At 36.9% G+C, this 72089-nt stretch overlaps 3 protein-coding genes across 42 annotated transcripts in view; 2 read left to right on the plus strand and 1 right to left on the minus strand.

Annotated features, from left to right (window-relative positions):
* Positions 1 to 15494: 15494 nt before the first annotated feature.
* On the minus strand, positions 15495 to 45975 carry LOC101251448 (uncharacterized). Of its 40 annotated transcripts, none has more exons than XM_069292712.1 (18): positions 44632 to 45975; positions 44429 to 44551; positions 33334 to 33466; positions 33102 to 33253; positions 32899 to 32957; positions 32629 to 32723; positions 29702 to 29804; positions 29466 to 29560; positions 29294 to 29356; positions 21433 to 21508; positions 21211 to 21319; positions 20370 to 20482; positions 20175 to 20233; positions 18174 to 18355; positions 17873 to 18051; positions 17622 to 17705; positions 16601 to 16709; positions 15495 to 16227 (listed from the first exon to the last, which is right to left on the minus strand). In XM_069292712.1, the coding sequence occupies exons 1-17, from the start codon at positions 45017 to 45019 to the stop codon at positions 16701 to 16703; spliced, it is 2022 nt and encodes a 673-aa protein (XP_069148813.1). In that variant the 5' UTR covers positions 45020 to 45975; the 3' UTR covers positions 15495 to 16227; positions 16601 to 16700. The 40 variants fall into 40 exon arrangements, with proteins under 40 accessions (XP_069148813.1, XP_069148810.1, XP_069148807.1 ...); XM_069292709.1 differs by having other exon boundaries at positions 33054 to 33253; XM_069292706.1 differs by having other exon boundaries at positions 33042 to 33253.
* LOC109119178 (uncharacterized) lies at positions 40574 to 41748 on the plus strand. Its single transcript, XM_069292407.1, has 3 exons — positions 40574 to 40868; positions 40998 to 41116; positions 41197 to 41748. The coding sequence occupies exons 1-3, from the start codon at positions 40574 to 40576 to the stop codon at positions 41647 to 41649; spliced, it is 867 nt and encodes a 288-aa protein (XP_069148508.1). The 3' UTR covers positions 41650 to 41748.
* A 23584-nt stretch (positions 45976 to 69559) lies between the features above and the next one.
* The window catches only part of LOC138340236 (uncharacterized), a 3799-nt gene continuing 1269 nt past the window's right edge, over positions 69560 to 72089 (plus strand). Inside the window, exons 1-6 of the mRNA XM_069291946.1 lie at positions 69560 to 69981; positions 70066 to 70143; positions 70261 to 70681; positions 70765 to 71210; positions 71726 to 71969; positions 72026 to 72089. The exon at positions 72026 to 72089 is cut by the window's right edge and continues 302 nt beyond it. Coding sequence (XP_069148047.1) covers positions 69560 to 69981; positions 70066 to 70143; positions 70261 to 70681; positions 70765 to 71210; positions 71726 to 71969; positions 72026 to 72089 — 1675 coding nt within the window. The remainder of the gene's footprint in view (positions 69982 to 70065; positions 70144 to 70260; positions 70682 to 70764; positions 71211 to 71725; positions 71970 to 72025) is intronic.

Genomic DNA, 72089 nt, shown 5'->3' on the forward strand with positions numbered 1-72089 from the left:
AGTCATAGTTTAACATGACCTGCTAATATATTACAAACTTTCACATGACTAGCATATAGGTAGATATCATCATACTTAACAGAATCACCTATACAAATATGCCACATTGCATCAAGTAGTTTGCCAACAAGGCCATGATCATCATAATACATAAAGTAACGCCTACAAGACCACATCAATTGCAAGTAAAGCACATAACAGTGCACAATAAATGGACCATACCAATCACAATATAATTGAAGTCTAATTAACATCAAAATAAAGGAAATAGGGCAGCTTATCACCAGAACATCCTCAACACCTTAATTCGATGCTAAATCATCCAATTCAATACTATAAGGCCCTTACCGATGGCCATGAACAATAATTCAATATAGAAACTATGATAATGAAACTACGTCAATTCAATAAAGATTCATTTATCTAATAAAACCTAGTTATCAAATTAACCCAATTCTTACATCATTAGATAACCCATAGAAATCTACACTAGAATTCATAATCATTAAGTCAATATCAAGTAACCCATAACATAGTCAAAATCTAGGGTTCATCCAATTCATGGGTTCATAGGTCATTTAGGTTAAAATCATCAATACAATATCAATTTAATAATTATCCAATGTTTAGAAATCATTAATGCAAGAACTCATGGTATAATCATGAAATTTGGACAATTCAACTTGAAAACCTTAGAAAACTTCTTGAGAGTTGGACTCCTTGATGAAGAGAGTTTCAATGATAAAAATCTATACCTTGATGAAGCTAATTCTTCACTTTTTACTTCAATGGAATCTTAAAGAATTACTAAGGGATTTTGGGGGTTTTATTTGGAAAAATGAAATATTCTAAGTGTTAAACAATTATATACACACTTAAAATACCCAAAAGACCCTTAAGAAACCGCCAAAATTCTTATTTTGAAGTGGGGTGAAATTACACTTTCACCCCTCACTTAACAGTGGCCTGCGCAGAAACACAGACTCCATCGACGGTTGGGTAGTCGGTGGATCTTTTAGCCACAAACGGACCAGCATGTCATTCCGTTGTTGAGTTCATAGACTCACCATGGGTCTCTTCCCTCCCAATACCAAGAATAAACCAAAGGCACCCATCGACAGGGCGTCAATTGTCCCACAAGCCGTCGATTGCCTCTGTTGTTCGGGGCTGCCTTGGATAGTCTTGGTACCAATTTTTGGGTCCTTCCTCAGGGACCCATAGATGTTCCTTGGGGATGTTTGCCCGGACATTTCCAACCCAAAAATGATTTTATATGTTTAAGCACCTGTAACATGAATTTAACCCCAAATTAACACGTAAAACTCAACGAAACATGCTTATACGCACAAGGTCATTTAAAGGCACATCTTTCGAACGTCATGGACGTTTTTGGATGTTTGACCTCCAAACTCCACAAAACTTGACACATTGACTATATATGCTATAATAAATCATTTAAAGACCTTAAAACCTCATGGATCACATATAAACACATAAAATCACATATGAGGCACATAGGTGACTTTGTCGTCGAACGTCTTAGTCTTCTCTTGACATTTGACTTCCGATGCACCTAAAATCCTAGACAGGCCTCAATATCATATCTTAGTCCTATTTAGGACCTTAAAACATCAAGAACAACATATTATGTGCTATTTCACCTAAGTCATTTTCGGGATCTTACAAATTAATTATATAACCTACCCTAAGTCTAAGCACAACTTAACACCTCTCAATCCCAAGACACAATTTTCTCTTCCTTCTCTATTCTTTCTCTCTCCCAAAAAGAAGAACATCATTGAAGGGATAGGTCAAGGTCTTAGTGCTGCAAGAAGGGTGCTTTTCTCCACAAACTTCACCAATTAACAAGACATGGATCCTTTCACCTTTCGTATTCCTTTCCACAAAGGGTCCTTCAAAAATTGATTTCAAAAATATGAGTTTCAAGTGGATTTTCTTATATTACGAATTTGCTCTTCTAAATTTATTATTTATGGTTTATTTTGAGTATTATGCTTATATTATGATGTATTATGATTCAATAATGCTAGCTCTTGATAAGTTAACCTAGTTTGTTTGATATATCATGAAATTGACCCAAGTCCCTAACCCTAGGTTATGGACTAGTTATGAATTGATGTGTAGTATTTCAATTGACTTTATTATTGTGTTAATATCTATTGTGTGATGATATTACACCCAGTATTGTATTGAATCATATGGTTTATGGTAAAACCTTGGATGATGGCTTGTGAAGGATATTGGGGTAAGTCTTGTGATCTCAAACCTTTACTTCAATTATGATTACTTGTTTAAGTCATGAAGTTATATTGAAGTATATCTTATGATAACATTGATAAGGGTTGATATGATATTGAATTGAAATGTCTATATTTATGGCTTCTGATTTGTTAGCTAACATGTAATTATATAAAGTTGGTGATGAATTGCCTATGTGCCTTATTATGATATGATGGTGTAAATGTGCTAACCTTACATATGTGAATTCTATTCAAAGGACATACTCACGCAATTCCTATTGATATATGACTATGACTATATAATATGTATAACCCTATGACCTAAACTAAGTTATGATTATTAATCAAAGACATTTCAAAAGGGAATCTAGCTTAGCACCGAGTGAACTAGAAGTAAGGAGTATCCCATCCCACATAGGGAAGGTAGGTTCACTAATGTACTCATGAGATTGGAGACTATAATGTATGTAGCATAAAGAGGTCCCAAATACATCTCCTATTTCCTTGAATTATGTTTTGGTACTACCTTGGCAAGTAGTCCACCTTCTTCGGTGTAGGGTTCCATGACACCGGATTCCACATTAGATAATGTGGTCTATGTCGGTTAAGGCAAGATGTCACCAAAGGTAAAATCAAGTAATAAAGTGAACTCTAACTAGGATGACCTAACGGGTTTGGCTTAGTCTAGGTAGGGGTATGGGAATCTGCCTATATATTGAACTAGTTAGCCTTGATTAAAGTTTTAGAAAGATGCTCTTATGTTCTTATATTCTTAGAAATGTAAATGATATATATATATATATACATATATATATATATATATGTTGATTTTACGAGTTAATGAAACTATTTGATATTGGTTTCACTTATGAACATGTGGTTGGTCTCTATTGCTAAAGTATGATGTTGTCTACTCTTAATGATATAGTATATAAAGTTGGACATTTCTTATAGTTCTTGTTGGGTTTACTTGGTTGAGTGAGTTTATGGGGCCTTACTTGGTCATTGCACTAGTGGACTTAATGAGGGGGTATGAGTGATGGTCTTGCTTAAGTTATGATGTTGTGAACTCCTATGCATTCTTGTTGATATTATAACTTGACAATAGAGTTGTCTTGATTATGTACTCAATTATGTTGATATGCATGTTGACTTGCCTAGACTTGGTATTGTTGGTATTGCGATGTACATGGTCTTGACTTAAGTAATATGTGCTAATTGACTTGCATTGGTTCTTTAATGTGCATAAGATACTTCCAAACTGACATGATTTTGAATGAATGTCCCTTTTTGGAATGATTTCTATATTGTATGTGCATATGATCCTACACTTAGTACAAGTGATGTGCTAACCCTATTTCTCTCTTTTTCCCCAACATTTTAGGTTCTGGTCATTGAAGGGTTCGTGACAACTTCAAAGGAAGATTTGGATAATTTATCCAAGTGTGGGTACTTCCTCATGTTCCAAGGATGATGCCTTGTTATTACTCTAACTATGGTTCTTTTTTATAGTCTAAAGACAATCACTTCGTTCATGTTGTTTGAAGATATTGTTGTAAGCCCTAAGTGGCATTTCTACATTTGTATAAGGGCTTTGCCCATATTGGTCTATTCTGTTTAAAAGGTTTAGTATGATACGTAGCTTTTAAGACTATATTATGTATATTGTTTATATGTGGCATAAAAGTAGAAGACTATCTAATCTTCTTATACGAAGAGTCTATGTATACTCTCTATAAATATATTATGTGTAAGTGAGAGGTCTAAGTAAATCTCATGAAGTAGATATAGATGAAAAGTTTTAAATTTTCCGCACTTTTAAACATATGGTTTAATGGTGAATGCTAAGAAGCTAGTCTTAGTCCTCTCCGAGGACGACGACGTCTGTTACGTCTAGGGAGTACTTCCCAGATGTGACACTTTTTTATGGTTTTGCATGACTTTCTTGATAGTTAATATTGGTGTACTTGTTGCATTTGAGTGAACTTCTTGACTTTGAGATTGACTTACTTGATTCCTTTGATTTTTCATTGTGATTGTTGAACTGTGGATATTGTGCCTTAACAATTTTGTATAGTAGAACTGTTAGGTTGGATTGGTTTATGTGCAGGTTGTAGTTTGAGAAGGTCTTATTAGAGTGTAAGGTTAATTCAATTTCTATCTAGTTCTTTTGTTTAGTGGTTCGGTTGTTGGATACCGTGGTATTGGTACTCATCCCTTGCTCCTAAACTTGTGTAGGTATTGAGCCCGATATAGCGTGACCACTCTTTTTCTGAGGCTCGTGAAAGATTTCAAGAGGTAACTTCCTGTCACTTCAGCAGACCCTCTATCTTCTTTTTCCTTATAATTTGTTCTATTTGATAAAGAAAGACTGAGACATACTAATTCAAATTTTGCACATTATATATTTAATCGGTTGTACACGTGACAACCAAGTTTCAAGATATTATTTAGAATAAATAAGTTTTATGTCTTTGTCTTTTTCTTCCTTTATATTAATATATTTTTTTCATTTTCATTTGTTTGAGGTTGAATAGTCTTCGTGAGAAAATACAAGTGTCATCATGTTTGTTTCAGGGTCGCGACTAAAGTTATCTGACCCCAAGTTTATAGGTAACACATGTGTACAAGCCATGTATAAGTAGAATCTATAGGACCGATAAAGAGACGTCTGTTCTTATCTTCAAGAGGCTACAAAAATTTTTAGGAAATACCTTTAATTCATCCTTTCTTATGATGTATGGTTACCTTTGCTAGTGTCGAATTTCCACGTGTTGTTTTTGAAGATGTCGAGGACTTGAGATCCATTTTCATTGGTAGAAGGGAGACGATCCCCGAGGCTCTTGTTGGGACTCCATCTAGGGGTAGGAGAGGGTCTGAGCTAGAGCTCGTGCTAATGGAGTAGCACAAGTTAAAGGTCATCCCTGTGGATCAGTACCAGCCAGAGTTCGAGCTTGAGAGGCTACTCCAAAAACACGGGTTGATGTTGTTGAGGATCAAGTTCCTCCAGAGTTTGGAGTTCTTTTCTTTCAGGATACTTTGTTGAGGATGCTTGGTGTGTTAAAGACCATTTCTCATATTGGTACTATAGGTACACCACATGGTTCTTAAACATTCTTACGAGCGTAGACTCTAGGTAACTAGACTCTGCGTATTAAGGATTAGGTAGGTCATCCACCCGTTGTTCTAGCAACGGTTGCTTAGGCTAAATAGATCCTAACATGTTTGTCTTGATGGTATAACGTCCTAAATAGGTCTAGTATATGCTATAGAGGCAGTAGTTAAAGTAATAGGTGTATTGGAAGTCAAACGTCAAGGGACGACCAAGATGTTCGACGATTAAGTCACCTAGGTGCCTCATATGTGGTTCTATGTATGTATATGTTATTCATGAGGTTTTAAGGTAATTAAATGAGTTATCATATCATGTATATGAAGTGTGTTGATTTTCATGGAGTTTGGAGGTCAAACGTCCATGACGTTCGAGAAATGTGCCTTGAAATGACCTTGTGTGTTTAGGCATGTTTCATCAAGTTTAACATGTTCGTTTTGGATGAAATTCATGTGAGAGGTTATAAACTCATACAAAATCATTTTTGGGTTGGAAACGTCTGGTCAAACATCTCCAAGGACCAACCAAGGGTCCTTGAGGAAGAACCCATGTTGGTGGACAAAACTGCCCAAAGGCAGTCCAACTATGGAGGGCAATCGACAGCCAATGGGATGGTCAACGCCCCATAGGTGGTGGGAGTCGTAGGAGACTTAGACTAGGAACCCAATTTTCCATCTTCAAGGATCTTACCCAATCGACGGTGGACAGCACGGTTCGTAAGTGGACTGTCGCCCCGTCGATAGGTCAGTCGTCTGTGAGCCTGTGTTACGCACAACTCACTGTTAAGTTAGGGGTGATATTGTAATTTCATCCCACCTCTAAATAGATGTATTGACGGTTCTGTAGGGGTATTTTGGGTATTATAAATGTGTTTATAAGCCTAAAACACATTGAAGACTTCATTCTTCAAAATCAAAGTCCCAAATACCTTAGAATTCTCGCAAAGACTCCATTGAAGTCCAAAATCAAGCAAGAGCTTGGGGTGGAGTTTTGAGTGGAGATTCTTCATCAAAGTAAATAATTAGCTTCATCAAGGTACGAATATCGATCCTTGAAGTTCGTTCCATTAAGGAGCCCCAATTCTCAAAATATTTTCTAAAGTTTTCTAAGTTGAATGGTCTAATTTCATGACTCTACCATAGGTTCTTGCATTACTAATTTCTAAACAATGAATAATGATTAATTGATGTTGTATTTATGATTTTAACCTAAATTACCTATGAACCCATGAATTGGATGAACCCTAGATTTTGAGTAAGTTATGGGTAACTTGATATTAACCTAATGTTGTTGAATTTTAGAGTAGATTTCTATGGGCATTCTAATGATGTAAGAATTGTGTTCAATTGATATATAGTTTATCTTATATTGTTAAATCTCTAATGAATTGACCTAGTTTCATTGATTATCATAGTTTCTACATTGAATTATTGTTCATGGCCATTGGTAAGGTCCTTATGGTGTTGAATTGGATGATTTAGCATCGAATTGAGATGATGAGGATGTGGTGGTGGTAAGCTGACCTATTTCCCTTATTTTGATTTTATTTATACTTCAATTATGTTGTTATTTGTATGGTCCACTTATGGTGGCGGTGTTATGTGCATTACTTGCAATTGACGTGACCTTGTCGGCATTACTTTATGCAATAGATGATCATAACCTTGTCGGCACTACTTTAAGTAATGTGGATATTTGTGTAGTTTATTATGTGAAGTATGATGACATTTATCTACTTGTTAAGCAATGTGAAAGTATATGTAATCGATTGGTGTTATGTAGGTGATCATGTTAGACTATGAACATGTGCTTATATGTGTAGTATTAGATATTGATACATGATTGTTCCTACTTGAATATATGAGTTATGATGGTTATATTGATAATCATATAGTAATGTATAGGATGACATTAAGAAGATAGGGCTCATTCCTAAGTGCTTAAAATAATGATATGATATACGTTATAAGGGGAAAAAATGTTGTATCTTGTTTGGTAGACTTGTGTCCCTTACTTGATATATGTATAAATGATATGTGAGACCTTATAGGGTGTTAAGAAGTTCATGAACGTGGCAAAGTTTATGTTATGAATGTTGAAGTCGAGAGTCATAATGGTATTCTTCATGTAAAGGAATGGTGGACTTAAGGTTAAATGGCTGGAACAATATCATATGAATCCTTAAGAAAGTCATAATGAGCTATCTTAGTCGCCATTTAAAGGTAACCCTAGTGGACCTCTTAGATAGGGTGAATGTGATTAGGTTATGAACTAGATAAGGAACCTCTTCATGTGATCCCTTAATGGCAATTACTCTATGAGAACCAAGGCTAGCACCGAGCGATTATGTAATGGGAAGTAGCTCTACTTGAGAATGAGACTAGAGTACAATGTACATCTACTTGAGAATGAGACTAGAGTACATAAAAGCCCTTAATACTCTTTAATCATGTGCCTACATGGGATGTGTGATACGCTCAAACTTACTTCTCAAATAAAAAGTAAAGCGGTCGTATCAAGTAAAACCCAACTAATGAGGTTGGTATCGTTCCCACGAGAAAAATAGTTTAGACTTAACTTTAATTTATTATTACTATTATTTAGTCAATTATTTCCTTAGAAAATAAAAGATGATAAAAAGGGTTTTTTTTATTTCTGAATTAATGAAAATGAGTAACTAATTTAAAGTAAACAACTAACAGATTCAAATCTTGGAGATTAATCAATTAACAAAAGTAACTAGGGTTTTCGTGTTCCCAACAGGTTCATAACTTGATAATTCTAACTATAACAATTCTTTCCTAGTATCTTGCACGCAAAGTGATAAATTATGTATTTCTAAATCCTTGGTCCGGCATCTAGAAAATTTCACTCCGCACCTTGGTCCGGCTACGTGTGTTGCTATACTAACCCTTGCCTTTACCTCATATTAAGCATTGTATTCGATATTTGACTAAGTTATTACCTCGTACCAAGCAACAATAGCCTATTAGATAGTATACACTAAATCTATGTTAATAATTCTTTTCCTATTATCTACCTCCTTGGTCTGCCAAGTAGCATTAAGGCGAGTTCTAACGTTGGTCATCCGTTAAAAAGACTTCTAAACGAAAGAATTATCAATACATGCAAGAGACTATTCTTGAATTATTATTTTAGTTAGATTTTATCTCATTGTTCACCCATGGTTCCCACAACCCTAGTTATGAAATTTAGTTACCCATAGTCAAAATCCCAATATTCATATATTTAATATAAGAATTCATGCACTTACTTTGATGAGAAAGAATAAAATCCAGAAATTCACTTGATTAATCAATAAAATCGCCAACAATCAATTCCAGAAAAAGTGTAACAATTAAAAGACTAATATCAAAGAGTCTACTAACAAAGAGTCTAATACCAAAAAGTCTAACCCCAAATATAAAAAACAAAAACCTAATAAAAGAAGGACTCTACTTACTAAAAAAACTGTCAAAACGCGGCTAGGTCGACAAGCCTCGTGACGGACCGTCGTGGTCACGACAGGCCATCATGGCCTCCGTCGTCCCATACTTCACAAATTCTTCTGCTGCTCTCTTCATTACCCTCAACGGAAGGTATGACGGACCGTTCCAAGCACGACAGTCCGTCGAGGGTCTCCATTCCATAACACTTAAACTTCTTGAAAATTGGGTACTGGGACTACTCTCTGATCATTGCGACGAACCAGCCAGGACGGACCGTCGTGGCTATGACGGTCCGTCATGAACTTCCTTAATCCCACAATTGGTCAGACTTCCCCATCTTTTTTCAGCAGCTTCACTACGTTGCCACCTACGGACCGTCGCAAGCTCGACGGACCGTCATAAGCTTCGTAGGTAGTAACTTTTCTGCATCTCTTGCTCAAAAACTTCCGTGTTCATCTTTGGACAGATTTTCTGCATATAAAGAGAAACTTACATAAAAATGAATACAAAAAGGCTTTTCAACACACACTAAACTTAAGGAAAAAACATTAAAAATACCGTGAAACCACGGTATATCAATGTGTCCTAGTTCTACCCTTGGGAAGTAGAGCATCCTTATTGAAGTAGGTTAGAACTCCGGATTCCATGTATATCTATCATGGTCTATGTCGGTTATTGCATATTCTCATCATGTGAGATACTTGTAGTACTAGAGAAGCTCTATGAAGTTTAGGTTGTGGTATGGGACGCTTCTAGACATTGCACAATAGGCTTTAAAGGTGTTAGTTAGAGACCCTAGGTCTTTTCTAAGACCATTACTTGAATGTTCGTTATGTGATGTATGAGTCTTAATGAACAAATGACTTATGTTATAAAGTATGTAAATGGAATAAGTACCTATCTAGAGTAGTTAAGGGTTATCTAGTTAAGGTGTGAAGGGGGCATAGCAATTGTCACTTCGTATCTTACATAAATGAGTCTTAAGAATTACTCTAGTTAGGAAAAGTGTTGATTATGTGGACTTATTCCGAACTTCGGAAGTCTTAAAGATTAGTTAGGTAGTCTTGATAAGGTCAATCATGGACGTTATCTTCTTGATATATTTAAGTAAGTCTTTTGATATCCTTTGATGAATAAGTGTCATAATGTCTATATGTTGCATGTTTAATTTCTTGAAGTGTGTATGTGACTCATTATAAGTAATCTTAAGGGTCGTTTAGGCAAATCTATAGAGGGTGTATGGGCGGTTTCTCTTTGAGTGACTTTAGAATCTTAGGATAGCTTTAAGTGAGAAGATTACATGCTAACGGGAGTCTAAAGTGAAGGATAAGTAACTTCACTGTACAATGAAGTAATTCATTGTAACAGTGAATTGGACTTACTGTAAAGTGGGTTCAAATATATGATTTTTTGCTTGAATGTTATCTTATGTGTTTCTAAGTTTTTAATTTTTGTTCTTATGATTATAATATGATTTCTAAAAGAAAAGATGCATATTTCCAATAAAAGTCCGTTTTCACGATTTTAGTGCATAATGCCATACTTAGTACATGTGGTTATACTAACTCCATGCTTTTATCTATTTGTATAGTTCTTGGTATGTGATGATCTTTTGGGAAGCGAAGACTTGGACCATAGCATCGGTCAAGAGAAGTTGAAGTATGTCCTCATTTGACTCGAGGGCCTATATATCTTTTATACTTTCCATTCGAAGTATTGTAATAGACCATGTATTTCTATATTCGTATTTTGAAGTATGGGTCGTGTCCTAAGTATTCTTATGTCTTAAGATGATGAGATTGTGACTTATTATTTCCTATTTCTTTATATGACACAGTTTTTAAAGACTATGTTATGTTTTGTGAGAAGTTTTAATTCCGCACTACTTTTCACTATGTTTATGTGATGAATGATATGAATGGGATTGTATAAGACCTCCGAGAGGGGGAGTACGCCAGTTATAATCCAATAATGTACCCTAACTTCTAGGGTGTGGTCTTGGGATTTGGATTGATCTTGAAATTATTCTGAGGATGATTGAGCAATATTAAAATGAGAGGTTTTAGAAGATGAAACCACCCCAATTACAGAGTGGTAAGAGTGGGAATGTGGAGTTCTTCATTTTATGCCATAAGATGATTGAGGTTATAGGTATGGTGAATGCCTGTGGAATTCTCTTTATTGGACTTTAGTTATATGGGTGTGCCAGAAAGTCATGGAACAATTTTGAGAGGTCTAGACAATTTGGATCTCCTCTTGTAGAGTGGGATGTATTCTCTGGTTCTTTCCGGGACCGCTTAATTCAATGGAGAGGAGATTTATCTAAGGTTTGAGAGCTTGACTCAGGGTAGTTTCTCTGTGACCGAGTATGAGGCCCATTTTTGTTAGTTATCTAGGTATTTTATGACTATTGTTTCATATGAGATAGAGATTTTGAACGTTTTTTAGAGGATTGACTTTCCTTCCAGTCATAATGAGCACCACCAAGGAGGTGGAGTTGATGGTTTTAGAGAAGTTTGGGGAACCCAATAAGGCATGTTCTTTTGGTTAGTTTTCTAGTGCTTCATCTAGAGGCAGAGGTTTACATAGAGCTAGTATCTAAGAGCAATATTAAAATGAGAGGTTTCCTACTTGACTTTTATTCGGAATACTAGTGTTGAGACATCTCTCATGTATTTATGCACGTGGTTCGAGAGTTTATAGATGTGTTTCCTACTAATCTTCCAAGTGTGATCAATTTTAGCTATTGACTTGAAGCCCGGCACCAAGCCCATCTCTATTCCTCCTTGTTGTATGGATTGAACTGACTTAAAGGACTTGAAGGACCTGTTATAGAATTTTTTCAGTAAGGGGTTTATTCGCACTAGTGTTTCTCCACGGGATACTCATGCATTGTTTGTAAGGAAGAAGGATGCATCTTAGAGAAAATTATTGATTATCGCCAATTAAACAAACTGACAATGAAGAACAAGTATCCTCTTCCTCGCATTGATGATTTGTTTTATCTTCTTAAGGGTTCATCTCTGTTCTGTACAATTTATTTGAGGTCCCATTATCATCAGCTGAACATCAGGCCTTCAATATCCCTATGACAACGTTCAGGACCCGACATGGCACTATGAGTTTCATGTTATGTCTTTCGATTGACTAACACCCCTGCAATGTTTATGGATTTGATAAACAGGGTATTCAAACCTTATATGGATTCGTTTGTGATAGTTTTCATTGATGACATCTTGGTATACTCCAAGACTGAAGAGGATCATGATCAATAGTTGCATATTCTAGTTCAAAGATTAAGGGAAGAGAAGCTATATGCCAATTTCTCAAAATGTGAGTTATGGGTCGATTATGTGGCATTTTTGGGAAATGTGGTGTCTAAGGAGGGAATTAGGGTAGATTCGGTCAAGATTAAAGCAGTGATGGACTACAAAAAGCCTACGTTGGTTACTGAGGTCTGAAGTTTTTTGGGACTTTTCGATTATTATTGATGATTTGTTCAGAGCTTCTCTAATTGCATCCTTTGACTATATTTACTCGGCAAAGTGTGAGTTTCCGGTTGTTTGATGAGTGTGAGAAGATCGTTCAAAAGCTCAAGACCTTGTTGGCTTCGACTCTTGTTTTGACTCTTTCCCAAGAGAATGTTGACTTCATCATTTATTGTGACACTTCTAGAGTCAGGTTAGGTGGTGTTCTGATGCAGAAGGGTATAGGTATCGCATATGACTCTAGACAGTTGAAGACTTATGAGAAGAATTACCCTATCTATAACTTGGAGTAGGCAATTGTAGTGTTTGTGCTTTAACCTATCGAAACATTATATCTGTAGGGTTTCCACCGATCATCAGAGTCTTCAGTATCTTCGGTCAGCGGGATCTAAATTTGAGGCAACATAGATGACTTGAACTGGTAAAGGATTATGGTATCACCAATCTTGTATCATCTAGGAAAGGCCAGTGTTGTGGTTGATTCCTTGAGTAGGAAGACTTCGAGTATAGAACTCTTGCCGTTATTAGTGTGGAGGGGAGACCATTGGCTAGGGATGTTCAGAGAACAGTCTCGTCTAATTACAGATTTATGAGGAGATGGGTGGTTTGATTGCTTTTATTAAGGCTCGCTTTTCCTTAGTTGAGCTTTTACATCACAATTCAAAAAAAAAGAGTCAACGTTCTCAATTTAAAGAACTTGGATATAAACATGAAATTTTCTTACATTAGATATACAAAATATTGAGCACTTTTTCTTTTCTTATGACAACAACTGCACTTATTTTCTTCATTTCTTTATATCTCTTTCCTAATCCATATTTTGATGCTATCAATTCAAGAGAAACATTTCTTGTTGCTTGATTGATATATGAAAGAGTTGAGAAAAGAAAAGAAACGACCGGATGTTTGGGAGAGAGAAACAAGAGGTGTATTTTAAGTCTGAATGGTGTAAAGACTCTTTTACAAATACGTTGTGCTCAAATATATTCAAACCTATTAAGGCTCATTCTTCCTTATTTGAGCTTTTACATCACAATTCACAAAAAAAAAAAGAGTCAACGTTCTCAATTTTAAGAACTTGGCTATAAACATGAAATTTTCTTGGATAAGATTCACAAAATATTGAGCACCTTTTCTCTACTTAAGACAATAGCTGCACTTATTTTCTTCATTTCGTTATATCTCTTTCCTTATCCAGATTTTGATGCTATCAATTCAAGCGAAACATTTATTGATGCTTGATTGATATATAAAAGAGACAAGAAAAGAAAAAAAAACGAGCGTATGTTTGGGAGAGAGAAATAAGAGATGTATTTTAAGTCTGAATGGTGTTAAGACTCTTTTACAAATATGTTGTGCTCAAATATATTCAAACCTATTAAGATATATTTTTAAAAAAAAATAAAACTAATGCACTTAATGGCTTAAATATGAACCATTCAAATTCAGACTTCTATTAAGTGTAAATAAATAAGGCCTTAGTCATGTACCTCCTCTCCATTCATCCAAAATCAATCATGTTGCGACTCTAAAAAGTCCTTTACACAAAATATCAAGTTCATGATTACAACATTATCAACATTCCACAAAATACATACTCTATCAAGTTCACCATTTTCGTCTACCCTTATTACAATAACTGTGGGTTTCATAGACAAATTAACATGCAACCTATCACTTTTTTCACATCAAACTAGTCTGAATCTTAAACATATCCCAAATAGTATCTAAATGTCACTACGCGCACACACTCTACACTTTTGACATTATTGAAATATTCATTCATCTGATCACAATGACCACAGACCTAATCATGTTGTCTCTTTCAATTCAATAATACATAGACGTCAATAATCAAGCTATACTTAAGTAAAAGTCTCCTCTACAATTTTCTTATGCTTTTTCTTTGTAGAATTTATCATGGGGCCGGTTCTAGGAGGAAGTTATCCTTAGATTAGGAGTTAAACTCCTAAAACTAACTTAACTTATTTTTTTCTTGCATCCTTCATTGTACTGGTTACCCTTTTGCTGCAATGCATACACTACAACGACCTCTTGATTGCTACATCATGGCTCTAACTATTTCAAAACGGGACTCATATTTGCAAAAAGAAATAATTCTTATGCTTGTATCGCGGAAAGTTCAATAACGATAAAATTGGCCAGTGCATAACTAAAGCTTTGTATATATGAACCCACAACATAGGCATACATTAAAACAATAAAACACAACCACCTCCATGTGTATATTATATAAATAACTTTGTTTGGGCATGAATCCTGAGAAAACCACATTCTCAGGTCCAAAATCTCAACGTACCTAATATTCATGTAAGCTAATTATCCAAAACTACTTTGTTTCTTCACTCATTATCTCTCAAACATTCCAAATCTATTCAATCGATCATTCTCAAGGTTAGCTATACATTGGACCCATCTCTAAAGTTTAGGCTTTTGTCGAAGTCAATTACCAGTTAGTGATGTGAAACTCAAAATGATTTACATGAATGGATTGCTCACAGACGAAGGAGTCCAAATATATTGAAAAAATCCAATCTTGACTTTGTCCACTAGGTTCAATACATTAAATGATGATTTAGGAACTTAGGGCTAAAATCCGCTTTAGGACGAACATTTGACATGTCCTGTTTTGATCTTAAAATTACATGGGGATCATGTAAATAACTCAAAAAATGTTAGGACCGTCATGTCAAAGTTTCATGGTGATTACACCTCTAAAACAATGCAAACCCGTAATATAGAACAATGTTGAAACATGGTCTTTGCAATCCCATAACTAGACCATGACAGTTGTTAGGGACTCGTGACTATCGCAGTCAGGTAGTCACAATGCATCATCTCACCATGACAGTTGTTAGGGACTCGTGACTATCGCAGTCAAGTAGTCACAATGCATAATCTCACCACAGTGTCTCTGCCGTGAATTGTGGCAATGTCAGCAGGAAAAAAAGATTTCTTGAAGTCGATAAAAGATCATATATTAAAGTGGTGCCTTTCACTCTCCTCTGTCAGTACTGTTGATGGAAGGTGGTGACTGCAACCATGATGCACCAGTCGAGAGAAAAATCTACAATCCATTTAGGTTTCAAGTGATCTGAAACTGACCCGAATCTCTTGGGTCTGAAACCAAATCAGTCAATAAGTCCTAAACGAAGAAAATAACTTGTACAATCTGAAAATACATAGTGATATAAAACTTCAAAAAAAGGATTGGAATGTTACAAGAAATTGGCCACATGTAATTGTAAAAGAACCTCTAGTGTTGGAGAATCCAAATTATTGATCATTAAAATTTTAACAATCAACACCTTGAGGTAATAGACAACACCCTGATTTCATGGGGACCAATCAAAATACTAGGTATGATGATATTTGAGCACCAAGCACATGAAGCTAAATAATCTAGAGAATTTTCAATTTTTCGAAGCTATTGTTCTACTATTATACAATCTACACCGAATTCAATTATGACGCCTGAAGAGATTTTGTGGTTCCCAAAGAGTCCATGAAGCAACACCTCTCTTCTTTGCCATTTTTCGAGTTAATATTTCAGTAAGCCTCAATTACAACGAGCTACCACCTTCATACTCTACTATCTGCTTCTGATGATCCCTTTGACTAACGGTTGTAATTAAACTTAAAAATGGACAGATAGCTTTAAGGTTAACCAAGACACTAGATGAACGAATAAATATTGCATTTTCAACTCATCTCCTTTAAGTCAACTATCCAAATAAACACACCAGACAAATCAGAAGTTGTCACGCCATAGATGTAACCCGAACAGAGTGATCTGCAGATCCAGTCAAGAAGATGGGTGATGTCGGATGCCAGTCTACTGTTGTTATAGATGCACTATGCGGAAGAGTTCTCATCCCATATGCATGACCTCGCACCTGATACAATCAACAATCATTTATTGTTAATAAATTTAACTTCAGTAAACCAACAAGGCAAGAAATAACAGTAACTGGAAACAAACAGGGGCCATAGCAAGGACCAATGAAACTACATCTTATCAAACTCCCCTACGACTTGTGAAATCATATGAGCACTGCTAGTCCCAACAGAAGTTATCAATACACGCATAACAACTAATAAAAGAGAGATCCAATTGGTTTACTGATGGGACAACTTTATGTGACTCCCACAAATGATTGTTCCATTTTCAGTTAAGAGGCTAACTAGAGCTTATGAACGTATAGTTAGGTACTGATACCATCGAGGCAAGGGAACCTAAACACATCATTCTGCATGAAACTAGTTTACCTGATATATAGGTGCCCTCAGGGAGTTGGATGTCACCAGAAGTCTTCTTCCATAAGCATCGAGAGCCATTTCATGTTTATAGTGTGACGAACTCCTAAGGTTACAGAATCTACAATACAGGAACGATAGATGTAAAGCATATTATTCTACAACAAGACAGGAAAAGAGAACGACTATCCACTTGGAGAACAAATTTAATGGGAAAAGGAAAAAAAATATGCTGCTTGATAGAAAGTTTTACTTGGTGCAGCCACGATGATTCGGCAGCAGGACCAATCAGACAGTGTGGGAAGAGTTTGGTCATCGTAAGTTAATTGCTAGCGCACATTGGAAAATACAAAGCCGGTGCTATCATGCAAGCTAACCAAAATAGCCCTTTAAGACTGTTCAATTAATTATCATGATCGGTGAGGATTGTGATAGCTCCAAAGGACAGTTCAAGTATACATATGAACATTGATTAGATTGTGCCATTATGAAAAACTTGTGGGGGCTCAACCAACAGAGCGATTTTGACAAGGCACTAAGATAATGATTAATTAACAACTAAGATGATTGTACTTGTTTTTGTGGATTTTAACATAGATTTGAATCCCCAAAGTTATATTTGGCGCAGCCACAATCATTCTGCACCCAGTACTTTGGACGGCGAAAGGCGACAAAAGGCAACAAGGGTCTGCCTCGCACGCGGCGAGGCGCTTGCCTTTTTGAATCGAGGCGCCAATTAATACCAAAAATAAAATACATTGAATTCAATCAATTCACTGTTTATGGGCAAATGAATAAATAATTATGAAAGAATAAATTTTTAAAAAAAATTATAGGCAGAGCAGTAGGCAGTGAACAGAGGAAAAAACTAGAGCAGTGAAGTATTAAAAGAGACGAAAAAACAGAGCAGTCAGTAGTGAAGGAAAAAAATCAGAGCAACTTGTGTATCTCAAAAAGAACTGAAAAGATGAAGAAGAGAACTCAAGAAGAAGAACTCAAAAGATCAAAAGAAGAAAAAAAAAAAGAGGTATACCTCAGTGCAGCAACTCAAAGATGATGGAGTAGTCGACTGTCGAGGACCAGAGACGCGAAGAGAAGAGGAGCACTGGAGCAGCACCTAGACGCGAGGGGAAGAGGAGTCGGGGAGAAGAGATTGTGACTGGAGCAGCAATTAGATGAATGTTTGAAAATAGAAAAAAAAACTAATTTTGACTAATATTGTTAAGTCAAATCTTTTTAAAATTTTAAAATCAAAAAGGCGCCGCCATTTTCGCCATAGCTCACCTTTTCCGGATCGCCTCGGCTCAGTATGGAATAGCGAGAAGGGCGATGAGGCACTCGCCATTCACAACACTGTCTGCACCAGGCCCAATCACACAATGTGAGAAGAGCTTGATTAGCAACAGCACAAGTTGACCGCAACCACACATTGGAAAATTCAAATGTTTGTGCTATCGTGCAAGCTGATCGGAATCATATTTAAGGGTAGTGTGGTTAATTATCATGATCACTGTGGAGGAGTGTGATAGCACTAAGGACAATTTCTTGTTTTATGAGTATGGTGTAAGAGGAAGCTTTTGCACACCTTGACTGATTCCACGGGATACATGCCACGTCCCTCCACCAACAGGTAAGTAACTCAGTCCACCAAGGCTAGGATAAATGGGAAGAATCACCTCGTATTTTTTGTCTCCACTGAGTTTTGAACTCGAGACCTCAGAATTCTCAACCACTTCATTAACCACTAAGGCATACCCTTGGGTGCCGCTGAAGGACAGTTCAAGTATAAATACAAACACTTAGTTTTGCCATTTTGGAGAAGGAAGAACACATGGGGGGGGGGGGGGGGGGGGGGGGCTCAACCATTGGAGTGACTTCGACCTAAGGCATTAAGATAATCATACTTCTTCATTTTTGTGGATTTTGACACGAGATTTAAATGACTTAAGGATTTAAACGTAGTTCTACAAATGAAAAAAAATAAAAAAAGATGAGGGGGGGATGCAACCTAGCAATACAAGTCAAGATTGAAAGTTGATTACATAAATAAAATGTGAGCTTATGGGTATGCTGATTTTATAATTTGTTTTGCATTTTGAATAGTTTGATCGGAGGTTGAGTTTTGGGTTGACCTTCCATTGTCCGATTTATCCAAATTATGGAAATACTGCACCTAATTTGAACGCATTATTCAAACTTTTGCAAAAATTGGGGCCTTCAGAGGTCGTCTTAGTGAATATAAGCATTTCAAGTGAAGAAAAGGCAGTCAAAGGCAAGTGAGACTTTTAACCTCTCGAATGTATTGCTTTCCTGAAGTCATAATTTAGAATATACATAATTGATTTAAATTGCCTAGTATGTTGAGGTTGAGCGCATACAAAGATATTTATACGGTTTCTTAGGTTGTGAGGCACTTCTCTTTCAAAGTTGAGTTTAAAGAATATTCTATATCATGCATGAAAAATTAAGCATAGCATACTAGTTACACAAATTAGGAAGCATGCCAAGATATGTGTCATTTCTATACGTGTTGAGATTTATAGAATGACTTCATTTACATCATATGATATTATGATATTGCACACTTTATCTTATATGCATTAGTTTAATGAGTTGAGATGGTGCTAGCATCATATTGGTCGTGGAAGGTATACATATACGCACAGTTCGGTCGCCACCACAGTGGTCTGCTACTAAAACACACTAATGGTTGGGCATGGTATGCAACTATGCGGTATTGTTGACTATGGACAGTATATTAAGATGTGTAGTTCAACACAGATAAGGGTGTGCAATATGGACATGCTCTTGCTATGCATAGCAACACCATGAAAGACAGACCATGAGATGTTACATCTGTATTGGTTGGTATTTCATTTGTTCTTGCATTAATATGATATGTGTCATACTTGTTCATAACATGCATATATTTTTCAGATACTTTCTCCATGAGGTACGACAGGGAGCACTGGTCAGTGATCTTTATGAGCTTTGGCTCACCTATCTTGTTATTTACTACTCTATGCAGATCCTTCACGGTTTCACCTAGTGTAGTTGTTGTCCGGGTTTTGATCTTGTTTAAGGCAGTTATGAAGCTTCAGATGAGGTGAAAGAACCACATACGTTGCGGTGGTACTCCAAGCTATTTATATTATGTTTCTTTACTTTCGGGCTACGACCCAAACAGCATACTTCAAAGTATGTAGCTTCTCCTCGACTTATTGTTGGGACGGATAGGAAATCCTTGACATTATAAGGTTTACTTCTCTTCCACTATTATCTGTGATACTTGGAGATTTATCGATATAGCTTATACTATCATTTTGAATATGAGTTTGTTGCTATCAAATGTTTGCGGTTTGCCTATCAAGCAGTCGCTCTTTAGGTGCCTATCATGACTCATGAATTTGTATCATAACAAATACCATATTTGTACTTTTTTAATAATGATAAATGATTTCTTCTGGCTAAATGTCATGTGAGATGCACAAACATGAGACTAGGGCTAAAAGAATATTTCTAGTTAACTGGAATTTTCACACGAGAATGAAATATCAAAACTAAAGGATTAAAACAATCCACATACCTGCTGCAATCACTTGACCAAAGTACTTTGCCTTGATTCTGCAAACTCCACTCAAATATCTGTCTCACATGCTACAGAGTTAGATTCTTCACAATGTAGCTAACAAAGTAAAGCTTTCAGCAAGGTGAAACCCTTGAATATATGGAGAAGCAGAAAGAAAAATAAAGTGAATTGAATGACTGCAATATAACTTGCCTTTCCATCTATACCCAAAGTGAAAATGCTCGTCTCATCAGAACCAAACATAACAGAACTAATAGCAGAATCATGTGCTGGCCATCCAGTAATTTGCAAGCCAGCAGACATATCTATCACCTGTTAAGATTCTGTTGACTATGCAAGCCAGCAAAGTTATGAGAGCATAACTGCACATATTCACTCTCAAATACCATTAAAAACATGAACTCCCAACTTAAATGTTAAGTTACGAGAATATTCTAACATGAAACACTTGTTTTAGCATATATTCTGTATTTTATATTATATATATTTATTTTTTGTTCTATTCTATAATATATTAAAAGTAGACACTTTTTCACATTGATGGGAGTGGCAGTTCCAAAGGGTTGTGACTTAATCTTTTATGTAAGATAATACATTATTTAGTTTTAGTGACCGAAAGGTTTTAAGTTTATTTTATATATTCTGTGATATTAAATTCCAGCCCAAAGCGCGAGTAATTTTACTAGTTATATTAAAGATAAAAACTCCAACAATACTATAATAACAAAGTAATGCACTATGGGGAACTTTCAATACTCATAAGAAAGTTAACATCCAAAATTCTTAGGAACTTCTACTTTATCATTTATTTTATAATTGTTTACTCAATTTTTTTATTTAATAACATTCACATTATTTTTAAAAATTGAGTAGTACATGGTTTGATGTTGCACGTGGGCCAAAACTAGTATATATATATAGAGAGAGAGAGAGAGAAATAGATACAGAATATGGAAATAAATATAAAAGTTTCTAATGCAAGGAATAAGAGAACACGGCTACAGACTATGTTCACAAGTTCAGACAAGGATACCAAACATGTGTATCATTCCATCAGTAGCTGCAGCTGCTAAAAGTTTTCCATTGTGATTGAAGCATACTGAAGTAATTGGAGGTGGATCTTCACCAAGAGGCAGGACTGTCTTCAATAAAGTTTGAACAGGGTTAGGTTTGAGAATCCTTATGAAGTAAGGAAAAGAAAGAGTGTTGTAAATTCAGCACTTGGATACAATCGGGACCCAATATAATCACATACCATAGCTTTCCATGTCCTCATATTCCAGACAGTTAAAGAAGCATAGCCCAATTTACCAATGTCACTCAAACCAGGCCTACAAAACTGCAATTTAGGATCGCTTTTGAGGCAAACAAGAACTATATACTTCGTAATTAAGCATGTCAAAACTCTCATTTAACAACATTCCTAATACAGTCCCACAAGTGGGGTCTAGGGATGGTGGGGTGTGCACACACCTTTCCCTACCTTAGTGGAGTGGAGAGGTTGTTTTCGACAGACCCTCGGCTCAAGAAAAGCATTTTACAAGAGAGATTTGAATGAGTTCCAAGAGTAGAAGCTATGATGTAAAAAGAGATTAAAGAAAGTATATTCTCACAGGTGGGTTCTAGAAGGGTGGGATGCATACACACCCTTACCACTACCTTTGTGGCATAGAGAGGTTGTTTTTTATTAGACCCTCGGCTCAAGAAAATCATTTTACACAAAAGGTCTAAATGAGTTGCAACTTACCATGATAAAATTAAATTAAAGAAAGTACAGTCCCACAAGTGAGGTCTAGGGAGGGTGGGGTGTACACACACCTTACCCCTTACCCCTACTTTTCTGAGGTAGACAAGTTGTTTTCGATAGACCCACAGATCAAGAATATCGTTTCACATAACAGGTCATAATGAGTTGAAAGACTATGAAACTTTGAAGGAAAACCACAATACTAGTGAACTTGAAGAATCAAATAGCATAATCACCATATCATATCACACACACATATATATATATATTTATATATATACCAACATATATATATATATATATAGATAGATAACCAAAGTAAGCAAAACCACAATACTAATGAACTTGAAGAATCATATATATATATATATATATATATATATATATATATCATATATTACTAAAAGCATGAACAAAAAAGTTGAAAGTTGAATTACGATTTTACCCTTTCTATAAATTCAATTATTATAAAATATTTAAATATTTGATTGTATAAATTTAATTAAATGTTAATGACTTTTAGACTTCCTAAGATTAATTCCTGATTAAATATCTAATTTATTAATATTTATCATCTATAATCTATATATATATAATAGTTATAAATTTTTTTAAAATCTTTTCCTAAATTTCTTTTCTTTCCCTCTTCTTATAACTTTTTCCTTAACCCCCCCCCCCCCTCTCATGAATAATAAAATTGATGTGAATAAAGTATTATCCTTTATGATAAATAACGAAATTTAATAATTTAAAGGGTGCAAATCTACAAAATGGAGACGCACATTGATAATGTCCTCTTGATTATTATTAAAGAATGACTCTAGCTTCACAAATTTAAATTCATTAATGCTTAATTACATAATAAGAACTTTAGTTGTTCTTTTTACATGGTTTGCTAACTTTAATTTTTTTCCCATATTCTTCATTTATTTATCATTATTTTCTAATTACTTATTTAACTTTTATACTCTTAATATTCATAACTCTCATCTATTCATATTCATAACCTCCAAACATTTAAACTAAAACTTTAAGATATCTTTTGGTATTCCTTCTATTCTATTTATATCAATTCAACTTCTTTATCTCATGAAACCCCTATCAAGATTATTAGGCTATTATTTTTATTCTATAGTAAAAATTGATGATGAAGACTCTTGAATTTTGATAGGATATGAAAAGAGTCGATAAAAACTAAGAGAGTTATGTACTAATTTTGTACTTATATTTTCATCTATATATACATCAATCTTATAAGGGCCCATTTGGATGGGGTTAATAAAAGCAGCTTTAAAAAAGTACTTTTGAATGTGCTGAAACTTATTTTTAAAATAAGCAGTTATGCGTTTGGATAAAAGTGCTGAAGTTGCTATGCCAAACGTGAAAAGGGAAAAATGGAAGAAAGAGATGTTAGGGTTATGTGCGTTATTTGGAGATTGTATAAAAATATTAAGGGCAAAAAGATAAAAATGTGGCAACTTAAAACAGCTTATAAGCTAAAAAAAAAAAAGCACCCCTACCACAACTTTTAACTTTTGGCTTAAAATAAGTTTTTTTAAACTTAAAACAAGTTATTTTGAGTATGGCCAAACAGCTAAATAAGTCAAAAACCAACTTTTAAGTCAGTTTGACCAGCTTTTAAGCTGAGCCAAACAGACACTAAGAATAATGTCTATATTGTATTTTTTCTTAAATATTCAATTTCTTTTTGTCGTTTTTTTCACTCTTTTAGACTTCTTAATTTAGTTTTCTATGAATGTTTTATTGCCGTAAGTCTTTGAATTTTGTAAATGATACATTTTATGATTCATTATAATTTACATATATATTTTCATGAGATTTTAGTCATTCTAACGTATCTATAAAAATTCATATGAAACACACGTGCGAAGCACGTCCTCAGAAACTAGTATATATAAAAGTGGGAAGCTCCTAAGCTCAAAATTGGATTACCATTTTACCCTTCACTAAATACTATTTCTACTCTTTTTTTATGTACAAATGTAAAAATATATATCCCAATAACTAATTAGATAATCAATTTTGAAGTATTCAAACGTGCTTTAAAGACGTAATGGAAGATAAAAATAAATTTAAGTTGAATGAAATAACTTGCAGTGAGTTACTAGGTGGAAGTCCAAGCATTTCTAAACCGCTTCTCTTTTTTAGCTTCAAGCTAAAGAATTTGAAGAGTTCCCATTGATAAAACTATAAATACTCCAACTTCATCTACAGGAGATACAACCAGTTTCTAAGTAGTCGTCTTAATGTTTTATGTTGCTCTTTGATATAATTTTTGCATAGGGTGGAAAATGACTTTCGAGTTCCGCTTGACTCTCCAATGTTCCCTTTATGGATTTGATACATTAGTCTTACAAAAAAAGCCTGTTGTGGGTAGGAAGGTTGGATTTTCAAGAGTTCTTTTTTGAGAACGGTAAAGTTGTGTTCATCAGCAATGAGGGTCTGCTGGCAACCAAACAAAAAATTCCAAGGCAAAGTAGTCATGATTGCAAAGAGCCTAGGAAATCTACTAACTGATCTACTTCATATATACCCTCTTCTTACACCAAAAATATAGAGTATTAATGCAGCTTTCTTTTACTTTCTGCATTGGGTTAGTAAGATTCTTAAAACATGTATTGTTACTTTCCTTCCAAATAGACCACCATATTCAAGATGGAACTAGATTCCACCATCCTTCCTGTGTTTTACTTCGCCCTCTTCTCATCCAACAGCTTAGTAGGTCTGCAAGTATACTAAGGAACCACCCAAGGATCTTGGATAAGGCTTTGAAACATATACCATATCTGGGCCGTCACTTTTCAGTGAAGGAACTAATGGTTGTTTGTTTCTTTCTTTTCATGGCAGAAGAAGTACCAAACAATCTGAAATCCTATTTTTTCAATCTCTCCCGAGTCAGGCATGCTTTTCTGCACACCGACCATGTGAAACACTATATTAGTTGGAGTGCTGGACTTCCAGATTTGTTTCCAAGGTCCAAAAATGCCACCGGATGCGTTGCCAGGTCTCTTTAGTACATTCTTCCAACAGAAAATTCCTCATCGCTATCACGTTTCCATATGATTGCATCACGATTAGTGTTGAGTCCCGGAATATCTTCCAACCTTTGCAGTAACTCGACCACTCTACCACTTCCCAGTCATTTAAGAGCCTCCTAAAGGTTATATTCCGCCCTTGTTGAGACTACATCTCAAGGTTGTTACAAAACGAGTACAAATCTGCAAAGTCCTCCATGAGGGATTTCTGTCCTATCCAACTTGTTTTTCCAAAAAAAGGATCCTAGTCGCCTCACCCCCCTTGTGGCATATGTTACCAGCTAGTTTTGGCCATAAGTTTCTGATAGACATCAAAACTGAGACCCAATAGGTGATGGTCACAATGTTTTTTTTAGCAAGGTAAAGTTATATTCCTCAGCAATGTGGGTATGTTGTCAACCATCAAAAAAATTACAATGCAAGTAATCGTAATTACAGATAGCCTAAGAAGTCTACTAGTTGTTCTACCTCATCTATACCCTCTTCTTTACACCAAAGATATAAAGTATTAAATGCATTTTTCTTTTACTTTCTGCATTGGATTAGTAATATTCTCAAAACATCTATTGTTTCTTTCCTTCCAGACTGACCACCATATGCAAGAAGGAACTAGGCTCCACCAATTTTTCTGTTTTTTATTCCCATCTCTTCTCATCCAGCAGGTTAGAAGATCTGTCGTATGCTCAGGCATCACCCATGGTTTTTGGATGAGATTAAGAAACATATACCACACCTGAGAAGTCACTCTACAATGGTGGAACAAATGGCTATTTATTTCCTCCTTTTCCTTGCAAAAGAAGCATCATCAGACAATCTCAAAACCTCTCTTTTTCAGTTCCTCCTGAGTGAGATATGCTCTTCTACATACCTTCCATGTGAAACCCTTAATCTTGGTAGGGATATTAGATTTCCATATTTTTTTCCAAGGTCCAGGGATGTTCCCAGGTTGTGAGATCAGATTTCTTTTGTACAATCTTCCAACTGAAAATTCTCCATCCCTATCGTGTCTCCGTCTGATTGTATCAAGCAGTGTTTTGGGAAGCGAGAAGCTGAAAAAAGCGACGAGGGCTTGCTTCACAGAAGCGAGAAGCGTGAAGCGAAGCGCACGCTTTTTTTAAAAAAAAGCGACATTTAGTATAAAAATAAAAAAATATTAAATAACTAAATAGAGGTAATATAGTCTTAGATTGAAAGAAATTACATAGGCCAAAATACTCATAAGTCATAACATATAAAGCAAAAAATCAAAAACATAATTAAATCACAAAGATTCAAACTCCTATTCTTCAACAAGGCTGCTAGACAGATCACAAAATTTAAAAAAAAAGCAAAAGAATTGAAAAAAAAAAAGAGGCAGCAGCAGTCAGTATTTAGAAACAGAGCAGGCAGCAGAGATGAAGAAAAGAAGAGAAAAAGAAGAAAAAACTATAGTAGTCGAAACTCAAAAGATGAAGACATGAAGAACAGGCGAAGATTGTATATTTCAGGAGAAAAGAAACTCATAGAGATGAACTAATAAACATTAGCTAAAAAAGAGATGAACAAAAAGTTACTTGCAGTCGCGGTCAAGGTTGAAGAGAGAGGCAGCCTCAGTCGAGATCGTCAGGAGAGAAAGAAGGGAAAGAAGTATTGTGAAAGAAGAGTCGCGAGGAGAGAAAGAAGGGAAAGAGTCGTGAAAGAATAGTCGTGAGGAGAGAGAAGGTTATATTTCAGATTATTTTTAAAAAAAAACTAATTTTTTTAAAAACCCTAATTGTCGCTTTTTTTATGAAAAGCGCGCTTTATTGCGCTTTTGCCTTAGAGTCGCTTCTCGCTTCTTCATCTGAAGCGAGAGCTTTTTTCAGATCCCTCGCCTCAAGATAAAAAAGCGCATAAGGGTCGCCTCGCTTTGAAGCGCGCTTTTCACAACACTGCTATCAGGGCTGGAATTTAAACTAGAGAAATCATACAACCTTTGCAGTAGGCTGGCCACACTCTCAATCTCCCAGTCATTTAGAAGCCTCCTAAAGATGATATTCCATCCTTGGTTAGTTCAGGTCTCCGCAACTTCAGGATTGTCACAGAAAGAAAATAAATATGGAAAATCCTCCATGAGGGAGTTCTGGCCGATCCATTTGTCTTTCCAGAATAGATAACCTATGCTCCCGGACAATTTAGGCCACAAATTTCTGATGGTTCTCCAAACTGAGTCACCATAAGTGTTAGTCACAGTGTTGGTTGTCCATTGCTCAGTCTGTGCGTATTTGCTGATGATAACATCCTTCCAAAGAGGATGATCCTCTTTACCAAACCTCCACAACCATTTTGATAAAAGACATGTTTTGCAGGCCCAAGTTCTTAACACCCAGCCCACCAGCTTTCTTACTAAGTTGTACAATTTGCCATTTGACCAGGTGAATACCTTTTCCTTCCTTGTTACCCAACCACAGGAACTTCCTCCTCAATTTATCCAATCTCTCCTCCACTTTCGCAAGTAGGGGGAAAAGGGACATAACATAAGTTGATAGGGCATCCAGGACTGCATTGATCAATGTAATTCTTCCTCCGAAGGAAGGATATTGTGTCTTCCAGGTGGCTAATTTTTTTTTGTCTTCTCCACTACTCCATCCCATATCTCTAACTCTTTGTGGGTGTTACCCAATGGCATCCCCAGGTATGTAGTCGGCAATTTCTCTATTTTGCAGCTCAAAATATTTGCCAGGCACTGAATATTAGATACATCTTTAACTTGGAACATACTACTCTTCCTCCAATTCACAGAAAGCCCCGACACTGCCTCAAGAACTATTAGGATTATCCTGATGAAACAAACCTGCTCTTCCTTGGCCTCTCAAAAGATCATAGTATCATCTGCATAGAGAAGATGGCAAATCTGTACATCTACTCCAGCTTGGTTGCCCACCTTCAAACCTTTTAGCCAGTTCTTTTGAGTGGCTACCCTCACCGTACTATTTAGACCTTCCATAGCTAAAATGAAAAGGAAAGGGGAAAAAGGATCACCTTGTCTTAGTCCTCAGAAATGAAAAGGAAAGGGGAAAAAGGATCACCTTGTCTTAGTCCTCTTTCTGAGGGAAAAAAACCAATAGGTTCTCCATTCACCAAAATAGAGAACCTAGCAATTTTAATACAAAATTCTATCCACTTCAACCATTTTTCTCCAAACACCATTTGTTTCAAAATGTTGAGAAGAAACTTCCAATTCACATGATCATAAACCTTCACATTATTAAGCTTACACATGATCCCTGGGCTTCACCTTTGATCCCTGATCACGATGTTGGAGGTCAATGAATCAGTTTGTCCATACTTGCTAACGATAACATCCTTCCACAGACCCTACCCCTCTTTACCAAACCTCCATAGCCATTTTGACAGTAAACTCCCTATTTTGCAGACCTACATTCTTAATGCCAAGACCTCCAATTTCTTGCTTAGTTGAGCAATTTTTCATTTGACCAAGTGAGTGCTCTTCCCTTCCTTGTTTCCCAACCAAAAAAAATCTCTCCTTAGTTTATCTAATTTATCTTCCGCTTTAGCAGGTAAGGGAAAAAGAGACATACATAAGTAGGGAGAGCATCTAAGACAGAATTGATCATTGTTATTCTTCCTCCAAAGATGGGTATTGTGTCTTCCAGGTGGCTAACTTTTTCTCAGTCTTCTCCACAATTACATCCCATATTTTTAGTTCTTTGTGGTTGTTACCCAGTGGCATCCCTAGATATGTAGTTGAGAACCTAGGCCAGCAATGCCATCAGATGCTAGCCACACTAAGAATCTAGGCTCAGGACGTGAGACAAACCTTCGAATCTGGTCAATTTATATGATTCTTGTGCATTGAGATTCACTTTCTCCTCTGCTTCTACAACAACAATTCATGATTGGCTCCTATAAAATGGACATTGAAGCCATGATTGCATGCCCAGGAAATACTTTTAATCTTGTTAGGGATATGTATACCCATGTAGGGATAAGTGTGAGATTTGAAGAACCCCAACACTTCTTAAAGATGAACTATTTATTAGTATTAAAATTAGATGGACCTAAACAAAGAAAACTAGATACCGAGAACTGTAGCCTGCACATACTAGTTATTAATATAAGAATTTTCGGTTCACAACTATTTCTCTAAAATTGCTTAAAGCAAAGGAATTGTAACAAAAAATGCTAAGCTACAACTTCACCATAGTAGGACATCAAAGTTATACATTCTTAAGTTATAACTTATACATATCAGGACATCAAGATAATAGATAGAGCTTTAGATCAAAAAGTACATGGAGAAAATACAAGAGAAAGCTAGAAGTACAAGTTACCATCTCGAAGCAGCAGCAGATACGAAAATTGGCTCCACAGGGCTGCATTTTAAATCCAACACGCTGTATCCGGGAAAACATGAAACGAGAAGGATAAAATAACAAGTAAGACGGTGTCCAAGTATTTCATTTTTTCAGAAAGAAGAAAGTAGATCCCATGAGTGTGAAGAACCTTGGGAATGCTTCTGTGCAACTAAGATCACAAACAACACGTTTAGCATCGACATTCCATGCTTTGATTCCTCCATCAGCTGTGCCTATGAGAAGCTTTTCTCAAGATGAACATTAGTTCCAGAAGCTTTAGACTAATCCAGTAATGAAGCTAGCAAATATACCAATTAACATGAAAAAGAAACAAGAACCATGGAACCTAATAATGTATGTCTACTATATCGATAGTGTCTATACCAGTCGGTCAGATTTGCACTCCCACTCAAGTGACATGATCTCTGCCCCACAATAGATGGTTGCATTTCTTGATGTTGGTGCTGATGAGTCATATGTCCATATCCTTCATCAGAATACATTAATATCAATACAAGATCAGGATCGCATAATTTTTTGGCAAGTCAAAAAGTTCCAATGACATTACACCAAGATGGTGTCACTTTACAGAGTGTGGATATACATCAAACCCCGCAGAATCTAATCATATATTTCTATACTATTTCCTTATTGATCCCAGAGAAAAAATCAAATGAAAAACAATGGAGCTCTTAAATTTCCTCATAGAATTTTGTTCAACCTTGAAAATTCTATTAATCTCTCTCTAAATTAGCCAAAAAGTACAATGACAAGTATACTTGCATAGTTCTTTATTGTAGCCTCCAGCTTTTTCATCCCACGGCTAATCATAAGTGTTATCAAAGGTGTGCTTAAGCCCTGAAGCGAGGTTCAAAACGTGTGGAACGCTTCGCCTTGCTTTATGTGCGTTTCAGTGTCATCATCAAGGTTCTAAGGAAGATGTTTCCTTGCCAATGAGCCTCGTATGAAGAAGTGACACTAAATAATTGATAATTCACTTTATCATAAATTTTTTCCCAATTTCTTTGGTCATTTATTTGTCATTCATGTTAATAATTATTAGTCTTGGACCATATATGTGTGTGTGTGTGTGCGTATTTTCTTTTCCCCTTTGCGCCTTTTTTCATTAAAGCCCACGCTTTGTTTGCGTTAAAAGCCCTCACGGACCTTAGAGCTTTTTTGCGCTTTTCGCCTTTGATACACTGATCATAACCTTGAATTATTCTAGGAAGATCCCTGTCAATTAACATGGAGAAGGAATTGGCACTTTATTCAGCAAGTATTCAGCAAAGAGTTTAAAAATGCTCTCAGGCACATTTTTCAACGTTGTTATTTTTAGCCGTTTCTGAAATTCACTCTCTAGGGGAGAAATTCTCTTGCTGATCTGACCGTACTTTTCAATAGATATGGGAAAATGGAATTTCTTATATTGCAGGGTTTAAATCCAAGTGCAACACCTTGAGTAATCATTAATGAAAGTAATAAATTACTTAAAACTCAATGTTGAACTAATTGTACTAGGACCCCAAGTATCAAAATGAACTAAATGAAAAAGAGACTCTGCATGATTATTAGGACTCGGGTGTGCTTCCCCAATTGACATGACTCGCAATCTAACTAAGATAATTTGGATAAGCTAGGTACTATAATGTGAAGTTTGGATAAACTAGGGTGTCCCAATCGTCTGTAGATTAATCCTGGAGAGTCAAAGATTGAACAAACTGTAGTGGACTTGTGAAAACTAAGATAATAATGTCCATCTGACTCATGCCCTTTCCTAATTATCCTTCCTGTACTAAGGTCTTGTATAACAAAGAAGTCATGAAACGAAAGAAGATGAAACAAGTTAAAGTCTTAGCCTCCCCATAGTTTCCCTTAGCAATCTATCAACCTCCCCATACTGTTTACATCAGTAGATCTTTGATAGGAAACAGTTCAATTAATCCCCTCAATATGTAGTGGGACTTTTGACCAATTTCTGAAAGAGAAGTTCAGAGAAGTCACACAATACTTCATCTCCTTCCTTGACATCTTATTCAGCTTTATAGTGTTATAGAATTTTAGGAGTTGTACCACCACACAAAATATCCAACCAAAATAAGACATCTACTATTAACGAGTGCAAAAGTAATGAAGTTAAATAACTTCTCTTTAATCCTTCACAATTCCTTACCACACACTAGTTTCATATGAGGTGGTGATACCCTCACAGGATCACTTTATCAACTACCCCTATATTTTCCTGAATCATCATTTTTCACATGACTTAGTCTTCATGTGAAAACATCCATAGTTGTTTGGTAACACATTCTTTTTTCTTCTTCTTTTTAGAATGAAGGTTTGGTAATATTTACCTTACCTACTAAAGGTAATCCTCCTTCTCCCTCTGTTCCATCAATTTAAATATCCTATATTACTCATCAACTTTTTAATTCCATACTTAAATATGACAAGGAGCAGAGCAGTACAATGGATTCTAGTCGGAACAGAATTTATGAAGAAATTATTGGACTTGATCCTATAACTGAATGTGCAATTGTGAAATGGACAAAGGCCCCCTGATACTTGGTTTAAAATCAAGACAGATGATAACAGAAACATGGAAGGATTATCTGGTGCAGGAGGATATCTAGGGACAACGATTCATGAACATAGCATTTTATTGTGTTTGGGAAGAGGCAGTAGCAACATAACTGATGTAAAACCAGTTCTTTTTGGCTTGGACTGGTATATAGAGAATGGTTTTACTGGCATCATACTAGAATGTGATTCTATTATAGTCATACATATGCTGCAGGAAAGAGTAATACAGCATGGCAGATGCAGGATACCATTAGAAAAGCTCAGCCGAGCAATGTAATTACGGAATTTCACCATTTTCCAGATCAATAACTTCTCCTTGGGATTTACCAGAACAAGGCAAAGAGCCATAGAGTTTGGACTTCATCCAGATGGCTGCAATAAGGAGTAAACAAGGAAGAACTATTTTTTTGAGAATGGAAGTCTCCTCTTCTGTTGCTTCATGGTGTATTATTGTATACATGGAGGATGAAATTGTATAGTAAATTTTTGTATAGACTTTGCATGAATTGTGAGGTAAGGACGTATTATTTATTATTTTCCAGAAATGCATTATTACAAAATTAAATCAAAATGACACAATACTTCAAACTCCAACTTTCTTTAACTCTGTGGATATGTTACTACACAAAATTTTGTCATGTTTCAGTAACCTTTTTTTTAAGATTAAAAAAAAAAGCAATTTTTCAGAAACATTTGTACGAGAATGCATGTCAGCCAGGAGAATATACCTGACTGTTCCATCCACAGAAGCACTAGCAACATTGTCCCCAGTAGCAGAAAAACGGCAACGACTTATTGGACTTGTGTGGCCTAAGAATGTCTCCTGCAAAATATTATTGCAGAACAATCAATAAACCCCACCTCAGTTCCTAACGGAAGAACAATTATAGATTTTATGTCTATGACTTTATGGTGAGCATGAACAGAAAATTAAGACAGGAGATGCTGAAGTAATTAGGGAAAGAAAAACTGAAAACTCAGGCTAATTAAGAGTCTACCTGGAAGTCCACTCTCACTTCAGGGAATTCTTCTTCTCGTTGTGCATCATTTTCAGTGTCTGTTGAAACATCACAGAATAGCTCATCTCAAAATCAGAATCATAAGAAGAAGAAGAAGAAGGCATCACTTCTCTCACTCTGACCACTGTGATTACTAATTTTAGAAGTTGAAACTTGAGTATCATCAGGCTTGATATCCTCACTGTGTTTAGGTTCTCTTTCACCAGCTTGTGCACTTGCAGAGACACAATTAACATGAGATGACGCTGGTACGAAAACTGTGGGTTCCCCAGAACCAGCAAGAAGATTTGATGAGCTGTCAGTCCCAACAATGACTTCCGTTGCTAATAAAGAACTACTGAGATCAAATAATGCAATTAGTAGACTTCAAAATTTTCAGGAAGAACAAATTGTAACAGCTGTCACCTCCTTAACTGATGCAGCTGAGTCTCTTTCTCCTCCAAAGACACTTGAAGTTGCGCAAGTTTGAAATTAAGCTGCTTGATGTCTCCTTTGAGGCGACTCACCATATTCCTTTCAGAACTAATCTTCATTAATGCAGGGATACGTGATATAGTTAAGGAGAAACTCAATGGAGGCACACTGGTAAAGAAAACTAATGGGTGACAACTAAAAAGAAATCATCTGCAAGCACATAATACCATCTATAATCAAGGACATGCATCAGGTCGAGTGAAACTAATTCCTTAAACAACCAAGTCCAAATAGACCAAACAAGGAGTTACACAATCCCTGACTTAACAATAAATACCTCTCAAACAAATTTTTTAGTATTAAGAATTAGGACATTGTTAAATATGGGAACACAATCATTCCTCTTTCGGAAAGAACAAGCAATGGAGCTCCATCTCCATTTGAATTTGTCCATTCAGATATATGTGGTAAAAATCATGTCAGCTCTACTTTAGGCTTACATTTTTTCGTCATCTTTGTTGATAATGGTTCTCGGTGCACTTAGTTATTTCTTCTTAAAAAATAGAACTTAGTTATTTTCTATCTTAGAAGGGGGGTACCTTGTAAAAGGTAGAGTTCTTGTTATGTGGCAAAGAGTCATGGGTTTGAGATGCGGAAACAGTCTCTTGTAGAAATGCAGGGTAATACAGTGTACAATAGACCCTGTGGTCCATCCCTTCCCCGAACTATGCGCATAGCAGGAGTTTAGTGCACCGGGGTGCCCGTAGTTATTTTTTATCATTCAAGTCTTTTTGAAATTCATACTCTCTTTGATGTTTCTATCAAGAAAGTTAGTATACAGTGACAAAATGCATGATAAAAACATTCTTCACCTATATCATTCTGTCTTCACAAGGTATCTTACACTTCATTTTGTGCATATACAGTTTTTTTAGAACGGAAACAGCAGTGTACAAGTGTAGCACAAAGACTGCTAAAGCCATAGACAAAAAAACAACAATAGCATGATATTTTCTACCACCTACTACAAGGATGCTATGATATCTACCAGTGAATCAATATCCTGGTCAAAATCTTCCTTGCACCAAAATCGAAACAAAAAAGACAGTTCATACTAATCTTTTGTAAGGAGTTGATGTTCCTACAGAACAACTGATGTTTCTTTCCTTTCATATGGTCCACTTGGAATAATCTTCTACCATTTATTTTGTCCAATTAGTCCACCAGAAAATTCCAACAAGAAGGCAGTTCCCCTCTAGTCCTAGGCATGATCCATGACAGGCCTTTCATACTCAAAAAAGGGTTCCAGAGGACTCTAGAAACCACACAATGTATAAATAAGTGACAAATGACAATAGCTTTCTGCCTCCTTTCAACATGGATAGCACCTTCAACACAATTGCATCCCCCTTCCCTTTATATTTCTTATGTTAGGCAAGCATTTCTGACAACTAACTACACATAATAGGTCACTTTAGATTGATGTTTCACTTTCCATACTGATTTCCAACTCTGCAAATGAGCTTGCTGATCAGGATGATTAAGTCTAGTATATGTTGAATACACTGTAAACTGGCCTAGACTGTGCCTCCTGTATTTCTTCCTCATCTGCTGTCCCCTTGAAATGATCAAGAGCTTTCAAAATTTCAGTTAGTCTAGCTAGCTCCCAATCATTAAGTTGTCTCGAGAAATTGAAACTTTACCCTGGTACAACGAGCTCGACCCAGAAGGCAAACCCCTTGCTTTGGCTGGCAAGGGATTTCAAACTTGTGACCTCCAACATGGAAGTCTTAGTCCAAACCACTACGCCACCCCAAACGGTTACACATAAGTATCTTTCGAGACATTCCGCACTTTTCACAAACAATAACAATATACCAAATGTAATTCCACAAGTGTTGTCGGAGGGTGGTGTGTACACTAACCTTAACCCTACCTTGTGAAGGTAGAGAGGTTGGTTCGGATAGGCCCTCAAGACAAATAAACCATTTCAAAGATGTAATAAGAAAAGAATACTGTTAGAATTGGAATAAATATAAACAATCCTATTTAGAATTAGGCATGACCATAGGAATAGGAATAGAAAATAGTATCCTACTTGATAAAGAATTCTATTGTAGTGTTTACAAATAGGGTCTCTATATTCATAATAATGTAGATACAACTCAATAATATTTTTTTCTACATTTCTCACATGGTATCAAAGCCTCTACGATCTTGGTAGAGAACCAAAGAGTTTCTATTGTCGGAAAGCGGCCATCATCCACATATGCCACCCGTATGGCTAATGATTATATTTTGCTCCTATATTTCACACATGGTATCAGAGCCTCTACAATCTTGGCAGAGAGTCAACGAGTTCCTATTGCCGACGGCGATCATTACCCATATATGTCACTCGTATGGCTAATGATTATATTAGCAATAGTTGGGTCATCGTGTATCTTTTCGTGACTACTTTCATATATCTAAAATATGTGTAGGACTGTATTATCTTTTTGGTGACTACTTTTTTCATATGTAATTTGTGAAGCATCATGCAATCTTTCCATTAACTATTATTTTCATATATAATTGTGTAGCACCATGCTATCTTTCTAGTGACTACTTTTTTCATAATTAATTTGTATAGCACTATGCATCATTCAAGTGACTGCTTTCTCATATATTATTTGTGTAGAACTGTGCCATCATTCCGATGACTAGTTTCTCATATCTTATGTGTAGCACCGTCCATCCTTCCGATGACTACATTTTCATAATTAATTTTTGTAGCATAGTGTCATATTTCCTGTGACTACTTTTATTTTGATATGATTTGCATAGCACCGTGCATGTCTGGAGACTACTTTTCTCATTTAATTTTTGTAGTACCGTGGACTTTTTTTAACTGCTTTCTCACATTTGAGTTGCATGGTACTGTGTGTCTTTTTGATGACTCCTCATATTTATTTGGGTAGTTCAATTCACCTTTCCGATGACTCATCAATCTGACTTGCATAGGTTTGTGTCATCATTCTGACCCTACACATATAATTTCTCCTTCTCAAAAGAGTCTTGCCATTAATCTGACCCTTCTTATAAAATTCTTTTTCTCTGATGGGTTGTGTCATTATTCTGACCCTACCCATATAACTTTATTTCATAGACTGTGACATTCTAATCAATTGGACGCTAAGAACATTTTTCTCCATAATGATCTCAATGAAGAAGTCTATATGGAGCAAGCACCTGATTTTGTTGCTTAGGGAGAGTCTACTGCACTTATACGTCGGTTGGGTAAGTCACTCTATAATCAGGAACAGTTTTCTCAACGAACTTATCACAATGTATTTTATCGACATTATACATCAAATCTAATTTTTTTTTTTGGAGGAACTACATCTGATCTATTATTTATTTCATAAGAAGGCCAAGCACATTGAGATTCACTAACATTATACATTAAATCTAGTATTTCGAAAAAGAACATTGAAATTGACGGTCAATTTTGTGAAGTCGAGTGATCAACCTGCACATATACCAACAAGCTCCTCATCAGTCTTTGTATTAATTATATTTGTAACAAGTTAGGTACATGTGACTTGTATGCACCAGCTTAAGGGGGAGTGTCAATAATTGGAATAGATATATACAATCCTATATAGAATAGGAATAAGCATACGAATGTAATAGGAATAGGAATAAGAATGGTAAATAATATCCTACTTAATAAAGGATTGTAATGTAGTGTTTATAAGTAGGGTCTATGTAATTATGTAGATACAAAATTCAATAATATTGTTTTCCTATATATCTCACAAATACTATAGTGAAAAAATCATGATGAAAGTAGCAATAACAACAATATACCTAGTATAATCCCACACAGTGAGGTTTGGGAAAGGTAGAGGGTAGGCAGACCTTACCTCTATTTGGGTAGAGAGATTGTTCCCACTAGACCCTCGGCTCAAAAAAGAAGTCCAAAGCAGTCCAAAAAACAAAGCAGAAAAAGTTCACAAAATAGCCGATAGTAACAGGCTATGTTGCTCAGACTCTTAAAAATGTCAACAGGTATGTGTCGGATTCGCCAAAAGTAGTGTATTTTTGAAGAATCTGAGACGAATGCGGCATCAAAAGTGAAGGGTACATGCAACTTAGGTAACAGGACTAACTACACAACATAATATGATAGTCAAAGGACAAGACAACAAAAATTAATAGAAATCAAAGGACCACAAATTACAAGAGCAATACTACAACTACTAGTATGGGCAGATAACAAGACAACGCACTACTATGTACTAGCCCTCGACCCCAATTCGTGTCCTCCACAACCTCTTACCTAAGGCCATGTCCTTAGTAAGCGGAAGCGGCATCATATCTTGTCTATTACCTATCCCAAGTTGTCTTTGGTCTATCTCTACCTCTCACAAAACCATCCATAAGCATTGTCTCACAACTCCACAATACATCTGGACATCTTTTTTTAACATGCCTAGACCATTCCAGTCTTGTATCTACATTTTGTCCTCGACTGAAGCCACTCTACCTTGACCTAGATGTCCTCATTTGAAATCTTATCAGAGAGAGTAGTAACAACAAATAAGATGATAAAAAGGCAAAGGAAAAAATAAATAAAGAAAAACTAAAGAATAAGATAACAGGAGAGTAATAATTGTTAAGATATGACCGACACCTGGGCATAACTCAACCCCAAAAGTTAGCTCATGAGGGAGGTTTGTCCAAGTCCATATAAGGAGATGAATTACATGCCACCGATATGGGACTTCTTAACACTCCCCGCATGCCCAGACTCAACTGGAGCATGAACACTTCTAAATGGGGCCCAATAACGGTGAACAACAAATTAGGATAGGCCTGGCTCTAATACCATGTTAAGATATGACATCTGGGCCTAACTCAACTTCAAAAGTTAGCTCATGAGGGGAGGTTTGTCCAAGTACGTACAAGGAGACCAAATTCTCATCCCTTTATCAATGTCGGGCTTCTTAATAATAATAATAATAATAGTAATAATAATAATAATAATAATACTTATAAGAAAAACTAGACAATGTTCAACTCTTTTACTAACCTTCTACCCTGATCCTCGACCTCTATATCCATTTATCTAGGGCAGTGTTGTGAAAGACGCTCGCTTCGTCGCCAAAGGCGAGAGGCGAGGCGAGGCGAGGGTGCCTCGCCATTCACTGGCGAGGCGAGGCGAGGAGAAAAAGGCGAGGCTCTGGCGATAATGGCGCTGAAATGGCGAGAGAAAGGCGCCACCTTTTTGATTAAAAAAATTTTGACTTAATAATATTAGTCAAAATTAGGGTTTTTTTTTTACTTTCAAAAATTTCTGAAACTCGCGACTCTCTCTCGATCGATCGATCGATTGACTCTTCTCTTCTCCCTCGCCGGCCCTCGCTGTCCCTCGCCGGCCCTCGCTGCTCCCTCGCTGTCGCGTCTCTGCTTCCTCGCTCTCCCTCGCTGTCGCCGTGTCGCGTCTCTTCTCCCTCGCCGGCGACCTCGCGACTCTCTGTTTTCAGGTAATGTCGCGTCTCTGTTCTTCTTCTTCTTCTGTTCGTATTTTTTCTGTTCTTTCTTCTTCATTTTTTTTTATTTTGGTAAGCTGCGTAAGCAGCAGTGAGGACTCAGGCAGTGAGGACTCAGTAAGTGTTAATTTTTTTAAAAAATTATTTTCCTTAGACCTAATTATTTATTCCAATATTCCTAAACAGCGAATTAATTGAATTTGATAATCAATGGCGGATGCTAGCAAAAAGAGGGACATTGGATGGAATTATGGCACTCAAGGAGCGACGAAAGATTCGGTCACTTGTATCTTTTGTGGGAATACTTTCAATGGTGGAATAACGCGACACAAACAACATTTAGTGGGTGGTTTCAAAAATGTTAAACAATGTGCCGCTTGTCCGTCGGAAATTAGAGAAGAAATAAGGGCTTATATGCAAAACAAAATAGCTAATAATCCCAAATTTCAAATGAGGCAACCGGAAGAATTTGTTGATATTGATGATCTTGATGAAATGGATGATTATGCGGAAATGAGGCCTCCCTCCAAAACTCAAAGGATATCTTCTAGTGGAGGTTCATCCACCGGACGGAGTGTGACGAAAGGACCTTTGAACCTCTATTTTTCACAAAAATCAACACAAAAAGGAGGCTTAGATAAAGGAGGAGGAATCGAAGAAACAAAGAAAATTCTAAGAGAGCGTGCGGTAAGTGCTTTTGCAATTTGGATGTATGATGCCGGGCTCCCTTTTAATTGAGTCAATCACAAATCATTCGATAAATTTATTGAGGCGGTTGGACAACATGGCCCCGGAATGAAGCCTCCTACATTCCATGAAGTTAGAGTCACTCACCTTAAAAAAGAGGTGGATAAAGTAGAAAAAATTGTTGAGGAGCATAAAGTGCAATGGACAAAGTTTGGTTGTTCCATTATGATGGACAAATGGACGGCACGAAATGGCAAAATGATCATCAATATTTTGGTGAATTCTCCAATCGGTAGTGTATTTCTTGGTTCGGTTGATGCTACCAATGAATCTACCGATTCCCCCAAAATGTACAAGTTATTTGAAAGCACTATCGAAAGAATTGGACCGGAAAATGTGGTACAAATTGTCACCGATAATGCTAGTGAGAATGTCAAAGCGGGAAGTATGATAATGGGTGCGTATCCACACATTTATTGGACTCCATGTGCCGCTCATTGCATCAACTTGATATTTGGTGACATATTCAAGGTTAAGCCATATGCTTCCGGTAATCAACCTATCCTTTAACTTTATTAAGTTTCTTTATAGTCAATACTCAATAATTCATTAGCTACTAATTAATTTAATTTAATCTTTCTATAACAGTTTTTAAGAAGGCCATCAGAATCCATTCTTACATTAGTCAAAGGCCATTGTTGTTAAACTTGATGAGAAAATTCACCAAAGAAAGAAATTTGGTGAAACCGGCCAAGACAAGATTTGCAACGGCATTCTTAACTTTGAGAGCTATGTACATTCAAAGAAAAAACTTGAAAACTTTAGTCCTCTCAACCGAATGAAATTCAAGCAAATTTGCAAAGGAAACTTCGGGGAAAGAAGTTGCCAATCTTCTTATTTCTATCCACTTTTGGAATGATGCTGTTCGGGCACTTACAGTTTGTAGCCCTTTGACAAAAGTGCTTCGTTTGGTGGATGGGGAGAAAAAACCACCAATGGGTTATATTTATGAGGCAATGGATAGAGCCAAAGAAGCTATTGTACATGGTTTTCGTGGAGTTCAGAAGCATTATGAGAAAGTGTTTCAAATTATTGATGCAAGGTGGTCAGAACAACTCCATCGGCCTTTGCATGCTGCAGGCCATGTTTTGAACCCAGGATTATATTATAAAGCTGAAGAAGAGGGAACTTTATTACAGAGTTTGTGGACCGAGTATTATGCATGTGTTGAGAAGTTGGTCCGTGATACAACAATACAAGATGCACTAATCGCTGAGCTTCCTAAGTACAAAATGGCGGATGGACTATTTGGTTGTGGTCCGGCTAAAAGAGCTAGAGACACAAGGTCACCGGTTAAGTGGGTTGATTTAGATCTTACATTCTTACTTATATTATTTGACTTACTTATAGTCACTAACCTTTAAATTTATTTTATTATAGTTGAATGGTGGTCACTATTTGGTAGTGAAACACCAAACTTGCAAAAGTTTGCCATGAAAGTGTTAAGCCTAACTTGTAGTTCATCTGGATGTGAGCGAAATTGGAGTGTGTTTGAACACGTAAGTAAAAATTTATATCTTATTTTTCATATTATATTATTATCAATATCAACTAGTTAATATCAATAACTTATGCACAGATTCATTCCAAAAAGAGGAATAGGCTTACACTATCGCGTCTCAATGATCTAGTGTACATTAAGTACAATAGAACATTGAAACGTCGTTGTTATGATGCTCGTGATCTTATTGATCCAATTCGCTTGGATAACATAGATGATTCCAACGAATGGTTAGTTGGATGCCCCGAAGATCAAGATGATGAACTAGTATATGAGGATGATGATCTTACTTGGGGTAGTGTTGCTACGGCAATTGGAGCGGACGAGAGTATCTATCATCTTAGGGGACTTTCTTCAAGATCAACAGTACTTGACAAGGGCAAAGGAGTAGAAAGTACATCTTTAAGTTCATCTTCAAGTAGGACTCGGACACTAATTGATGAAGAATACGAGGAGGAAGAAGATGAAGAGCAATATAATGATGTAGAAGATTTTGATCTTCAAGAGTTGGATAATTTTGAAGAAGAATAGACTTTTAAAGTTTTGGTTTATTGTATTTTGAAATTTGAATTGTTTGGTCTTTAAAGTTTTAGACATTCTATTGGTTTTTGAATTGAATATTTGCTAATATGTGTTATTGATTGCTATTAAGACTTTGGATAAAATATGCAATTAAATATTTTTAATTTTTGGTATTAATTGGCGCCTTTATTCAAAAAGGCAAGCGCCTCGCCGCTCGCCTCGCCGCGTGGCGAGGCAGGCCCTTGTCGCCTTTTGTCGCCTCTCGCCGTCCACAACACTGATCTAGGGTCATGTCCTCGGTAAGTTGTTGTATGTCATTTCTTGTTTAATCACCTCTCTCAAGGCTTCTTCAATCTACCTCTACCTCTTCACAAACCCCAACCTCTCACATCTCTTTACTAGGGCATTTATGCATCTCTTTACATACCTGAACCATCTTACCCTTGCTTCTTTCATGTTGTCAACCATAGCAGCCACTCTCACCTTGTCTCGAGTATCTCTCCTATTATGCCCACACATCTATCTCAACATTTTCATTTCTTCAACTATCATCTTTGGGAAGTTTGAGTTCTTGACCAACCAACACTATACCACATAGTAGTATAACCACTTTATAAAACATACCTTGACGTCTTGGTGGTACATTCTTATCTCAATAGACACCGGATGTAAGCCACCATTTCATCCACCTCACTCCAATACAATGTGTAACATCATCGTCAATCAATTTTTTTTAATAATGGTAACGTTGTCATCGTCAATCAAATTAGCTAAATCAAAATGTCATCTCCATGATTCTTCATGCACCAACTCTTCCCATTACAGCTCATCCCCTATTCCTCTTCAAGTCTACTCTAGACGACCTCGAACACCAACTAGATTGAGCAATCGATTCATCGTAAACCTAATAGTAATTTCCAATAATGTAAATCAATAGTTCAAATTGCATTCACAACAAAGTAATCTTTTTTTGTCAAGGGCCCTTCTGTGAGAAAGTTGAGTGCCAAAGTCACTGAGTGGGTAAATCATCAATCCTTAACTATGTAATGACTTTATAAGTTGGGTTATGGGCAAGCATTTTACACAAGGTTTATAAAAAAGTTCGTAGAAGGATTCCACTTAACTTTAAGGATTAGTCATTTGTGGTTGTTTAGCACTAATGATCAAGAGTTTGGCATGCTTCAAACAGAAGTTGACCACTCTATATTCTATAAACATCCTCATAATGGAAAAATCAGAGTAGCATACTCTTGATTGTTTACACTCATGACATTTTCATAAAGGCAATGATGAAGGCATCACTCAACCTAAATAGTATCTAATTAGTCACTTCGAAATCCTTAAATTAAAAATCTTAATAGATGAATAAGCATTGGCATTATTCAACACTAGGATTTTCATTTTAAGAGGTATGATTAGAACATTATGGAAAACACTAGCCCATTAAATTGCAAACCTATTGATGCTGTAATGGAATCAAATGTTAAGTTCCATCCTAGCCAGCGGAAGCCTTATAGAATCCTAATCATAATCAAAGATTAGTTGAGAAGCTCAATTATATTACAATCATGACGAGACATCTCATTTTTATCAGTGTTATTAGCCAATTTCTCCAAGCTCCTCGCGACAGTCACGAAATGCTTCAACTCACAATCTTAGGTATAGCAAAGTTAACTTGGACAAGGCTTATTATATGAGGATAAGAGCAAAACAAATACATTGGAAACTTCAATGCAAACTAAGCAGGATCTTCTTAAGATAGATTATCTACTAAAGGAAAAGTATGTTTTTATTAGAGAAAATCGACATCTTGGAAAAGCAAAACACGCAATAGCTAGATCAATTGCAAACGCAGATTATCAAGCAGTGATGTCGGCTACATATGGCCTTATATGACTAAAGCAACTTTTTTAAGGATTTTGCACTAATGCAACTGATCTATGGCAATCAGGTTGCAATACAAACGTTTTTAGCTTAGTGTTTCATGAGAGAATGAAGTAAATAGAAAAAATTTGTTATTTCATCCGACAAGAGTTGGGGTGCATTACTACAAGTTTTATCAACTTGAATGATCCAATTGGCAAATATACTTACAAAGTCAATCCACTGCTCCAGAATTGAGTATATTTGAGGCAAGTCAAGAGCATAAAATGTGTATGCCCCAACTTGAGGGGGAGTGTTAAGAATTAAGAAAATGTTAAACATTTAGAAGAGCCCATTCTTTTTAAAAAAGGAAAAGGGTAAGAATTCTTATAATTGTGTAACTACAAATAGGAAATACTTTCCTCCCTTTTAGGATTACATTTTGTTCCTCTTTAGGTGTAAACAATATTTGAACCACAACATGCTTGAGGCAATAATCAAGTAATTCATTTCAAATATCTCATTCTTTTCTCATTATTTACATTTAACTTATTATCATATGGTGAAAAGCAATGTGTATTTGCTTTTACTACAATCTTATTGGCACATTTTTTTCAAGAAAACATTACATACCTTCAAACATATAATTCGTCTTCATAGGAGACATATAGACATTTATCTTCTTTTACTATAAACTGATTCCCTCAACAAAATTTGTAAAGGTCTTAGCATCTTTGTTTCCCATATGCCTGGAAGTAAAGCACCAGAAACTAAATGTAAAAGATGGTCTCCTCTAAACACCAAAGAAGCATAAATAATCTCACTTATAGAGCAACTGCTTGAAATTAATTTGCATGATTGAAAGCAAGAATATTTAAACGATAACAAGAACAAATAAAATGAGAGAATATATAGTTAAGGATATGAGTGCCATTAAACATCTTGGTGAGAAAATTTCTAAAAGATAGATGCAATGCATTGGACCACTCCTTGGAAAAGTATACCCGGAACTTGGGTTCGGATTGAGGAGCTTTAATATATGGAATTGCTGCATGAAATGATTAGACGTCAAGAAAATTTCATCATTTAATTTTAAGAGATAAATAAGAAGAGACAGATGATACCAACCAAACCAGGATGCCCAATGTTGGTCTTTTTGCAGCAATTCAGTGCCATGTATGTCAAACAACTCTATGACTTTATCCTTTCTTCCAGCTTGTATGGCATGAATAATATAATACCGTATAATAGAGATATCTAACTCAGATATGACAGAAATAAGATGTGTCTCGTGAGAAGAAAAGCAGTTGCTGAAAAAGCGCAGGAGTTGAATGAGGTTTTCAGCTTGGAATTTGGGGATATAAATGGAGAAAACTAAATCTAATATCTTATCAACTTGAAATCCTTTGCCAATATCAGTTCCCAACTCTTTGACAAAAGCCTGCAGAGTGTTTGTAAAGCCTCTGAATACTAGAAACTCCTTCACAAGCTCCTCCGCATACACCATATTCTCCATCTTCAGCTTATATGGATTATTAATTCAAAAAAAAAAATCTACGAACCAATAACCACTGCCGAACCCTAATTTCTCCACAAACTCGGCGCACACATACAAGAGTTAATAACCCATCTTAACTATCCACAATTTATCAACATAATACTTAAACTAGGGATGTTCATGTTATATCCCCATAAAAACTAACATTTCCTGTGTGAAAACCCCTGCCGCACAGTCGAGTGACCTGGATACTGATTTAATCTTTTTTAGAGAAGAGATTTAAGACATAAATATTACTGCTAGCAAAAAAAGCGATTCCACTTTGCTGAAAGGAAAACTCCGAATCAACTAGAGAATGAAAAGTTCAGCTAAGCTTCCTGGATCAGAAAAGTTCAGGTCCAGAAGCCTTTTCTTTAGTTTATATAGGCCTGAGATTATGAGAAAAATAGTGCTCCAAATCAATCTGCGAACCCTGAAAATTCTGGAATCGTACTAATTCGAAAAGAATTGAATGGAGGATCGTTTGACTCGTGAGTAATACGAAGAAGCTGTGAAATTGCTCCACCTGTCCCGATTCGAGAATCTTCTGGTACGGAGAGGGTAGGGGATAGAGGGAGAAGACGACGCAGCTGCAAAGTCACTGGGTTCCGGTCGCACCTGGGTTCATTCGTGTCTGATTTGCTTTGCGAAGGAGGAGACAGAGTACGGGCCTACGGAGTGTGTTTGGTTGTACGCGTACGTATGTTTGTATTGTATTGTATTGTTGTGGGTCTTTTTGGAGTTTGGATTGGGCTCGGTTGGTTGAGAATTGGGCCTGGGAAATGGTTAGAAAAAAAAGACAAATTTCATATAAAACAAATAAAAAATTTATATTTGTATGTTATAGAGAAGTTTACACAATTGCGCTACATAGTAAACATAAAAATTGTATAATTCACTATACATACACAATTGAAAAGCAAATTGTATAAAACAAGAAAGAGAAAGACACTTGGTAGAGAACTGTATAAAAATGAAGTGTATAAAATGAATTGTATAATTATAAGTGTATAGAACGATTATATACAATTTGAATTTGTATAAAATGAGAAAGAGAGAAAGACAAAAAGACTTGACAAGGAATATACAATTGAATCGAATCGTATAAAACGAGAACGAGATTAGATACAATTTGAAAATTGTATAAAACGAAAAAGAGAGAAAGGCAAAAGAAACTGGGTAGGGAAGTATTTTTATTGTATAATTATAAGTGTATAGGACGAAATATATGTACTTGCATGTGTATATACAATTTTCTCACGCTATACAGAAACAGAAACGCAATTTATATATTTCGCTTTAGTTTGTATTAGTGAGAAAGGCGAGGGTGGCGAGCGAGATTTGGGAGAGTGGCGAGAGAGATCTGAAAGAGGGGAGAGAGGGAAACAAAAATATATGTATTTATACAATTTTCTCTACTTTACACAATTAGAAATAATTTTTATACACTTATGTTTGTACAAAAAGTGAGGAAGCGAGCGAGAGATTGGAGAAGAGTGGCGAGCGAGATATCTGGGAGAGAGGCGCCTGAAAATTTTTTGCAAACATTTGCTAAGGAGCACAATTAAATCAAAGCCTAGCTACTCCATTTATTTTAGGTTATTAGTTTGCTATTATATATAATTTTTCCAAAAAAATGTGGCTAAGCAAATTTATACTATTTAATTACTCATTATATCTATAATTTGCTATAATTATCCGTCGTGACTAACATTATACATTAATTATGTGGGCTTTGTATAATTACTCATGTTTATATATGTATAATTTGTCAGGATATACAAATACATATGTATAATATGCAATTTTTTAACCTATATACATATACAATTCACCCCTCTCTCACTCTATTCCCTCTCTCGCTCGTCTTTCTCCTCCCTCCCTCAATCTCTCTCGACTCTCTCCTCTCTCTCTCTCATTCTTGCTTGCCATTTATACAAATTTATATGTATAATATACAATTATATACACATACAATTCACCTCTCTCCCACTCTCTGCCCTCTCTCGCTCACCTCTCTCATCTCTCTCCCAGTCTCTATCACATCTCTCCTCCTTCTCCCGATCTTTCTTGCCATATATTGTAACACCTTGAAAATTCAAGACCCATTGTAAAACCTAACATAGGTGTCATAAAGTCTAAACAATTTTTCTAAGTCCATTTTTAATAAATATAGGTCATTTAGGATATTTAAGAACCAAAACGTTCAGAACGTCCGGGAAGTTGGTTTAAAGGGACAATAGTATGCCTTAGACTACTTGACTAAGTTTTAGGAGTCAAAATTGTACGGACATTGGTGGAAAGGTAGCTAATAGGTGTTTGAGTTATTTCGTTGTTGAAATGTCAGGGTACGACTCTCCAAGGTCTAACTAAGGCCCCTTGAGGAGGACCCCTGCAGTTTGATGCAGCATTGACTAGCAGTATGCACCGACGGGACAGACGAGACGACCTGTGTGTGGATTGATGGGTGATATACCGTGGTTTCACGGTATTATTAATACTTTTTCCTTAAGTTTAGTGTGTCCAAAAGCCTTTTGGTGCTAATTTTTATGTAAGTTTCTCTTTATTTGCAGGAAATCTGTCTAAAAGATGAATGCGGAGGTTTTTGAGCAAGAAATACAGAAAAGTACCACCTACGGAGCTTGTGACGGACCGTTATGCTCGTGACGGTCTGTATGTGGCATCGTAGTGCAGCTGCTGAAGGAAGATGGGGAAGTCTGACCAAAAGTGGAGTTACGGAGTGCGTAACGGACCGTCGTAGCCATGACGGTCCGTCCTGCTGGGTCGTCATGAAGATCAGAGAAATAGTCCCAGTACCCAACTTCCAAGAGTTCAAGTGTTTTGGAACGGAGACCCTCGATGGACCGTTGTGCCTGTGACGATCCGTCATACCTGCCGTCGAAGGTAATGAAAAGAGAAGCAGAAGAAATTGCACAAGTATGGGACGACGGAGTCCATGACGGTCCATCGTGACCACGACGATCCGTCGCGAGGTCCGTCGATCCAGCCGCGTTTTGACAGATTTCCAGCAAATAGAGTCCTTATTTAATTAGGTTTTTATTTTTTTATAAATAGTTCGAAAAACCTCGTTTTTGAGGTTAGACCCTGGATTATTTTTTTAGACTCTTTGGTAGACTCTTGAATATTTTAGACTTTTGTAGTTGATTGTTGGTGAATTTTGTGGATCAATCAAGTGAACTTTTGGATTTTACTCTTTCTCATTGAAGTAAGTGCATGAATTCTTATATCATATATTTGAATATTGTGATTATGACTATGGGTAACTAAACTCCATAACTAGGGTTGTGGGAACCATAGGCGAATAATGAGGTAAAACCTAACTAAAATAAAAATTCTAGAATAGTGTCTTGCATGTATTGATAATTCTTGCGCTTAGAAGTCTTTTTAACGGATGGCCAACGTTAGAACTCGCCTTAATGCTACTTGCCGGGCCAAGGAGGTAGATAATAGGAAAAGAATTATCAACATAGATTTAGTTTATACTATCTAATAGCCTAGTATTGATTGGTACGAGGTAATAGCTTAGTCAAATATCGAATACAATGCTTAATATGAGGTAAAATAAGGGTTAGTATAGAAACACACGTAGCCGGACCAAGGTGCGGAGTGAAATTTTGTAGATGCCGGACCAAGGATTTAGAAATACGTAACTTATCAATTTGCATGTAAGATACTAGGAAAGAATTGTTATAGTTAGAATTATCAAGTTATGAACCTGTTGGGAACACGTAAACCTTAGTAACTTTTATTCATTGATTAAACCCCAACATTTGAAGATGTTAGTTGTCTCCTTCAATTTCTCTAGTTTTTTTTCATTTATTTAGAAATAGAAAACCCCTCTTTTATCATTTTTGTTTTCCAAGGAAGTAATTGACTAAACAATATTAATAATAGATTGAAGTTAAGTCTAAACTATTTTCCTCATGGGAACGATCCCAACCTCATTAGTTGGGTTATTTACTTGACACGACCGCTTTAATTCTTATTTGAGAAGTAAGTTTGAGCATATCAATGGGGCGTCGATGCCACTGTTGTCCCACACTTAGGCTGGTAGAGAAGGTCCCTTCACTTGCATAGTTTCTGGAATCATCGACGGAGTGCGGAGGTGCAGGCTACGGTCTGTGTGTGGATCGCGGGGAGTCGATGACACCATCGTCCCACACATAGAAAATTGGAGAAAAGCCTTGCCTGCACCAGTCTCTGACCGGACGTACGAATGTGCAGCACGTACCATCGTTGAACCAACGATCCGTCGATCGAGGTCTCGTAGACGGGGTCTGCAAATTCCTCCACGTTTTAAATTAAATTCATTTGATTAATTAAGTGGTTTAAAGGTAATTAGGGATTAAAGAAAGACTAATTAAGTTGATTTAGTCCCACTATAAATACCCTCAACCCTCATTATCTAAAGAAACTCTCAAAATAAACTCTCTTCCTTCTTTTTTCTCTCTCTAATTGGAAGACTCCATAGAAGCTTAGCTTGGAAGGTGAATTGGGGGCTGGAAAAGGATGGATTCTTCATCAAATTATTGAGAAACATTAAGGTATGGGTTTTATTCACCTTTGAGATCCAAAAATTGATATTACCACTGTTGATGTTCCATTTGATGTGATTTTCTGCTATATTTCATGACCAAACAAGACTTTTCCATTTGTAAGAGTTAACACAGTTCCATTTATTTTGAGCAATATGTTTATAAGCACAATACTTTTTCTTCAAAAGATCAGCCCAAAAAGAGTTTTTAGTTCTTAGTCTCCACCACCTTTTGATAGCGAGGGTGTTAGAGATATCAACTGATCTTTTAATATTTATACCACCTTCCTCTTTAGGACAACATAAGTTAGTCCAAGAGCTCTAATGATACTTCCTTCTTTCATTTGAAGACCCCGAATAAAACCTCTCCATTTGTTTCTCAATGGTGTTTAGAGTACCTTTAGGAGAGTTTAGTGCAGACATAATATAAGTGGGAAGAGACTGAAGGAAACTTTTTATAAGTACTGCTCTTCCCCCAGCAGTGAGAATCTTTCCTTGCCAACCATTCTGTCTCTTGACCACTTTTGAAGCCATGCCATCAAAATACTCCACTTTCTTTCTTCTAGAGTATAGTGGACAACACAAATAAAAAAGAAAAAGAGTTGTCCATAAATTCTGTAAATTGACTCAACCTATTGATTTTGTAGGGACTAGTCTTGGAGCCTACAAGAAAGAAACTCTTATCTTCATTAACTTTTTGACCTGAAGCCTTTTTGTATCTTTTGATTTTCTTCAAAACCATCTTGACAGTTTTAGACCTACCACCTGAGAAAATGAAAATGTCATTTGCATGAGGCAGATGATTTATTTGAAGACCTCTCTTGTTCATAGAGAATGGAATAAAATTATTATCATTGTTCAAGTTGTTTAAAGATCTTGAAAGAATCTCAACTGCTAAATGTTGACACCCAATTTTGACCCGCGTCGGTATAAATTAATTATCGAGCTTCGTAAATTTTCCGAATATCTTAAATTAATTAGTTTTATAAATTTTACGAATATAATAATATAATACATGAATTTTATGTTACTTTGTATACGTTTTAACATAATTTTCAATAGTATATTTTTTACATAATTATGTATATAAGTGGTATATTCTATGATTATTCAAAAACCAAAATAATATATATTTTTGTTTATTAAGCAATCCATTAAACAAGTTTACTTTTTATATTTCGAATCACTATTTTATAACTTAAATAATTATGTTACTAAATAAATAAGCTCGTTAATAAATTTATACCGAGTTCGTTTTATTTTAAGTCAATAGGCTATTTGTTGAATTGAATCCATTTCCCCTTTCAATTTTAAAGGACCGAATTTAGGCCTTCTCCCTTTTAACCCCAGGCCCATCTCCCTTCCCAAATCCAAATCAGCAACAACCCAACATTTTCAGCAGCCCACCCTCACAACCCAAACAATCCCCAGGCCCATTCCCTCTTCCCAACCCTCAATTTTAACCTGCCCATCTCCCTCCGACCCAAACCTGACCCACCTTTCCCTTTCCCTTTCTTCCTTCTTCCCCCCCTCCCCTACGCCATTCCCAAAAACAGACGCCAAAAAAAAAGAAAAAAAATGCAGAAGAACAGCCCCAGACGCGACTTCTCCCCGCGTCTCTCCCCCCACGCGACCCCTCTCTCCCTCTCTCCCCACACTCCCTCATGTTCTTTCGCTCTCTCCCTCAAACCCCCACGCTCTCTCTCCCTCTCTCCTCCTCAAACTCACGTGATTCCCAGACGCGACTGTCTCTTCACGCGACCTCTCCCACGCTCTCTCTCCCTCCCAACGAACCTCTGCAGCACTGCAAGGTCATACGACCTGCAGCACAAAACGATGCGGACTCGTCCTTGGCGTCGTGGGATCGAGCCACGTCGATTGCCAAGGACGAGGGATCGATCCTGAGCGTCCATTCCAACACCATCCGTTGGAGGTTTTTGGCATCAAAAAGGGCATATTCCCTCAGATTCGTGGAGGATTTCAAATTTCGAATTTGAAATGGGTCGAATTCATTTACCCGCCTCGAATCGAAGCCCTAGTTCTTTTATATAAACCCCGACCTCTCTTCAAAACGGGGTTGGACGATTTTTCTTGGAGAGTTGAGAGGATATCACGAGGAGCACAAAAATTATTATCGAGAATATTCGGATTCTTTTCTGTTCACTGAAGGAAAACTGTGGAGTTTAGAATTTAGGGGGTTAGAGATTTTTGGGGGTTAGAAAATTTGGTTGGGAAATTTGAGGTTGAAAATTTCAGAGAGGGAAAAACTTGGAGTTGAGAAAAATCTTGAAAATATTCCGGTTCTTTTTCCTGTTTCTTTTGGAACTGCCTTCACAGTGAAGCAGAGATAGTGAGTATAGTTGAAGGAAATATCTTTTGAGTCGCACAGCTTTATGTAGCAAATAAAATACTAAGAAACTAGAGGAAAATACTTCGAATCCTTTGCCAACGATTGGCAGACGGAAGAGCTGGTAGCATTCCGTCGTTCCTGTCCAAATTCTCGACTAGATTCCACTTTCTTTGTCGGAAAATCGAGTCCGTGTGCAAGGTGGTGAAGTTGTTGGCTCGTCGTTGTCCCCGTTTGCTGCTCCGAAGAAGGTACATTTTCCATTTTTTCTTTTTTTTATCAGTTCTCTTTTGGAATTCGAACTGTGACTCTCGTTGCTGTAAATATGAGATACTACACCTTGTTATTTGCTTGAATTCGAAATGTGGCCTGTGTTCTGGTTCCCAGTTCAAATTTTGTTTTCTTCCATGATTGAATGTTGGTGTTTCATCACTGTTAGACTGTTTTTAGGCAGCATGATGTGTCGTTCTGATCGATATGGTTGCTGGTTCTTGTGGTGGTATCTGGCTACGGAGGTGCATATTAGGATTAGCTGTTTGTCTTGTTCGTCGACGTGTTTGGTCTTGTGTGTTTTGGCAATGGTCCGATGCTTATGTTTATGATTATATCAATGTTTATAAAGCTGCGAGAAGTAGCTGTGTGTTTTTGGAGCTTAATAGTGTAGCTATGTAATATTAGCTTGTTCTGATGTTTAGGCGTAAATTTTGCTTTAAAAAATTATAATAATAAAAAATGAAAGAAGCAAGTAAGAAAAAATCATATTTGGTCAATGATTCTTTGCATTGCTTACTGCCTTCCTCCGTTATGTTTAGTAGTATGTCAAAGATTGGATACCATGGACATGATTTCATACTTAGCATAATTAGTACCCTTGGTAACGGATTATTCTTTGTCTAAGAGAAGGCATGGCTTAAGCTGGTTTTATTTGGGCATTTGTGTTTGGAATTAAGTTTCCCTATTTTGTCTCTTTATGTAGCCCTTGCTTTAATCATGGTTCTTTTGCATCCATTGCTATGTTGACTTCCTTGTAATGCATGGAGTATGTTTTGTTCGATAAAATATGGCGCTCATTTCGCATACTTGTTAAGCAGTAGAAATGTATATCCATGCATGTGATAGGTGCATTAGCGTGTATATGTGCACCGCATATCACCACTCTTGCTTTACTTATTGTGAGCTTTTTTTTATGTATTGGTTCTTTGGGAATTGTGTTATCTCCTTTTATTCAAGATGCGTGTTATTAGTTCATCTTTCATATGCTAATTCATTTCTACTTTGTTGCATGGGAAATTCTCTCTCGAGTCCATTGCGGGACTCCATTTTATCCTTGCATTGCGGGAGAGCCATAAAGGCTCAAAATTCCTTTCATCGAGTCGCCCGACGAAGAGCTTTGGAATCATAATTCAACCCCAATTCCGTTGATGAATTGAAGAAGTTTACAGAAGACAAACTAGAAGACTTGCGTTATTTTATTCTTTTATTTTATTTGTAAATGGGCATAAGCCCTTGCCGTTTTACTTTTCTTGTGATTATTTTTGTATGTTTAGAATAGGACAGGTGGATGGGTCAAAAACCCAAAAGAAAACAGGTGGGTCCAAAACTCGGTCAAGGCGAACAGAACTCGAGTTTGGACCCAAATCTCTCTCTCTCTCTCTCTCTCTCTTTATTACTTGCTTATGTGCGTTTGTTTAAAGTATCGTTAGTTTTTGGACTAGAAAACTCCTTATCCCCTTTGAAGCGCCTTTCTTTTTATCGAGTTAAAACTAAATCTTAAAAACAATAAGTATTTTAAAATTCGAAGAGTTTGTTTAGATAAAATCTTAGCTTCGAAATAGATTCGTAAATTGCAAGATAAACAATAAAGTATTCTAAAAGCTTTGAAGATTTGCTAAGTAAAATTCTGATAAAGTTAAAACTTCAAGTTCGCAAAGGTTAAAACAAAAATAGTCAAATAAGTTAAGCGCCGGAAAACCGTAAGTTAGCAGAGCGTCTTAGGTGCTTTTTTCGAAACCTTCCTAAGACGCTAATAGGAATCCCGAACCCCTTCAAAAACGTTTCAAAACAATTTTTTCTGTTTAAGTTGTTTAGAGACAAGTTTTCTTAATTTTCCTTAAAAATTAAGTGGCGACTCCGAAACAGTCGAAAATACTTTAAAAATAAAACAAACTCTTTTTGAAAATCAATTTTTTCGATAAAACAGAAATGGCGACTCCGCTGGGGAGTTTGGAGGATTCTAACCTTAAAGACTAACTCTATTTGACTGTTTGTATTAACTTTTTATTTGTTTAAGTTCTAAATTTTTCTAGAAACTGCATTTTCATGGCATAACTTCCGTCAAATGGTAACTAGTTGCATTAGGAATCGGAAGTTACGCGGCTTACCGCGACTTCTCTCTGAAATACCCCAAGAACTCATTTGGGAGTATCGAATAAATAGTCGGAATGCGGTCATCCGACGTTACTCGATAGCTCCAACCCGATGTTTGTCCGACTCGGGTAACCGTCTATTTGAAGACAATTCTAGTAAACCTAGGATAGAGCTAAACCAAATTCCGAAATAGCGCATTTGCCTAAGACGACCCGACACCCAAGGAGTGTCGGGCCCATTAGAAGACCACCTTGAGTCCAAAAAGGCCCACGGTTTCATGCTTATATTTTTAAATTTGAAGGATATATACGGTGTTCGAAAAATATTTCAAATGACGTATGCATCCCTCAAATCGCTAGGCCCACCCTTGGCACAAAAGGGTCACATATCTGTTTAGAACGCGTAATATTTGTTATGTGTTACAACTGCTTATGTGAATATGTTGTTTTATATGGAGATATTCTAGCACGCTCTTCTTCAAATACTCTTAGAACCCGTAAGCACAAATATCAAGTCACGATCAAAAGTGCGTCCAAATACTCTTCAAGTCTTTAGTTTCCAAAAAAAAAAATCATTTCTGTTTAGTACTACTCTAATATCTGAAAAATATTCAGCATTTCAAATCAAAAGAATCTTGAGAAATTTTATCTTCTTCGACTCTTACAAGGAAATTAGAGTTACCTCTCAATCAAAAATCAAAGTACGGTGATGAAAGATACCGTCAACCTTGTCTCGACTCAAGTCGACATTTTATTCACTAATCCCAAAGTCAAATAGACAAATTCCTGTCTATTTAATCATTTCTCTGTATTGGGGAGCCAGTTTATCTCCGGATAAAGCAACTCTTATGTGTTTACACCCATATGTGATATCTTTTATTATTTACCACCTCCAGGCACTAACATATTGGTCTTTTGAGTTTTTTTTCATTGACAGGTATTTAAAACTGATCTGTGTTGGTAAGTTGGTTTATCGTCCGAGGTCTAAGACCGCAAAGATTCCTTCCCCGATCAAATTTGCAAAAGAAAAGACAATAATGGGGGATAACAATGATGAGGTTGACATGAATGATGTTGTCGTGGCTCAACCCACCGCCGCTGATAAAAATGAATTGATTATGCAGTTGATGCAACAGATTGTCGAAATGAGGGTCGAAATGCAAAGAATGCAAGATGGGTCTAATCCAGTTTCATCCTTCAATCCTCCAAGAGATGGAAGACCTCCACTCCACTTTCCTCCCTCACGCACGGAACAAGTTCAAAACCTTCTCTCTAACCCCGCTCAAAATCCTCCAACCATTGACTCAACTACCCCCGATCCCCGTCACGCTACCACATCGTGCCAAGCACCACATCATCCTCATGATACCAATCAAATCCTTCAGCTTACTCAAAACCAAAATACGAACAATGCTCAAACCTTCCCCCATCTTCAAAACCAAAATAACGATCCTCAAACTTTCCCCCAAAATTGTCAAGCCACTCAAAATACCCAGAATCCCTCCATTGTTCCACCCATACCTCAGAATACTACTTTCCAAATCCCAACTTCAAATGAACCTTATGTCAACTGTTACGAGCTTGATCACTATAAGGAACAGGAGAAAGAGTGGAGGTCAAAAGAAGAGGTAGTCAAGGTAAATATGAAAGAAGAGATCAGGAAAGCCATGAAGGAGTTGCACTACATTTCCGAAGTCGACGGGTTGAGCTATAAGGATTTATGCATCCATCCGAATCTCGACCTTCCAGAAGGGTTCAAAGTGCCTAAGTTTGTCACTTTTAACGGAACAGGAAATCCTCTAGCACATCTGAAAGTTTATTGTGATCAACTCATGGGAGTTAGCAAAAACGAAGTGTTATTGATGCGTCTCTTTGGTCGAAGTCTAAGTGGAGAAGCTCTGGAGTGGCTTACATCACAGGAGCTGAAACAATGGGAAAGTTGGAATGCACTCGCAAAGGATTTCACGGAAAGATTTAGGCAAACATAGAAGATGCCCAAGATCGCTACTACTTGGAGAAGATCAAACAGAAGTCTACAGAAAATTATCGAGAGTACGCTTTTCGTTGGAGAAAAGAGGCCGCGAGAGTTCAACCTCCAATGTCCGAGCGTGAAATCACCGAAATGTTCATTCGTACTCAAGAGCCTGAGTACTATGAAAGAATGTTGTGTATGATGGGACAAAAGTTTGTCGAGATTGTCAAAGTGGGAGAAGCTTTGGAAGATGGTTTCAAGACTGGAAAGCTCACCTGACTTACCGCATTGCGATCTAATGGAAAATCTGCTAGAATCAGTGATATGGATAAATCAAAAGGAAAAGTGGAGGAGGTAAGTATGGTCACGACTACCCGTATGAGGCCAGCTTCTCAAAGGAAATATCAAAACCATAATGTCAATCAGGAAAAATTTCCTCGCCCAAAATTCAGAAAGGCTCCTAAAGTATTTACACCATTAAGGGAATCTCAAACTCAACTTTATGAAAGGTTGAAAGCAATGGGTATGCTCTATCCTATAGAAGGAAGACCAGCCAATCCTTTGGGAAAATTTTATAGAGATGACCACAGATGTGCTTATCATTCAGGAGCCGTTGGACACGACACAGAGAATTGTTCAACTCTGAAGCACAAGATACAAAACATGATCAACAACAACTTGATTAGTATTGAGGAAACCACCTGAATAGATGACATATTGGATGCTCAAGAGTGAGTACAAGACATTTCTGAACGGAGTCATTTGAAGATATTCATCCGAGAAGAAGAATGCCCAACATTGGCCAAACTTTGCATATGAAGTTTTGTTACCTTTCTTTTGAAAATGTATCACACTTTTCTTTGTTGGAACTACGTTCGACCTGAATTCTCAAGAATGAGATACGTAGGCGGCCTATGTCGGCCTCGGTCGTTTCTTTATCAAAACTTCCTATTTTGGTTGACCCTTGAGAGGGGAACTACGTTTGACCTGATTCCTGCTCCAACGGGATACATAGGCGCCACAATGGCTCGGTCATAATACCCAGTAAGATTTCCATTTCTCTTCATAATGGAAACTGGGACAGAATTTTTGAGATGAATTTGAAGTTGGACTTCTTTAACAAGTCAAAACAGAAGACCAAAATTCTACGGAGTTAGCTTTGGGTGGATCTCAAAATTACGACAATCTAGTTTGCAACTGGGATAGAATTTTTGAGATGATCTCAAAAATTCCACAAATGTCATTTGTTATTATTGAGGTAAACTGGGACAAAATTTTGAGGAGGGGCCTCAAGATTCCAGAATGAGCAACCTCAGAATTAATAGAGCAAATTATGAGAGTTCTTATAAAGAATGGGCGAGCGTGTAAGCCAACTGCAAGAAGGAGCATGGAGACAAGACCAACACAGATTAGTCCTTCAAACTAAGAATTTTTCTTTGGATGCAGGAACATTGAAGTCACAAAATGGCTATACAAAGCTGTCATGAATGACAAAGGGCGTCACTTGCACCCATCGTGGACTCATCAGCGAAACCTAGAAAATCTTCAATCTCATTTTATCTCTATTGCTTTATATTGCCTCAAGTGATAAACAAGTTTCTTTTTATCTTGCAGGAATATTGAGGCCGAATGCTGATAGATTCTTCTAAGTTGCAAGAAACAAGGTGCAGGAGGATTGCTAGTTATGAGTCATGATCAAAGTTACCGTTGGACTCATCATAGCCTAATCTGGATAAGCCAAGTGACTCAATCTAGTTCCTCAATTTTAATTTTATTTTTTACTTCATCATCGATACTAATGTTTGGTGTCGAGCTTTGCAGGTGATAGTATTGATAAAGTCGTATATTGAAGTGACATCAAATTTTGACGACGATCAAAGTGACACTAAATTAGAAGTGTTGCAAGGGAATTTGCCGAGTCCATCACATCAGAAAGATGATGATGACCAATATCTCCTTGGCAGTCAAAATTATCGAATTGTTTCAAGTTTTCGATAAATGTTTAAATGACTGCAACAAACTCAAATTCTGCTGAGTTTGTCAAGGAAGACGAGAGTGTCTTTTTTTCCATGTGAATGAATTAAGTCATTCACCTCGATAATTCTTTCTTTTAAAGAATAGAATCAAAGTCGCGACGTGCATAAACGTCAATTTAGTTTTTAGTGTGTTTGTCGCGTAGTAATTTCGGCGTACTTTGTTTCTTGAATATGTCAGAGTCATATTTCTAATTTGTTGGGTATCCACCCCATAAGTGGATTATGTGTTTCGATTGGCCAATCAAAGACTTTGGCATATAGTTTGTTGGGCGATCCACCCCACAAGTGGTTCGTATATATATGCTTTTCCATTTCAGGTTTCTATTTTTTAATCAGATGGAATATTATCGAGCATCCACCTCGTTACAGTTGAAATATTATCGAGCATCCACCTCGTTACTGTTGGAATATTATCGAGCATCCACCTCGTTACAGTTGGAATATTATCGAGCATCCACCTCGTTACAGTTGGAATATTATCGAGCCATCCACCTCGTTATAGTTGGAATATTATCGAGCATCCACCTCGTTACAGTTGGAATATTATTGATCCATCCACCTCGTTACAGTTGGATTATTATCGAGCCATCCACCTCGTTACAGTTGGAACATTACCGAGCCATCCACCTCGTTACAGTTGGAATATTATCGAGCCGTCCACCTCGTTACAGTTGGACTATTATCGAGCATCCACCTCGTTACAGTTGGATAGTTATTGAGCTAGCTAGCTCGTTACAGAGAACTCCAAAGAGGAGAAAATTATCCCAAAAATCAGTAACTTTACTGAGAATAGGAAGCATTCTATATCGCTCATGTCAAAGACTTGTGAATGTGTTTGTTTATTTCAAGCCATTCCCCAACAATATAAAATTTACAAAAGTGTCTGGCCAGATTCAAAGGTGAATCAAACAGGAATCTCAGCAAAGATTTCACGATTTCTGTAGAGGACGCTATTTGCATTACGTCATCAAAACAAGATAATTATTGCCAATCAAGACAATGCATTACCCCAGAGAGGATAGCTATTTTATTATTATTATTATTATTATTATCGATCAAGTCGATATGTTATTTGGAGATCGTCTTGCCGTTATTATCAACAGAGACGATATAAATATTCATGCATCGCGGAGAATCATGCATTGCGGAAAATCATACACTGAAAAATCATGCATCGCGGAAATCATGCATTGCGGAAAATCATACACTGAAGAATCATGCATTGCGAGTCAACAATTATGCACGACGAAAAGATTTCATGCCTCGTCAAGATTTATACATCGCGAGAAGATTTCATGCCTCGCCGAAATTTATGCATCACGAGAGGAATCCATGCCTCGTCAAAATTTATACATCGCGAGATGATTTCATACCTCGTAGAAATTTATGCATCACGAGAAGAATCCATGCCTCGTTGAAATTTGCACATCGCGAGAAGACTCCATGCCTCGCTGAAAGTTATGCACTGCGAGAGGATTTCATACCTCGCAGGAATTTATGTATCGCGGGAAGATATTCATGCCCCACGAGAGGACGTACACAGATAAAGAAAGGGAAATCATGTATCCCAAGAGCAATATTTATCCATCTGCCTCAACTGCATTCTTTTATTTTTGATAAAAGCAAACATCAAGAAGAGCATCAAAGATGGCGACAAAAGAAATATCAATATCGCATCAGCGTTTATTTATTTATTTTTAGCATCAAATGAAGAGTACATTGAAGATTATATTGCAAAACACAAGGCATAAGCTTTATTTGCCGGACGTCAGACCGATCGAGTTGACGTCGAATATGGAGGAGAACAATGAAGTGTCGACACGGTAAAAGACACTGTCTCCCATCATAATTTCATTTTTTTTAGCTGACGAGTTTTATCTCAGTCTTTATCGAGAGCATCCAAAGGGATGAATTCTCCAAAAAACCACAGGCGCGGATGACATCAACAAAGATGCAGCACAACGTGGAACTTTTTCTTAGCAGCGAACTGGGACACAGTCCAAAGAGGAGTGCCAAACTCTTAGGACACGAGCAGAGGAGCGACTTCCACCACGATCGAACCACCCCTCTCGAAGCATGCGGGTTTTTCTTTAGTTCTGTCAGTTTCAGTCTCGCATCCAGAAGTTTTGTTTTATCGGAAGCAAGTTTCCAATCTGAGTGACACTGCGTCAAGAGCTTTGGAAATTATGTCCGTGTAAGTTCTTAATTATGGGTGTGAAGCGCGCCATATTCATGGTTTAGAGGTTACAAGCCTCCTTTTCATACTCGTTAATGTGTCACTCGTCCAAAACCGAAGGTTAGCTAGCATAATAATTTTCCTTTTCCACTGATCGAGTCGAACTACACACAGCAAGATTCCGAAGGTTTAAGGATATGTAGGCTGATTCAATGTTGAAACTCGGCTGTATTCCAACATTCGCTCTCGAATTCTATTCTCGAGCATTTCGATACCTTCATAATTCGGTGTCGAGGTGGCTTTTGATTCCTTCAAAATCATGCGATAAATCAAGCTTATCGAACTACAAGTGGCCTGGATTCTCATATAGCCTGAGATATGTAGGAAACCCGTTTCGAGGGTTCGACCATAATTCCTAAACCCTTTGTCAAATCCTTTAAAAAAAAGCGAATGGAGTTGGTCAAAATTGGTTCGGTCAATTTCATTTTCCTCGAGTTGCTTGCATCAACCCAAGTAAAATGAGGGACAGTTGTTGACACCCAATTTTGACCCGCGTCGGTATAAATTAATTATCAAGCTTCGTAAGTTTTCCGAATATCTTAAATTAATTAGTTTTATAAATTTTACGAATATAATAATATAATACATGAATTTTATGTTACTTCGTATACGTTTTAACATAATTTTCAATAGTATATTTTTTACATAATTATGTATATAAGTGGTATATTCTATGATTATTCAAAAACCAAAATAATATATATTTTTGTTTATTAAGCAATCCATTAAACAAGTTTACTTTTTAAATTTCGAATCACTATTTTATAACTTAAATAATTATGTTACTAAATAAATAAGCTCGTTAATAAATTTATACCGAGTTTGTTTTATTTTAAGTCAATAGGCTATTTGTTGAATTGAATCCATTTCCCCTTTCAATTTTAAAGGACCGAATTTAGGCCTTCTCCCTTTTAACCCCAGGCCCATCTCCCTTCCCAAATACAAATCAGCAACAACCCAACATTTTCAGCAGCCCACCCTCACAACCCAAACAATCCCCAGGCCCATTCCCTCTTCCCAACCCCCAATTTTAACCCGCCCATCTCCCTCCGACCCAAACCCGACCCACCTTTCCCTTTCCCCTTTCTTCCTTCTTCCCCCCCTACGCCATTCCCAAAAACAGACGCCAAAAAAAAATGCAGAAGAACAGCCCCAGACGCGACTTCTCCCCGCGTCTCTCCCCCCACGCGACCCCTCTCTCCCTCTCTCCCCACACTCCATCACGTTCTTTCGCTCTCTCCCTCTCTCCTCTTCAAACTCACGCGATTCCCAGACGCGACTGTCTCTTCACGCGACCTCTCCCACGCTCTCTCTCCCTTCCAACGAACCTCTGCAGCACTGTAAGGTCGTACGACCTGCAGCACAAAACGACGCGGACTCGTCCTTGGCGTCGTGGGATCGAGCCACGTTGATTGCCAAGGACGAGGGATCGATCCTGAGCGTCCATTCCAACACCATCCGTTGGAGGTTTTTGGCATCAAAAAGGGCATATTCCCTCAGATTCGTGGAGGATTTCAAATTTCGAATTTGAAATGGGTCGAATTCGTTTACCCGCCTCGAATCGAAGCCCTAGTTTCTTCTATATAAACCCCGACCTCTCTTCAAAACGGGGTTGGACGATTTTTCTTGGAGAGTTGAGAGGATATCACGAGGAGCACAAAAATTATTATCGAGAATATTCGGATTCTTTTCTGTTCACTGTAGGAAAACAGTGGAGTTTAGAATTTAGGGGGTTAGAGATTTTTGGGGGGTAGAAAATTTGGTTGGGAAATTTGAGGTTGAAAATTTCAGAGAGGGAAAAACTTGGAGTTGAGAAAAATCTTGAAAATATTCTGATTCTTTTTCCTGTTTCTTTTGGAACTGCCTTCACAGTGAAGCAGAGCTTTACGTAGCAAATAAAATACTAAGAAACTAGAGGAAAATACTTCGAATCGTTTGCCAACGATTGGCAGACGGAAGAGCTGGTAGCATTCCATCGTTCCTGTCCAAATTCTCGACTAGATTCCACTTTTTTTGTCAGAAAATCGAGTCCGTGTTCAAGGTGGTGAAGTCGTTGGCTCGTCGTTGTCCCCGTTCTCTGCTCCGAAGAAGGTACATTTTCCATTTTTTTTCTTTTTTTTATCAGTTCTCTTTCGGAATTCGAACTGTGACTCTCGTTGCTGTAAATATGAGATACTACACCTTGTTATCTGCTTGAATTCGAAATGTGGCCTGTTTTCTGGTTCCCAGTTCAAATTTTGTTTTCTTCCATGATTGAATGTTGGTGTTTCAGCACTGTTAGACTGTTTTTAGGCAGCATGATGTGTCGTTCTGATCGATATGGTTGCTGGTTCTTGTGGTGGTATCTGGCTACGGAGGTGCATATTAGGATTAGCTGTTTGTCTTGTTCGTCGACGTGTTTGGTCTTGTGTGTTTTGGCAATGGTCCGATGCTTATGTTTATGATTATATCAATGTTTATAAAGCTGCGAGAAGTAGCCGTGTGTTTTTGGAGCTTAATAGTGTAGCTATGTAATATTAGCTTGTTCTGATGTTTAGGCGTAAATTTTGCTTTAAAAAATTATAATAATAAAAAATGAAAGAAGCAAGTAAGAAAAAATCATATTTGGTCAATGATTCTTTGCATTGCTTACTGCCTTCCTCCGTTATGTTTAGTAGTATGTCAAAGATTGGATACCATGGACATGATTTCATACTTAGCATAATTAGTACCCTTGGTAACGGATTATTCTTTGTCTAAGAGAAGGCATGACTTAAGGTGGTTTTATTTGGGCATTTGTGTTTGGAATTAAGTTTCCCTATTTTGTCTCTTTATGTAGCCCTTGCTTTAATCTTGGTTCTTTTGCATCCATTGCTATGTTGACTTCCTTGTAATGCATGGAGTATGTTTTGTTCGATAAAATATGGCGCTCATTTCGCATACTTGTTAAGCAGTAGAAATGTATATCCATGCATCTGATAGGTGCATTAGCGTGTATATGTGCACCGCATATCACCACTCTTGCTTTACTTATTGTGAGCTTTTTTTTATGTATTGGTTCTTTGGGAATTGGGTTATCTCCTTTTATTCAAGATGCGTGTTATTAGTTCATCTTTCATATGCTAATTCATTTCTACTTTGTTGCATGGGAAATTCTCTCTCGAGTCCATTGTGGGACTCCATTTTATCCTTGCATTGCGGGAGAGCCATAAAGGCTCAAAATTCCTTTCATCGAGTCGCCCGACGAAGAGCTTTGGAATCATAATTCAACCCCAATTCCGTTGAAGAATCGAAGAAGTTTAAAGAAGACGAACTAGAAGACTTGCGTTATTTTATTCTTGTATTTTATTTGTAAATGGGCATAAGCCCTTGCCGTTTTACTTTTCTTATGATTATTTTTGTATGTTTAGAATAGGACAGGTGGATGGGTCAAAAACCCAAAAGAAAACAGGTGGGTCCAAAACTCGGTCAAGGCGAACAGAACTCGAGTTTGGACTTAAATCTCTCTCTCTCTCTTTATTACTTGCTTATGTGTGCTTGTTTAAAGTATCGTTAGTTTTAGGACTAGAAAACTCCTTATCCCCTTTGAAGCGCCTTTCTTTTTATCGAGTTAAAACTAAATATTAAAAACAATAAGTATTTTAAAATTCGAAGAGTTTGTTTAGATAAAATCTTAGCTTCGAAATAGATTCGCAAATTTCAAGAGAAAAAATAAAGTATTCTAAAAACTTTGAAGATTTGCTAAGTAAAATTCTGATAAAGTTAAAACTTCAAGTTCGCAAAGGTTAAAACAAAAATAGTCAAATAAGTTAATCGCCGGAAAACGGTAAGTTAGCGGAGAGTTTTAGGTGCTTTTTTCGAAACCTTCCTAAGACACTAATAGGAATCCCGAACCCCTTCAAAAACGTTTCAAAACAATTTTTTCTTTTTAAGTTGTTTAGAGACAAGTTTTCTTAATTTTCCTTAAAAATTAAGTGGCGACTCTGAAACAGTCGAAAATACTTTAAAAATAAAACAAACTCTTTTCGAAAATCAATTTTTTCGATAAAACACTAAATTGAATAGAGAATGAGAGGGAGGATCTCCTTGATTGAGGCCTTGAGAAGATTTGAGAAAACCATGTCTTGTACCATTAACCAAGACTGAATACCACACATTACAAATAATCCTTCTGATAATAACCCAACTAACTTGAAAGGACATTGCGTTAAAACCATAGGGTCCTGCACTACTTTCTGTGGTCATACTCAAATAGTTTCCCTAATCTCCTCCTCCTCCTCCTCTTCTTCTTCTTCTTCTTCTTCTTCTTCTTCTTCTTCTTCTTCTTCTTCTTCTTCTTCTTCTTCTGGATTTATTGAAAGATACTCATTATCTTTTATGTTGATTATAGAAGGGATATATTTTAGAATGGAATTGTGATTGATTTGTTGCCTCAGATTAAAGAAATCTTTGTAATGTTTTGATAGTAGCCTTTGTTATCTTCTCGTAACCCTACATCCAAATACTTCTATGGTTTTTGATAGAGTGAACATAGAGTTTCCTTCTTCTACTCCACAAAATACTATGAAAGTATTTTGAGTTGTAGTCACCGTAACAACCCTAAAAATGGATATACTATGTGATACTTAATGTGTCAAGAATGCCTATGATTAGACCAGGGCTCACACGGATTGATGCGCGTAGAACCATACTTCGAAACCCTTGCTACATCCAAGCCAACTAACTTGGGGAGTTAGTTAAGCTAGGAAAGGTTGGGTCCAACCATGTAGGGCTCTCAAATATGAAAATTTACTCGAATGAGTCTTTACCAGACTTAAAAAGAGGAAATCTTAGGTTTGGAGGGTCTAGGGGTAAAATGATCTTTTCAGGGCTAAGGGTAATATCATAATTACCGTAAATATATAATTAATTATTTAATTAATAAGGGGGAGGGGCAATTTGGGGGGAGATAGCCGAAATTAAGCTCTTGAAGTGAAGTCTTGCTTCACCCGGGTTCGAACCTAGGTGGAAACAATGAATTAATGTGATTTTTATTTAAGCTATTGAATTAATATAATTAATTGATGATTATAATTCATTATCTGATTTAAAATAAAATAAAAATCAGTTTTTTAATAATTAAAAAAACCTTATTTGACTAAGTCCTAAACTAGTCTCCTAAGCCTAATATAACTCCCACTCTCTCACGTCTATCTCTCAACTTTCACGCTCAATCTCTTCCATTATTTCACATGATATTTCTCTGCCAAAATGAGATATAGAGCAGAAAAATAAACTAAGGTCTTCACACTTGAAGAACTCACACGAAATCACAAGAAAACAAACGTTAATCGCGCACACAAGGCTAAGTGAGGTTGTCATTTGAGTGGAGTTAATATTGAGGAGGCTTAGATGTGTTCTTGAGTGGAGTGTTTGGGAAGCAACTTCAAGGTTTGAACGTCAAAATAAGGTATGGGTTTTCTTCTCTCTTGGTCCCTTTCCCAAGAGACCCCTTAAGGTTCGTATTAGTCATTTGAAAACTAGGATTGTTTCCCCTTTTGCATGAACCTGTCACTAGCTGCCAATGAATCATAGGGTTGGTATGATTGCTGTATATTTAGGTGTATGTGATGTTTTCGTGATGACTATGATTACGTTGTGTACTTGAAATCGTATGAAATGTAACCATGTACTCGAAAGTTTGTGCAAGTGTGAGTATGTGCAAAAATGTCACTATGAAGGTTACTGTGAATGAGGTCAAGTTAAGGCTTCAAGTTTAATATTGTTTTGGTTGTCATTTTACATACATAAACCTATGTAAATCGTGATTTTCATAAAAATGGACGTGGGGCTGATATGAGCGCCAATAATTTAGATAAACGAATCCATGAAATACACCCCAAAAAGTGTTAAACAATCCATGAATCTTCCCAAGTTTTCAAGTGGAAATATTGATGAAAATAAGTTAAGAAAATGACTAAGTGTACAGACAAAAATATAAGTTTAGTTTGGGCTAAAGTATAGAAGGGAAATCTAGAAAAATTAAATTTATTTAAAGGGGTGAGGCCACCAGGATTCGAACCTGTGACCTCACCCGTGTGGAACCTTAATCTCGCAAGAAAGAAAGAAATGGGGTTGGGGGGATTTGAAATGGGTGTACAGGCGAGTAAGGAAATGAAAAAATTTAAATAAATAAAATGGAGGCGTGGGGATTGAACCCACAACCTCAAGGATGGAAAGGAAAAGGGAGAAATAAATTAAAAAATAAAGTGAGGCTGTGGGGGCTCGATCCCACAACCTCACTGCCAAATGCCTAGCTAAGACAATTTTAATTAAAAATAAAATAATGAGGATGTGGGGTTCGAACCCAAAAACTCACAGCCTTAGCGAAATTAAAAATAAAATAAGGAGGTTGTGGGGGTTCGAACCCACAACCTCCCAATTTCCAACGAAATAATGAATAAAATAAAAAGAGGCTGTGGGGGTCTGATTCCACAACCTCTTGGTCAAGGCGAATTGGACTATACAAATTTTAAATGAAAAATAAAAAGGGGTTGTGGGGGTTCGATCCCACAACCCTTCGTCCAAATAAGAGGAAAACCCAAGGTGAAAAATAAAGATAGAATGTTGATTTTAGGGCTCGATCTAGGGTCACATTTTAATGAAGACTAAAAATAAAGTGAAGGAAAAATGTAAGTATTGTCCAAGAGGTTCGAACTTTGGTTCCCTTCCGTGTTGATACATAAATCATACGTGAATTAAATGTTCAAGAGTAATGCCACCTACTAAGATCGAAATCGAGATCTTGGCATCCATACAAGATACATAAGTCTTGTACTACATAATATTAGGAAGATATGAGTCACTTAACAAACTATGAATGAAGCATCATGACTTGTATGTATAGACCCATAAGTCTAGCATACGACTAAAAATAAGTGAACCTAAGATGTATGTAATGAAATGATGAAACCCTAGAAGGGTTACGTATGAGTCTAAGATACATTAAACGGCCAAGTGCATAGGCATATTACAAAATAAACAATGAAATTATGAAATGAACAATAAAGTGATGAAACTCTAGAAGGGTTAAGTAAAAGTGTGAAACACACTAAATGGCCAAGTGCATTGACATATGATGAAATGAACATTCGCGTAAAAAAGGGTGAGTAATTATGAAGAGAAAATGTGCTAATCTTAATGGATGTGGTGACAACATGGTATGACACTAATGTAAAAGATAAGAGCAATCTCAAATGAGCCTAAGTAAATGTTACTAAACGTACTCACCTATGAGAGTGTAAAGTTAATGAAAAGACCAGTCTCTATGAACACTCTAATCAAAGTATTGAGATTAAAACACTTAATACAAATGATGAGATGAGAAATCATCTATTGATCTATGATGTCCTCATACTAGAAGCCAACTTCCATGACGTATGAGTTGAATGTAATGGAAATTTATACTGTGCACCGATAGACTAGCTATGAGCGGTGATGCCTTCATTTTGGAAGGGTAGAGGTTCACGTAACTCTCATGAGATGAGATTGTCTGGCGTGTCGAGAATGGGTCTCCTTATATCTCCTAGTCTTTGAACCTATACTTCCAATATAGGGATCTAGCGGGGTTGAATTCCCATGTATGCTAGCATGTTTTGGGTCACTTTGGCCGGTGATTCCACCTCTTTTTGGTGTGGTGGAGACACTGGATTTCATGATGCTCACATGATCTATGTCGATTAAAGTTAAAGTTCCCAATGGATAAATGAGGCCAACCTCAAATGATGCACATATTGAAATGAACGATACCAAAGGTTTTAGGATAGAATAATCAAGAGGTGAGCTAGACTCAAGTAATGGAACTAGGTTATTCTTGATCATTGCATATCAAACCCGATGAAAGTCTTAAACTACATCCTAGGTATAGTTGGTGTTCACACTAGCCTATGAACGAAATGAAAGGAAGACCATATGAATGAATGAAGCAGACTCTGTGTTTGATAATAAAAACTCCCTAGTTGAGGTCCCATATGTTGATCCCTCATTTTGGAAAGTCTTAATGTCAAGTCCATGATTCCAAGGTATCATGGAATATGAAGGAGTGTTACAAAATATGTTATGTGCTATATGCTATATGATATGTGCTATGTGTAAGATGTTATGTGCTGTGTGCAATATGAAAAGTTCCTAATCCAAATTTGAAAAGTCACTCATTTTCCTAATCTCAATTTGGAAAGTCCACTGACTTGACTTTCCATAATCATGTTGTTAGGAAAGAGCTATCCTTTCTCATGCATGTCCTTGGTGTGTGCTTGCATATACCCATACTTGGTACAGGTGTGTACTAATTCCATACAACTCTAAATTTTAGGTGCAGGCATAGGTGGACGCTAGAGCTTACAAATTGACGTTGCAGCTATCCGGACGTGGAGCTTTCATCCAAACTTGGTAGGCCATCATGCTTTCGAGACTGTCTACTTTTATTATCTAGCTTAGATGTAGGCTTTATCTAGTGGAGCATGTTCCACTAGTGTTTCATTTCCCATTTCATTTCAGACTTTATATTGGTGTCATTTTGGCAAGTACATATTTAATGCAGCTATGAACTATTTCTTTCATTTGATGATCTTAATGTTACATGGTTGATGGTGAACAATTATATATGTAATAGAATGTTTAGTAAGCATGTTAGGAAACATAAATTTTCAAATTTTCTGCTTAAATTAATCTAGATCAAGTAAGGTGACATTTGTAGGCTTGTCTGCGACCTCTAAGAAGTCAACGACGCCGGTCTCGTCTGGGGTCTAGACTCCGATCGTGACTAAGTTGGTATCAGAGTGCTAGGTTTAATTTCGAGGATAATATGTTCACATCAACCACATTGAGTAGTTTCTAAGTCATGGTAGTGAAGTACACCACTATACCAGATTAGAGACTGCATGATGCGTAGGAAAATTTCCCTTCTTCTGATCTTATCATGCCTTTCCTAATGTTTGACTTTTCTGATATTATGAGCGTGTCTAACATCAATCCATGTTGTATACAGAGAATGAACACTAGGAGAACTATTGGTCAGAGGATAGGAGTAGCAGTTGCTGGGAACAATCAGGTTCCACCCCAGGCTCCAACTGAAGGAGTGACTATGCCAGTTAACCCAGCTGGGTTGACTGATGCGGAGGTGCGGGCATCTGTGGCCCAGATGGCACATGCCATCACTATGCAGGCCCAGGAGATGAATGCCCAGGTCAACCGACAAAATGTTGAGAGGGAGAAACCATCAGTGCGTAGTATGGCTGGCAGGCTGAGAGACTTCACGAGGATGAACCCTCTTATTTTCATAGGGTCTAAGACTTCAGAGGACCCCAAGGAGTTTTTAGATGAGGTGCATAATATTTTGGTGGCTATGGGGGCCACCAATACTGAGAAAGCAAAGCTATCTTCCTATCAGCTCAAAGATGTTGCACAGACTTGGTGCAAGATGTAGAAGGATAGCCGAGCTTTGAGAGGAGTTCCGGTCACTTGGGAGCTGTTTAAGACTGGGAGATTCTTTCCTAGGGATATGAGGTATGCAATGGTTGATGAGTTTATCAACCTTACGCAGGGATCAATGACAGTCAGGGAGTATTCCCTGAAGTTAGTCAAACTATCCTGGTATACTATTTTCATTAGTATCTAAAAACAAGGATGATATGAGTACTAAAGTTTGTTAAAATTATCTAGGTCTGCTACATCCCTTGTATCTAATGGCAGGGATGAGATGAGCAGGTTCCTCACAAGAATCGATGGATATCTGGAGGAGGAGTGTCGGTCTGCGATGCTCCATGATAACATGGAACTCTCCAGGATGATGGTGCATGTCCAGCAGGTAGAGGACAACCACAAAAAAGGGGCATTCGTGATTTTAGGAGGCCGAAGCCTCAAGATCAGGCAGGTCCCTGCCATGGGGGCCATAGAAACAATTTTGGTGTCCGTGAGCAGCCCATGTTCAAGAGAGGGCAGCAAAATTCTGGGAATTAAAATTCCCAAAGGAGTAAAACACTTAGAGGAGGCAGACTTGAGCCCAAGAAGGGAAATAGAGGTGAGATGCAGCATCCAAAAAAGAACTGTGCTAAGTATGGTTGTGCTCACAGTGGAGAGTTCAGACAGGGCACTAATGCCTGTTTTGGTTGTGGTAAGAGTGGGCATATGGTTAGAGACTGCCCACAAAATAGAGGTCAGGCTTGAGGTAATGCTCAGCTTAGGCTTAATTCACAGGGTGCAACAACACTCAAGCCTTTTAAGAGGAACAAGTTCTATGCCCTAAAGGGAAGGGAGGAGCAGGAGAAGTCCGCTGATGTGGTCACAAGTATGCTGCAAGTATTCTCAACTTCTGCTTATGCTTTACTTGATCCAGGGTCTACCCTTTCTTTTGTAACTCCTTTGCTTGCTCTCACTTTTGAAGTATTGCCTGAAGTTCTGCATGATCCTATAGTGGTTAGTACACCTTTAGGAGAAAATATAAGAACTAATAGAGTATTCAAAGATTGCCCAATAGTTGTAAGTGGTAAGACTATCTGTACAGACTTATTTGAGTTACCCATGCATGATTTGGATGTTATCCTTGGCATGGACTGGCTTCACAGTTTTTATGCTTGTTTGGATTGTCGTAATAGAGTGATGAGATCTTGTTTCCCTAATGAAGAGGAACTAGTATGGGAGAGGTACAACTCGAGTCGTCCTAATCCCTAGATTTCGAAATTTAAGGCCAATAAAATGATGTCCAAGGGGTTATTATGTCATATTGTGAGTGTTAATGATTTAGATCATGACATTCCTTCCATAGACTCAATTCCTGTTGTGATTGAGTTCCTAGATGTATTTCCTAATGATTTTCCTAGAGTCCCCCCTCCATGAGAGATTGACTTTGGTATCGACTTAGAATCCAATACTAAACCAATTTCGATTCCTCCCTACAGAATGGCTCTAGTTGAACTCAAAGAGTTGAAGCTGCATTTAAAATATCTCACTGACAATAGTTTCATTTAGCCGAGCATATCTCCTTGGGGCGCTCCAGTGTTGTTTGTGAAAAAGAAGGATGGGACCCTTAGAATATGTATCTATTATTGGCAGCTCAACAAGGTCACTATAAAGAATAAGTATCCACTTCCTAGAATAGATAATTTGTTCGATCAGCTCTAAGGGTCTGGTTTCTTCTCTAAGATTGATCTTCGTTCAGGGTATCATCAGCTTTGGGTAGGGATGGTGATAGCCCAAAGACAACCTTTCATACTCGTTATGGTCATTATGAGTTCTTGGTTGTGTCATTTGGTCTCACGAATGCACCTGTTGCATTTATGGATCTCATGAATATGGTCTTCTTTGAATACCTTGACTCTTTCGTCATAATATTCGTTGATGACATTCTCATCTACTCTAGGACCAAGGAAGAGCATGAACAACATTTGAGACTAACCTTGAAGGTACTTAGACAGCATTAGTTGCACGCCAAATTCAGCAAGTGTTAATTTTGTCTTAGATTAGTAACCTTCCTGGGTCATGTTGTGTCCGATCAAGGTGTAGAGTTAAACCTAGGAAGACTG

Source organism: Solanum lycopersicum, chromosome 12, assembly GCF_036512215.1.
Source record: "Solanum lycopersicum chromosome 12, SLM_r2.1".
NCBI classification, from domain to species: domain Eukaryota; kingdom Viridiplantae; phylum Streptophyta; class Magnoliopsida; order Solanales; family Solanaceae; genus Solanum; species Solanum lycopersicum.

Excerpts from the sequence above, each read along its gene's own strand:
- LOC109119178 (XM_069292407.1), top strand. The coding sequence starts at position 40,574 with ATGGATAGAGCCAAAGAAGCTATTGTACATGGTTTTCGTGGAGTTCAG. Across the intron at positions 40,869-40,997 it reads AATGGCGGATGGACTATTTG|TTGAATGGTGGTCACTATTT; the intron begins GTTGTGGTCCGG and ends ATTTTATTATAG. Across the intron at positions 41,117-41,196 it reads ATTGGAGTGTGTTTGAACAC|ATTCATTCCAAAAAGAGGAA; the intron begins GTAAGTAAAAAT and ends ACTTATGCACAG.
- LOC101251448 (XM_010315725.4), bottom strand. The coding sequence starts at position 45,019 with ATGGAGAATATGGTGTATGCGGAGGAGCTTGTGAAGGAGTTTCTAGTA. Across the intron at positions 21,320-21,432 it reads TGAGGACATGGAAAGCTATG|ACAGTCCTGCCTCTTGGTGA; the intron begins GTATGTGATTAT and ends ACTTTATTGAAG. Across the intron at positions 20,234-20,369 it reads CTTTGGGTATAGATGGAAAG|ATATTTGAGTGGAGTTTGCA; the intron begins GCAAGTTATATT and ends CATGTGAGACAG.